General features: G+C 34.2%; 1 protein-coding gene and 1 long non-coding RNA gene across 2 annotated transcripts; both read left to right on the top strand.

Annotated features, from left to right (window-relative positions):
* The first annotated feature begins 7,373 nt into the window (after window positions 1-7,373).
* On the top strand, window positions 7,374-9,900 carry LOC149787097 (uncharacterized). The gene is made up of 3 exons (XR_016425257.1): window positions 7,374-7,506; window positions 8,671-8,740; window positions 9,781-9,900. It is a non-coding gene; the product is annotated as an uncharacterized LOC149787097 (long non-coding RNA).
* A 16,222-nt stretch (window positions 9,901-26,122) lies between these two features.
* On the top strand, window positions 26,123-71,311 carry LOC149787096 (uncharacterized). The gene is made up of 16 exons (XM_089976045.1): window positions 26,123-26,144; window positions 28,334-28,463; window positions 31,046-31,263; window positions 32,790-33,050; window positions 39,830-40,080; window positions 43,524-43,680; window positions 45,776-45,928; window positions 54,113-54,358; window positions 56,537-56,830; window positions 58,313-58,578; window positions 59,266-59,431; window positions 60,541-60,894; window positions 63,089-63,370; window positions 65,355-65,795; window positions 69,054-69,317; window positions 71,151-71,311. The coding sequence occupies exons 1-16, from the start codon at window positions 26,123-26,125 to the stop codon at window positions 71,309-71,311; spliced, it is 3,666 nt and encodes a 1,221-aa protein (XP_089832171.1).
* Window positions 71,312-72,089: the final 778 nt, after the last annotated feature.

Here is a 72,089-nt window from a genome sequence, read left to right as displayed (position 1 = left end):
GCACGTTTCTAAATTAAATTGTGAATCTCATATTACTTTGATATCCAGCGATTTTACATCAGGATTATCACACTAAAATGCTTCAGATTTCAAGATAAATTCATCGTCAAGGTTATATCGAAGATAGCAGTCTTTTCATCAGAGACATCTCTTTAAAATGTATCTTTCATCTAATTACTGTAATAAAAAGCCAGATGATATAAGACGCATCATCAAATCTAAAATCTGAAACAAGAACCTGCTGATAGACGCGGTCAGAGAATTCTTGAGCAACAAAATATAATGAAACAAAATATGTGAATTTTCTCCTTAAATATGAACCTCACTCAGGGTTTAGCGTGTTACTAATATATCATGAGGTAGAGGAACTTGAGAAATGTAAAATAATCTTTGTAAGATATGATAGAGACATTGTCATGATGTGGGCGCAATGTTGTTTGACGAGAGTATCTTAGAAACTTTCTAAATATATATCAATGATAATTTTGTGCTGATACTTGATATAATGGACTGATTGGTTACTCGAGGTAATGTGGTGAATCCGTATCAGCTGGAAGAGGCAATACGAAATATGTTTCGCTACGAGAAAAATATTGTAGTGCATTTTGAAGTACAACGAGAAAAAAATTGATCCTGCTCATCAATATTGAGGTCGGTGATATGCTAAAATACGGTATGATCTTGGTCAAGTACGACAAATAAACTTTAAACAAATATGTCAATTGTTACATAACAAACAACAAAATGGCTAATATCTTAAAATAGTGATTCTTATCGAAATATGATTATATCGCGACTTATTTTTGAAAAAGAGGATTTGTTAATAACATCTGTAACGCGTTTGATTGATGCTGAACAAATATTAAAATATTTTGTTTCTGATAAGACTGAAAAAATGTTTTTCTTCACCTGTGATAGAGTTGGTTGCTATAACATGTGTAGAAAGTTGTTTAAGATTAAACGTCCCTTTTCCACGCCTATTACCTTCTTTATAAGTAACTAGGTCAAGATGTTCAAGTCGATTGTCAGTTTGTTTGCTGTTAAGATGATCGATGACAAATCCACCTGGCATAAGTCCACCAAAAACCTCATATACAAATCGATGTGATCTGTAACAAACATAATTCGTATTAGTTCCTCGAATGACAACTTGTAAATATCCCGAGTTACCAACACAGCCAGTAATTTATTTCATTTTGACATGTCTGACAACACCTCGATTGTTAGCTTCGAAATTAACATGAACTGAATGTGGTTGAAACTCATCTTGCAGATTAGCAATGTTGTTATCGGTGACAGGACCATTCACTCGATACACTTGCATCCCTTCTGGAATATCATCGGTGAATAAAACCCAGATAAACTCATGCAAAAACATTTTAGTATGCTCATTGTCACTTTTTAATTTCACTCGAATTGTATAACCCGCCGATGTCAGCACACTGACTGAATACTTTGTTTATGTATTTATCACATCGCCAGGTTCATGGCCAGCAAAGGGGTTATAGTTGGAATAAGCCCAGAATATTTCCTGGTATCTCACAGGATCCCTCGAGATGAGTGGCATCTGGTATAAATTATGTGTCATTTTGCTATAATAATTTCTAATATTTAATTAACAATTGTCAAATCAAACTTAATTTGTGAAACGTAAAACAATAGTGATAAGACCATGTTAAGACTTGTCGATATAGTAAAGAGATGTTTGATGCGAATAGCAGCTATCAATATAATAAATATTACAATTGCATTCGCCGGGTTCTAACAATTGTTCCTGCAACAAACCTGTTCAATCTGCTACTGCCAACTGTAAAATCTAAGCTTGCTGTACATATGGGTTTAAAGATTATACTTCAGTTTCATGTTCGTTTTTCAAATTTGAGTATCTCTTCGGGATGCAAGAATCTCAGCAGCTTGATGAAGAACTTGGTGATCCTTATATCACATCTAGATTTCATCAAATTTTAATTGGAACAAATTAGATGTTGTTGTCATATTAAATATTTCAGGAAATATGGAAGAAAACGACGAGTACACTGCATCTGCATCTGGATGGAGATTTGATATAATAGCAGAAATGTTATTCTACACTATGAAAGATAGTCCATCGAGAGGTCGCCCACGCTGCCAACTAAAAGAAGAAAAACAAACAAACTCGAAATACAGTATGAATGTAAAGAATAGCGACAAGAAATGCTTTCAGTGGGCAGTATTATCAGCGCTTTTCCCTGTAAAAATAAAATGCTAATAGAGCATCAAATTATACTTGTCACGCTAACAACATAAACCTTAGCAAAATTGACTTTCCTGCTGCTGAGAATCAAATTCCAAAGTTTGAAAAACAAAACAAACTCTTGTTATCAGGAGGTATTAACGTGTTTGGTGTTGATGATGAATACGAAAGATATATCCAAGATATATCAGCGATCAATCATTACAAACAACATTAGATTTACTTTATTGCAAGAACCACTATGCGTGGATCAAGACCTTTAACGGGCTAGTCGGAGGTAAGTACAAAACAAGCACAAAGAAAGGAAGTATTTATGTGTCAGATGCTTGCACGGCTGCAAGTCTCATCACATATTAGATTGTCATCTCAAGTATTCCTCAGATGTGCAAAAGAAAATGCCAGACAAAGATGTAAAGATATATAATTCACAAACTACAGACACAAGATGAAAGTTCCTTTTATAATTTGTGCTGATTTCGAGTCTATGCTGCTTCCGGTGTTAGGAGCAGAAATAACCCTGATAAATCTTCGACAAGAAAAATACAGGAACATGTTCCTTGCGGAGTTGTCTATAAGGTTGACTGTGCTGTTGATAAAAGTTTATCAAAATAAAAAAATGTATCGTGAATCGGATACTGCTATTTGGCTTCTGAAATATTTTATTAACGAGGATGATGTCATCATGATGTTACACGACAAGACAACAACCATGAAACAGCTTACAATAAAACAAGAAAACAGCAGAAATATATGTTTGCAAAGGATGTCTTGGATATGACCGTTTGAAAGATCACTCTTATATTACTGGCAAGTATCGCGGTCAAACATGACAAATGTAATTTAAAATATACCGAACTAGATTTTGTTCCTGAAGTATTTCACAATTTTCGTGGTTATGATTTTCATATTATTGTTAAGGCGTTTGACAAAAAGGATATAAAAAAAAACAGTCTGAAAATTAACAACAACGTTAAAATAAAATGTATTCATAATAACAAGGACATGTACATATTAGTGACACTAGGCAAGTTAATATTTATTGATAGTTTGCAGTTTATGGCAGCATCGTTGTAAAATTCTGCGGTAAGTCTAATAATTTGACAGAGCTCTTTGGTGAGAAATCGAATTTGTTGACTAGAAAAGGTATCTTTCCCTAAGAATACCTTGATGATTGGAACAGATTTAAAGAAACAAGTTTACCTGGCAAAAAATCGTTTTACTCAAAGTTAAATCTTGAAAGTGTTAGTGATGATGATTATGATTATGCTAAATCGATTTGGGATTCAATCGACTGTAAAAGCTTCGGTGATTATCATGACATGTATCTGATAACCGATGTCTTATATTTGGCAGATATATTTGAAAATTTCAGAAATGTTATCGCTGATAACTACGAACTCGACCCAGCTTAGTGTTACTCAGCACCGAGACTAAGCTGAGATGCATTACTGAAACATAGCAAAATTAAATTGGGGTTAATAACAGACCCGTACATGTTCTGTTTCATAGAACGAGGAATCCTAAACGGAATAAGCGTCATAATAATTTAAAAAATGCTAAGAATAAGAGTAAATATTTGCCCGACCACGATAAGAATGATAAGACAGCGCCATCAAGTTTTATAACTTATCTTTGTGCAAAGCCGGTGGGATGCTCACATCCTGGTATTAGTTATTTTGTTGAAATTGATCTTGACTATCCTTTATTGGTTTCGCTATGACTTTGCTAAGGTTAATTGGCCTGATGCAGAGTTGTTATTTACTGACACTGACTCGCTAATGTATAAGATAGAATCAGATTCAATTTTCAAAGAATGTTTTGACAATCGATAATTATTTGATCTTCCAGATCATCCACAAAACAGCGAATTGCACTGTGACAATAACATAAACGAGTTATAGGAAAGTTTAAGGATGAAACAAACTTTGTTCCTATCGTCGAGTTTATCGGATTACGGAGTATAATGTACTGTTTAAAGCTGGCAGATAACAAAGTCAAATAACGAGCAAAATATATCAAAAGAAATGTGGTAGGTAAAATAATTGGATTTGATAATTATAAGGCGGCGTTAGATGGATTTAGTGGTTATGATGACAATAAAATAAAATCGTCATAACATTGAAACAGATGTTATTATTAAATTTGGATTGAGTAAGTTTGATGACTGTCGATAATGCTCTGATGGTATAAACACATTCACGTTAGGTTAATGAAAGACTGTCAACGCTGACTTGACCAAGGTGGACCTATTTGATTGGTGAATACAGTAAAATCTTGTGTGAATCTAAGGTATAGCAAAATTTTGTGTAAACAAATATATTAAACTTTACTCATATTAATCTGTGTAAAATTCGCAGTAGTGATCATAAAGTGGTGTTTCTAGATCAACTCTATTTTTGTTCGACGACGATGATTATTTTCCATGGTAGGTCCTCGAGTTGGGTATCGAATGATGAAATCGTTTTACAAAAGTCGTTTTCGAATACGTTTTGATAAACTGAGGGATGATTTTGGGTAAAAATCATACAGTCCTCAATGCAAAAAAATAGGGATTTTGTCCAGGAACCCCTTTATATATCCCTATCCACGTGGTCAGGTGCCTTCGGACTCGCTCCTCTGCGGAAACTATTGACCGCAAGGTTGACAGTGCTAGCAATGCCAGAGCAGGTACTGGTACCACCTTCAAGATTGCGCCCTTAACGGGCGATATAATGTCATCTTAACCTTAATTAAACTATATGATCCAGTACCGCACCGGTGGTCTAGTGGTTAGAGCGTTCGCCTCGGATGCGGGAGGTCGTGGGTTCGAAACCCGACCGAGTCATATCAAAGACATAAAAATGGTAATAACAGCTGCCTCGCTAGGCGTTCAGCATTAAGAGGTTAGTGTTAGGAGTGGTCGGCCTGGTGTCAGGATAATGTGTCTGGGTGGGACATCATGCTACATGTCCGCGCCATGATGCCCCAGTGCTAGACATCACTATAAACTGCCACACTTCAGACATCGTAGCGATATGACTGCACAATTGTTAAAGCTACGTTAAAAATCCAACACACACACACAATAGGATCCCCGTAATTTTTTCTCCACGAGTCATTGCACTCATTAGCCTGGATTCCATCTTCGTCTACTCCCTTCGACTTACTGCGTTATACGACAACTTATTTGGGAGACACACATGCACTATCTACCTGCGTCTGTTACTTGTATGCCAACTTTGACCGAGTAATGTGAATGCACAATCCTTATAGTGGGTTATCTTTCCAGTGAAAGATAGCACCACTGCCACAACAACGCTGTTAACATATGGTAGCATGTCACCTGGAGAAAATTGACAATTCTGTAACTCATTTACAATCATTGGAGATGTCATTTTCTCCACAATAGCTTAGTGCAGAATGTTGCCTCAGGTGTTTGTGACAAAGTAAGGAAGTCTAAAATGGAGCTTAAGGCTGACATCTTAACAAGGTAACATGTGACAAATATCACTGTTAGGGCATTATAAAGGCAGGCTATATGGATGACCGCCCGGGTCAGCAAGCCTCATGGGGAAGGCATATAAAAGAATGATCTTGGTTTTTTGCCCCGAGACTGCAGGGCGCTTAAGGTGACGCTTACTGGGAACCATTTCGTCCCGCGCAAACTTGCGACGACCCTGCTCATAATATACCGATAACGTCACACTGAAGTGATGCTGATACATAACCTTACATGATGCTTTATTCCTTTTTTATTATTGGATTTTAATATGTGATAAGACAATATAAGTAATATCCAATGTGCTCGTGCGTTAATTCGCAGAGACATGAACTATGTTTTCCATGACCCATGGGTCACATCGATACGACAGAGATAAGGTTCGTGCTGTTTTGGACTGAATTTCAACCTGTGATTTGAGAAAAGGTGGATATAATCAAGGCACATGTGTAGTAATAGTACGCGCAGACGATGGGGTGGGTTCAAGCAGTGATGTCATCTGCAAAAGTATGAGCTCAGAGGAACGTGGAAGCATAGGTTGGGTCGGCATGACGTCACAAGCTTAGCGACCTACTTTCCGCCATATTGCGGAGGTGAAAACAATTGCTTAGTAACAGTACAGTAGCGTTAGCTGTGTTCGATATGTAAACCATTTTAGTTTACCTGTATTTTGTTTATTATTTCTGTTTTCTGTTCAGAAGTGCTGCATAGTCTTCTGTAAAAGCAGGATATAAAACCACGAATGTGTCTGTTGAATATTATTATAGACGTAATATATTTTAGGTGGTAGTGGTGTGTACGTGCACAGGAGTCTGTCGTTTTATCAATAAAATACGGCTAAATCTCAGACAACATGAAATCACCTTATCGGTAATATAAATGAACACAAGTAATGAAGTAGTGCAAGCGTGACCACAACCCTCGCTCGATTCGACTTCTTTCACGCGTCTTTTATCGCTTCAGAATCGCAAGAAGACTGAAAAACTACACATATACATTCAAAAAACAGTGACGTACGCATAACTCTCGGACGATCATGTCATGAATCCAATCAACTGAATTAACCTTTATTTTGACCATTACGGTCACAAACCCTTTCTGTTAGAATCCACCAGACGGAAGTAGCCCATTCTACCAAGGTGTTTGATTGATTTTCCTGAGGTTGCCACCTGGTAAGATTATCTGTTGTTTCTACTGATATTTTTTTCATAACAGAAAATAATAGTGGAGAAGAAAATGTGATACTTATATGAGAGATGTACTATTTATTATGATGATGATGAAAATGATTGAAAGAAGAAGGGGGAAAAAAAGAAATAGGAAAGGAGAATATATTACCGATAAGGTAATTTCATATTGTCAGAGATTTACCGTACTGTATTGATAAAACCTCAGACTCCTGTGGTACATGTCACGTACATGTGTACACGACAAAATACGTCAATTAGTGTCAAAGCAGTTTGAAGGCTGTTTGTTATATAGTTTGTATATTGTACACTTTCATTTATAAAATTAATATAAATGCAAGGTTCATAAGATCAACTGGCCATTTTTGCAATGTCTTACGTTTACAAAGAGACGCTGGGTGCTAATGCACGATATTTACAGAAACTTTGAGGTTTGAGGTTAATGCAAAATTCAATACTTATTCGTTCCGGTTTTGACAAACGTTCTAACACTGTAGATCACCTCGAATGAAATAACTTCATAACAACAGAACACAACAATTTCGTGATGAAATCGAAAGTAGAGAAGGAAATATTTGCAAAGCCATTTCATATGAATTAGATGGCAGGTATAGTCGACATATTTTTAATTGCATGGTTTGACTTAGCGTCTTAGATCAGTGGCGGCACTAGGGGGTGGGCTGGGGTGGGGTGGGGTGCGGACCGCACCGGTGACACCATCAGAGGGGGTGACACCAAAATAATTGCCTATACAATTTTTGAATTTTTGTGCAGGAAGTAGGTCACTGGGGTGACACCACGAGCTATCGCACTTGCTTGTCTATAATTTTTTTGAATTTTTGTGCAGGAAAGTGGATAGTGGTGATGACACCATGTGTTACTTCACTGGTTGACACCAACCCTAGTGACGCCACTGTCTTAGATATACAATGCATCTTTAAAGCGAATGACAAAGTTATAATAAGTAAGATGAGAGATACCCATGTCTTTTAAATTAAGGCATTCTAGTAAGGTGGGTGATTAGAAAGGGTGGCTGTTATAAAGTTAGCATTTCAAATCCTACATGTGCATCTAATTTGTACCAATTGCCTCCTAGCATGACACTGGGTATCAAAGCCCAGGCAAGAAATTAAAATCGATTTAAAAAAAAAATGCATTTAAAAGTGGAACTATCAAACTGTTACCATTTTTAACTTCAAATTTGTGTGAGGAAAAGTTCTAGTTTTGTTTTTCTAAGTGTAGGGGGATATGAGTGACATTGGAAATGTTTTGTTTTTCTAAGTGTAGGGGGATATGAGTGACACTGGAAATGTTTTGTTTTTCTAAGTGTAGGGGATATGAGTGACATTGGAAATGTTTTGTTTTTCTAAGTGTAGGGGGATATGAGTGACATTGGAAATGTTTTGTTTTTCTAAGTGTAGGGGGATATGGGTGACGTTGGAAATGTTTAGTTTTTCTAAGTGTAGTGGGATATGAGTGACATTGGAAATGTTTTGTTTTTCTAAGTGTAGGGGGATATGAGTGACATTGGAAATGTTTTGTTTTTCTAAGTGTATGGGGATATGAGTGACATTGGAAATCAAAATAAAGAAATCATCATAATGTTTTAAATCTATCAGCATCAATAACATAAATTATACTGGTATTGAGATAATGATAGCATCTTAGTGACAGAGCTTCAAGACATGTCTTGAACAATTCTACTAGCTCTTTAGTCTTTCTCCTCTGGTGCAATTTTATGCCATAACTGTCCTTGCACTGTATACTTTCAGATTCAGAAAAGACTGGTAAAATCAGTTATGGTCACCCTGCACTCTTTGAAACGGACAAGTCCAACACTGGGTATGGATACCACATGATATGCAGTGTACAGATGAAATGACTTCCCCTTAGTCATTAATGGAATGACTTCCCTTTAATCATTAATGGACTGACTTCATCTTAATCATGAATGGAATGATATTCCTTTAGTCATTAAGGGAGTGACATTACCTTGGTCATTATTTTATTGGAATGATTTCATCCTAGTCATGAATGTAATGACTTTTGCTTAGTCATTAATAAAATTACTTCCCCTTAGTCATTAATGGAATGACTTTCCCTTTATCATTAATGGAATGACTTAATGACAATCCCTTAGACATTAATTGAATTACTTCTACTTAGTCATTGATGGAATCACTTTCCCTGAATTATTAATGGAATGGCTTGTACTTTGTCATTAATTAAATGACTTCCCACATGCAAAATTAGCAGAGACAGATGATCATTACAACCATCTTGAAAATCTTGTTATTTCGGCTCCTCATAAATGAAAAGTTGTATGGGGTGTTTTACAGAAGACCATGTATGATACCTGGTTGGTTCTGAATAAAAATGGCACTAATCTAACCTCTAATATGACTGGTACAATGATTGAATATATTGAAAATATTGCTACCAATTCTCCTGAAATAGATGGTCATATCAACACAAGATTTCTTAGTTTTTCTACTTTGGCCAAAATAAAAATGATACTTAAGTTTCCTTCAATATGGCTGCCACAGTAGCTAATTTGAAAAGTATAGTCATCAAGAATATCAGGGGTGGTTTTATTAGTCACTTGTTAAAAATATCTGAAATTTTTTAAAATTCTTTTCAGACAGCAGAGTATCGTTCCACTCAAGGTACTTTAAAAAAAAATTATAATCCCATATAGAAAATAATTAAACAAATATGAAAATTACTGATACTCAGAATAAAAGGGATATAGTAGACAGCTATCTTATTTTGCCCACAAGAAAAAAATTGTGAATATTCTGAGGCTTTGCTGGGCCTCTTGTAGAATTGTTGAAATTTGCTACATGTATTCTTCTTCTTTAATCATAGTTTTTCTTTAACAGGTTCATCAATTAGAAATGAACTAAATTCATCACAGCATTGGATGAATTAGATACATGATGGCCAATCCACCACCAGCATCCATCACACCTGGGATTCCTATGCGAGAATATCTTCTACAGTTGTACCCTAATTTAGATGATCGTAAGTACTAGAATTCAAATTCATTATTCAGGCAATTGTTTTCAATACACTGCTCAGACAATGGCTTATGATGAAAGGTATCTAAATCCACCACATGTATCTTTCTCTCCCTGTCTGTCTGTCTGTTTTTCTGTCTGTCTGTGACTCTCTGTCTCTATCTATCTAGCTATCTCTCTCTGTCTTTTTAGATAGATAGATAAGATAGATAGATATGCATCCCAACCCTGTCATAGCACAATGGTCAGGGTCAATTGATTACCACTGTGCTATGTAAGGCATTGTGCTGTAGAGCGACAAGTCAGTTGATATAAAATGAAGAAAGCACATTCGCAAGGTGCAGTACATGGAGGAGGTATACAGGCATAAGCAAAGATGCATCTTTCCTAGTTACCTTCTCAAAGCATATTAAATAAGAAGTTTTGAAAATTCACTGATAGCATATCATTCGTTTCAGTTTACATAATTTTCATACATTGCTGTATAACTGTATAGGACGAATACTGTGGTCAAGTTATGGATGCAAGCATTTCCTATCTGTTGTTGCTACATCCATAACAGTGAATCCATTATAATTTCATTGCATCCATAACAGTGAATGCAAAATAATTTCATTACATCCATAACAGTGAATCCATAATAATTTCATCACCTCCATAACAGTGAATCCATTATAATTTCATTGCATCCATAACAGTAAATACAAAATAATTTCATTACATCCATAACAGTGAATCCGTAATAATTTCATCACCTCCATAACAGTGAATCCATAATAATTCCATCACATCCATAACAGTGAATTCATAATAATTCCTTCACATCCATAACAGTGAAACCATAATAATTCCAGCACATCCATAACAGTGAATCTATAATAATTCCATCACATCCATAACAGTGAATCCATAATAATTCCATTACATCCATAACAGTGAATCCATAATAATTCCATCACATCCATAACAGTGAATCCATAATAATTCCATTACATCCATAACAGTGAATCCATAATAATTCCATTACATCCATAACAGTGAAACCATAATAATTCCAGCACATCCATAACAGTGAAACCATAATAATTCCATTACATCCATAACAGTGAATCTATAATAATTCCATCACATCCATAACAGTGAATCCATAATAATTCCATCACCTCCATAACAGTGAATCCATAATAATTCCATTACATCCATAACAGTGAATCCATAATAATTCCATCACCTCCATAACAGTGAAACCATAATAATTCCATTACATCCATAACAGTGAATACATAATAATTCCATCACATCCATAACAGTTAGTCTATAATTTTTTTGTAATTTCATAATAGATCATAACATTTTATGTCTAAATTTGATGCCAAAAATTAATTCAGAAATGGTGTAAGTTGAGATAAAGAACATTTACAGTTCAGTATATATGCATGTGAATGTTTCGAGGTCATTAAATGATGTATGCATATATTTCAAGCTGCTATAATTGTCTCTGCTAGATCCCATGCTAATTTGAACAAGGTAGGTAACTCTTTTAACTACAGCATGAATAATTGTAATGAACAACAAATGGAGTAATTTTTTACAGGAATTACTAGCATGATTCATTGGCTGATGAGTGCATGCTGATGTAATGATTGCATGGCTATGTGATGACAGTATGAGGACTGCATGATTATATGACTGATGACTGCATGATATGATGACTACATGATGATCTTATGACTTTATGGCTGTGATAACTGCATGGTGACATAATGACTGCATGATATAATGACTGCATGACAATGATTATGTAATGACATGACTGATGATTGCATAATATAATGACTGATGACCATATGACATGATAATGTAATGACTGATGTCTGCATGAAGATGTAATGATTACATTACTGATGACTGCATGAAGATGTAATGATTACATGACAGATGACTGTATGATGATGTAATGACTGCATGACTAAATACCATATCACATGATGACTGCATGATGATGTAACCACTTCATGACTGATGGATATGATGATGTAATGATGGCAGTACTGATGACTGCATGATGATGTAATGACTACATGACTGATGACTATATAATGATGTAATGACTGCATGACTGAATACCATATGACAAGATGACAGCATGATGATGTAATGACCTGATGACTGATGATATAATGACTGCATGACTGATGAATGCATGAAGATGTAATGGCTACATGACTGATGACTGCATGATGACACAATGACTGCATCACTGTGAGAACTGCATGATTATGTAATAACTGCATTACTGATGAATTTATGATGACAGAATGACTTCATGATGATGTAATGACTGCATGCCTGTGATGACTGCATGATGATACAGTGACTGCACGATTAAAGGATGACTGGATGATGATTTTCAGAAAATTGCCATGACTTATTTTTGTGAAGGCAGCTTTTTAAAACTGCCTTTATAATCAGATCCTGATAATCTTAAGACTACATATTCTATACTGACAATTAGCAATTACTTAATTAGGTATGTAAAGAATTTCATTAGGAGCTTCATGTTGAGAAACCTTTGTGACTATCACATTGTTTGGTGCTTTAGAATTAAAGGATAATACTATGTCAGTAACCTAATAACTTAAATAAAAACTATGTTATAAAATAGTACATGTGATATAGATATCCATAACAACACTAAAATACTATTTTATTTCTGAGACTAGTGTTTTCGTTGATTACAATCATATTCAGATTCCAGTTATTTGAACAATAAAATTAAAAAAGAAAAACCAAACAGTTTTCTTCTATCTTTAACAATTTACCCCCCCCCCTTTTCCCCGCTTGAAATCAATCTCAGGTCTTAATAGTCCAGGTGTCATTGTACAATAAACTGCATGCAACAGTATGGAAGTTGAATCAAGTTTATATTAATCATAAATTACCAAGCCACCCACACTAAAATAATTACTTGGTAATTTTTTTTTGTTTTAGATGTTCATTTAATGTTGTTGTTGTTGTTGTTGTTGTTGGGTTTAACGTCATTTTTCAGCACAAGATAGGCTATACATGGCAACCAGTATAATTGGTGGAGGAAGAACCCTGGAAAACCCCGGGAAGAACCACCGACCCACGAGAAGCTACTGGCAGGCTTTCTCACGTACCAACGTTAGCTGAGGCTGAGACTCGAACTCACGCAGACAGAGGTGAGATGGCAGTGATCTGTAACGGTGAGCGTTTCAGACCACTCAGCCACTCGGGGCCCCGTTCATTTAATGAAAAGTTGGACTACTTGATTACTAGATTTTACTTACTAACTACTGGCTTTATTTTGTATTACCTGCTTTAATAAATATTACTTAATTTTTTAATATAATCTACATAAACCTATTACTATGTAATGTAGCATGAAAATGTTAAATGTTTTACTTGAAAAAGATAATCTGTTTGAAGCATGAAAAAAAAACAATTGTCTATTTTTTAAAACTTATTTATAGTAAAAGCTTTGCAAAAAGTTTTCACCTAGTGGTTAGAGCATCTGCCTCGAATGCAGGAGGTTTTGAGTTCGATTCTGGGCTGAGTCATACCAAAGACTTACAAAAATGGTACTAACAGCTGCCTCGCTTGGCGCTCCGCATTAAGAGGTTAGTGTTAGGACTGGTTGGCCTGGTGTCAGGATAATGTGACTGGGTGGGATATCATGCTACATGTCTGTGGCATGATGCCCCAGTGCTAGCCATCACTATGAACTGCCACACTGCAGACATAGCGATATGACTGAAAAATTGAAAAAGCTATGTTAAAAATCCAAATCACACACACACACACACACACACACACACACACACACACACTACCAGTTTTCTAGTTTGATTTGCAAATTGATCATTTTTATATGGCATCTTAAAACAGATGTAATTTAATTATATAAAATGACTGACAGGAAGCTATTCATAAGTAATTAAATTTCTTTATTTTATGACACAAATAACATGACATACTTTAAAATGACAGATTATTTCAAGGAAAAAAAGAATTTGGTTTGACTACTGAGGAAATACTCAGTACTTAATATGCATGATACTGTCATGATAAACTGACTTGAAAATATTGCATTTCTGCTTTCCAGGATGAATTGCTGGCAATCTAACTTTGCAAGTAGTGGTCATTGTAAGTTTGCCAGCTGTAGCCATTGTAAATTTGCAGACTGTAGTCATTGTAAATTTGCAATCTGCAGTCATTCTAAATTTGCCAGCTGTAGGCAGATTCTAAATTTGCAAGTTGTATCCATTGTAAATTTGCATGCTGTATCCATTGTAAATTTGCAAGCTGTATCCATTGTAAATTTGCAAGCTGTAGCCATTATAAATTTGCAAGCTGTAGTCATTGTAAATTTGCCAGCTTCAGTTGTTCTAAATTTGCAAGCTGCATGTAGTCATTTTTAAAATTCCAAGCTGTAGTCATTTGCAAGCTGTAGTCATTGTAAATTTGCAAGCCGTAGTCATTGTAAATTTGCAGGCTGAAGTCATTGTAAATTTGCAAGCTGCATGTAGTCATTTTAAATTTGCAAGTTTTAGTCATTTGCAAGCTGCAGTCTTTCAGAATGTTCAAGCTGTAGTCATTCTAAATTTTAAAGCTGTAGTCATTATAAATTTGCAAGCTGCATGTAGTCATTTAAAATTTGCAAGCTGCATGTAGTCATTTTAAATTTGTAAGCTGTAGTCATTTGCAAGTTGATGTCATGCTGAGCTTACTTTTATAATTTCACAACCATTAAGTATCCCAGAGTGTAATGCTATAGTGCTAAAAGTGTGTGTTGCAATAAAGATAAATTTACTTAAGTATTAATAGCACATATAAAAGAAGCATTACTGCTGTTATTCTGGTGAAATAGTCTGCAGTTTTTTGTCTTTAAAAGTAATCCTGATAAATCCTGAACTTTGGATTTATATATTCCATCAGCAGGTAACAGTACATGAAAGTTCTCTTAGTTAGTTATGGTGGTATCTCATGAACCTGAGCACATAAGAAACTGAACTTTTGGTAATTATATACAGGTGAAATTGGGGTGTGGAGTTGGGGGTGAGGGTGACCAGGGTGGCCATAGGAACTGGGCCTCAGCCACTAGGGCCTCTGGTTTTTACCAGGTATTTTTAGATTTTTTAAATACTCTTATCATCTACCATAACATGCTTGGTGTGGACCAGACTTCTCTCAGCCTTTGAAGGGGCCTTATTATATATTACTGAATTTGTCTATAGTTTTCGTTTGTACTTATGTATTCAGAATACATGTAGATCATCTTTTAGTTTCCTATGATTTCAAGTTTGCTATACTTAATATTAGTACAAGACTTATGCTATATTTTTGCATGGGAAATATCAAAGCTTATTTTTATCATGCATATAAACACCCACATTTGTCTTTCTTTCTTTCCATCTTTTTGTGTCCTCCTTGCCAAATACGAGGTCACAGTTTCAAAACTCATGGTGGCATCCCAGATTTTTTGTGTTACTTATTTTGTATTTATAGGTTCAAACTTTCTTTTGAACTTGTTCATCCCAATTTTAAAAAAAAAAATTAAAATACTTTTTACAATTTTTATGTTGAAACTTTCATTTATCACTCCCATCCTAGGATGGGCAGTTATTTGTCTTTCTGTTTTTCCAGACTGCCAAAAGTTTGATTACCAGTGACCTTGTTTATCTTAGGTATTGTTAAAACAACTTTTCGTTCCCTTTACTTTGGTTTTTAATTGAAGGGTGTATTTTGGGTTATAGAGTATACAGTTTTATATTATTAATAATCTTATTATCTGCCGCCAGAAAACAAATCATTGGTAGTTCTTTTCATACTATATAAAAGCTTAAAATATATATAATTATTGTTTTCTGAGAGAGAGAGAGAGAGAGAGAGAGATGAGACCCATCCTATTTTTACCAATATTCTATAGAGAATTAAGGTTCATGAATTTTACTTTTTAAAAAAAGAAAAATCAAATAATAAAATCACACAAGATGATATGTGGTTTTCCATGATAGAGACCTAATTTGGCACCGAGACATATATGGTGGTTACTTCCCTTGTTTTCAGTCTTGAGACTTGTTTACAACACAGGTGACATATGACCCTCTCTATCATAATATATAGTATGATAGAGAGGGTCCTGTATCAGAATGTTTCATGGGGGTAATCTGAGGTATTTTTCACTCTGAATGATTTTTTTTCTTGAGATTGTTTTTTGTTCTTCCTCAACATCAAGCTCGAGTGGAGCTCCTGTGGTTTACAAATCGAAATCTGCATACATGTATAACATAACGGTCTCATGGAAACAAGAGGCAGCCTCAGTTTCAAAGGTAACTGGTCATTCCATACCTAAGTCGTTTTGTACCCAAATGAGTCATTTCGTACCGAATACAATGGTTTTCATATACATACATACATACATACATACATACATACATACATACATACATACAAAGGTAATTACACGAATGATCAATGCTAAAATGAATCTACATGTTAGTGAAGCAATGGCTATATATAAATGGATAATAATAATAATAATAATAATAATATGACTAATAATATGAACATAATTAAGGGATAATATTATATGAATACTACATGACCTTGTATACTTTAAAGGGAAGCATAATTTAAATGTTAAGTTATCAAATGTTAAAATCCATGGATATCTAGCAGGTTGAAACTTTCAAGCTTAATTCAATTTAACACGTATTTGATTATTTTTTTGTTGTTTGTTTTACTTTGGGATAAGGACATGATGTCTCCGTTTTTCACAGTCCTTGATTCAGAGAAATTCAGTGTCAATAATTTTTGACATTAATACTCTATTTACTTCACTTGTTTACTGGGTTTTACTTTATCTTCGGAAATTTAAATCTGTTTTACTCAGGCACTTATAATTTAGTATAATGATCAGAAGGCAAACTTGGAGTTATATAAAATGAATTAAAATTTATCATTAAGCCAATAAGAATCAGTTAGAAAATACATTCAGTAGTTCTCATGGACGCATACATTGTTACTAATTGTCCCTGCTCTTACTCTCCTTTGTCGGTTACAATTGACATATGTTCCATTCTTAAAAAATGTATGCCATATTACAAACGTGGCAGATTCAAAGCCTGCATACACATCTTCGATTATGTAAATAACTAAATCAGCTTTAAAACACAGAAGTAATTATTTGTAAAATGTTGTTGTTGTTGTTGTAGGGTTTAACGCCATTTTTCAGCACACAATTCCATACATGGTGGCAAGTATTAATGGTAAAGGAATAACCCAGGTAAACCCCGGAAAGAACCACCAACCCATGAGAAGCTACTGGCAAGCTTTCTCACATACCCACATATGCTGAATCCGAGACACAAATCCTCGCAGACAGAGGTGAAATGGCAGTGATCCATAACGGAGAGTGCTTTAGACCACTCTCCATTCGGGTCCCCATTTGTAAAATGCAGTGCCAGGTTTAATTATTCTCTCTCTCTCTCTCTCTGCGCAATTATTTATGTGAATTATATTTATAAGCATAACAAAATAAAACAAATTATGCCAAATAATGAAAACAAATTTTAACTTAGCAATGAAAAAATAATAATTTTTATATTTAGTTGAAAACAGAGAGAATTTCAATTATGCCACTAACTTGTTAGATTCTTGTGATCGGTGAAAGTGTCCAAAAGTTTGCAAATGTGGTTGGCAGTGTACCTAAAAATGGCTTGGCAGTCCGTATAGTATACCATGTTCAACACCTTTAAAATCACGTGATGAAAATTGAAACTAACAGCAGAATTCGTCCTTGGAGAAGAGAAACTTAATTAAGCAACACTGTTTTATCAGCATTCAGCCCTGTTTAAAAAGATAGCAGAATTTCTAGGTGCTTTGATAGGATAAACATTTGTACAGATGTGTGCAGCCAATAATTTCTGCAGATTTTTGCATGCTTTAAGAAAAAAGATTGGATTTATTACACAATACTGTATATTTGACCTTGCAAATTAATTGGTATGAAACAACCAGCACCTCAGGTATGAAATGACCAGCATCTCAGGTACAAAATGACCAGCACCTTTGGAACGAAATGACTAGCACCTTGGGTACAAAATGACTTGAATATGGAATGACCATGAGCCGGTTTCAAAGAGGCTCCATTTCCAAAATTGGACCATCACAATTTAGCTCATTAAGTCAGGAAATCTTATTGCAAGCAACACAAATACATGTGCAGCAACTGATCATGGAATCCCAGAGATAATTTAAAATCAATGAAGTTATCATGTTGGTGAGTAAAATCAAATGTTAGTTTGCATTTTGCCCATTACTGGACTGCAGTTTGGCAGCAGATTATACTGTATTACAGTATCATTGCTGTGCAGTGTTTGCTTACAATACATTAAATGTCAAAAGGTGACTTTGTACTCTTCCTCCACATAATCATTTTTTACTGATGAACTAGTCCTACAGTGTAAGACACATCACCCAATATTTTTGTTCTGGGGTGGGGGTGGGGTGATTAAACAAAAACAACATGTGCCATGTCTTACATTGTATGACAACTACTGCATCTGTCAAACTGCAGATTTTGATGCATTATTGTCAGTTATCGAAAATAGGTTGATGAATTATGAAATTACATGCAAGTATCTTAATCTCATTTCTGTTTTTTTAGGGACTGTTTTCTTCTCAGATATCAAATTCGGCAATTACCTGCTTGCAATTAACTTTAATTGAGACAAGTTCATAGGTCACTGCATTGATCAATTTGTATAAAAAAAATTAATTTTCAAAATATCAGCTGAATAATTTCATTCCTTTCTTCTGTTTAATGATGTAAAGTACAAGACATTTGGCATATGTCATACCCCTTTCAAAATGGATGGTATTTAGGATCTCTTTAAAGGAGGGCCAATTTGTGCAGAACACTTATACAGGTTACTAGAACTTGTGATATATTTCTCTAATCTTGAACTTAAGTTCTTTTGCCAAACAGGTAAATAGTCAAATTTTTTAACCAGGTTACAATATAGTACAAGTTGCTATAATGATAATAATAATAATAATAATAATTACCTTATTTAAAGAGGGTAACACAATTAGCTAAGAACTAATCTACCTTGAGGCCCTGATAATCTATTTCAGTGGATGGTAATGACTCTTCAAGAAGCAGAGGAGGATGAAGGATTTTATTCTGAGAGGATTTGTTTAGAAGTTGTTCAGTGTATTCAAATGGCTAACATTGTTGTTTTTCACTTAATAGCATACAGTTTTAATGGAAGGGAGGGGAATGTAACCACCTGACAGCATCCTTCCTCAACTGGATTTCTGTATGGACGTAAAGTAAAAAGTTTCTGAAGCTGTGCAGACAAAATTATGATTTTCCCACATATTCAAGAAAATGGCCGTGTGCGATCCCTCAGACTGTAGAGCTTGCCTTTCTGTGTAGCAATCATAATTTTTGGAATGTTCCCTTAATACATTGGATATGATACCACTTATGTGATTTTCAGATTTTGTTAGATTCTATTGCTCATGTGAGTTTTACCAAATTTGCAAGTTAAAATGCACACAAGATTGACATGAGTTAGATCTCATTTGAGAATCATGTGTGCAAAAAGGAAGCCAATTTTGGTGTAGTTGTAATTGTTCTTCAAGCAAAAGTACCCCAGATTAGTTTCTTGTTTAATATGATCTTTATAAACTGGTAATTTAAGCAAAGCTGATACCACATTTGCAATCTGCTCAGTAGGACTTTGCCTTCCATAAAGTGTTATAATTTTACCTATTTTGCATTCAAATACAAGACCTGAATACACCCATAATGGTCCAAATTGTTTTACAATGTCTGTTAAATGCAGCATCTGATGTAAATTTGCTGACACATATTTTTCACCATACAATACAAAGAATTAGCAAAATAATTTTATTAGAAGTTTATATTTTCTTAAGAAACATTTTAAGACTTACTACATGTACTTGACAGAAAGCTGTTTCAAAATGTGTATTTTGGTAAATAAATCTACTTCAGAAATAGTTTAAATTTATTCCATTTATTTCAGATTTATTTTATATGCAGGAGAGCTAATGTAGTATTGTTACTACATGAGTTGTAGTATTGTTACAATATTTGGTTTTGTAGATTACAGAATCAGTGCCTGGAGATAGGGTAATGTTACTACATGTTTGGGGGAATGCTATGTTGTTGTGGTTGTTGTTCTAGGGTTTAATGCCATTTTTCAGTACAAGATAGGCTATACATGGCGGCCAGTATAACTGGTGAAGGAAGAACCCTGGAAAACCCAGGGAAGAACCACCGACCCATGAAAAACTGGAATGCTGTATAGTATGTTTTGCAGATCAAAATAATTCTGTGCTTGGAGATAGAGTAATATTACTACATGGGTTTGGAATTAACCATGTAGTAATGTTACTAGTAAAATTCCTTTAGAAAGGAAAAGCAAGCGATTCCTTTTTTATTCTGAAATCCATTATTAACAAAATTTCTGAATCCAATTGTAAAGTTAAAAATGAATTAAAATAAAGTTAATTAAAGGCTGCTTGCATGATCGTGAATGAAATTTTAAAACAATTACTGTATTATACTTAAATTTAGTGCTTGTTTGTTTTACAGCACAAGAGCTGGCTCATTTCATAAGGTACCATCAAGGAATTGCTGACCATTATGTTGTTGAAGGAAAATACATTGAAGCTTTAAAGGAATACAGCTTGGTTCTCCATTGCTTGTCTCATTTTTGCCATCATCATGTTGAAGACATATGGAAAACACATTCCAATTGCTCCCTGTGTTTCTACAAGTTGGGACGATACCAGGAGGCCTTATGCAGTGCTGAAAGCTGCATTGCAATGGCTCCACAATGGCATAAGGTGAGTTTTGTATTCTCATCACTGGGAAATTTCTAGGATGTTTAAGGATTGGGCCCTAGGACTAGCATTTTGGGATTAAAGTTAGTGTTGTAGTTTGGGAACAGAGTTTTCAAGAGTAATTTGCTAAATTGGAAAATTTGCATGATTTTGATTGTTTTCTTTCATTTGAAAAGGGAGTAATTATTGTCCATGGGGACCTGTACAAACAGTGTATATGTGTCCCCTACCCCTAAACAATATGCTCTAAAATCTGGATAATACACTTATTTTGGTTAATTGCTGAAAATGGTGATGTTTATAATTTTTGTAAAAATTTAAGAACTTACAGAATTCCATCACTATAAGGGACTTTGTTACAAGGCTTTATAAGTCTGTTTATTAACAGTTCCTGTCATAGGTCCTTCATTATAATAAAGTTTCTGTTATTAGATCTTTCATTTTACGATTGACATGTTGTAATGCAGTTCATTAAAACACTTCCTGTTACAAGACCTTTCATTATTACAGAATTTGTTACAAGGCCTTTCATTATTACAGAATCTGTTACAAGGCCTTTCATTATTACAGAATCTGTTACAAGACTTTTCATTATTACAGAATCTGTTACAAGGCCTTTCATTATAACAGGTCCTGTTATATAAAACCTTTCACTTAACACAGGTCCTGTTACAAGGTCTTTCTGTATAACAGTACCTGTTACTACAGCTTTAGTTATAACATAGTTCCTGTTACAAGGGCTTTAATTATAAGTCCTTTTCATTATAACTCAGTTCATGTTACTAGGGCTTTAGTTATAACATAGGTCCTGTAACAAGGGCTTTCATTACAAGTCCTTTTCATTATTACAGAATCTGTTACAAGGCCTTTCATTATTACAGAATCACACCGCTCCAGTGGCCTAGTGGTTAGAGCATCCGCCTCGGATGCGGGAGGTCATGGGTTCGATCCCCGGCCGAGTCATACCAAAGACTTACAAAAACGGTACTAACAGCTGCCTCACTTGGCGCTCAGCATTAAGAGGTTAGTGTTAGGACTGGTCGGCCCAGTGCCAGGATAATGTGACTGGGTGGGACATCATGCTACATGTCTGCGGCATGATGCCCCAGTGCTAGACATCACTATAAACTGCCACATTGCAGACATCGTAGCGATATGACTGAAAAATTGTTAAAGCTATGTTAAAAATCCAAATCACATCACACACATTACAGAATCTGTTACAAGGCCTTTTTTATTACAGAATCTGTTACAAGGCCTTTCATTATTACTGAATCTGTAACAAGGCCTTTCATTATTACAGAATCTGTTACAAGACCTTTCATTATTACAGAATCTGTTACAAGACCTTTCATTATTACAGAATATGTTACAAGACCTTTCATTATTACAGAATCTGTTACAAGGCCTTTCATTATAACAGGTCATGTTACATAAAACCTTTCACTTAACACGGGTTCTGTTACAAGGTCTTTCTGTGTAACAATACCTATTACTACGGCTTTAGTTATAACATAGTTCCTGTTACAAGGGCTTTCATTATAAGTCCTTTTCATTATAACTCAGTTCATGTTACTAGGGCTTTAGTTATAACATAGGTCCTGTTACAAGAGCTTTCATTACAAGTCCTTTTCATTTTAACTAAGTTTCTGTTAAAATGCATTTCATTTTAACACGGTTCCTGTTATGAGGCTAGTATGGTCATGGATTCTGTTTCATTAACTGGTGGTAAAATTATATTATTATGTACTTCATCAAGGGGTGGTCTTGATATAAGCCACTATACTCTGTGGCTTCCATGGACAACGTTCTACTGCAATAAGGGCATACTGTATTGCATAAAGGTGGCTGACTTCAGAATGAAAACTTGTATGGAGGCAGAAAGGGAACAAAGTAAATAGTCCATTTTGTCACATTGATCTCTTAATGAGCATCAGAACAGTGGTCTAAGGGGTATTTTACTTACTGGGCGTTTGGTATCTTTGACACACATATAAGTACTTGTCTTTGTAACTTAAATGTTTCAGTGTCAGAGGATCAACTTCACTGTGCAGTGGTATGTTATGAAGTGATTACATTAATCAAGGACCATTTAAACAACAAAATATATTGTATGATCACTTCAGTAGAAGTAGTTGTCAGTTGAGGTGATCTTTTTTATTTTGAATAAAGTGTGTTTGCTCAATTATTTTTGGAAGGATGGTCATAAGGAAATGTTATATTTAGAAAATTTAGAGGGATAAAATATAAGGCTGTCACTTGATTTCTCCAAAAACACACATTAGTCATTCGCTCTGGTATAACAAGATCAAATATGACACACCAAAGAGACAAAGATTAACCATACACCACATTGGGTTGATAATTGTGCATAGCTTGAATTCATTTAAACTGAAGGAATGAAAGATGTTTAGCTACTGCAGACTGGCATGGGATGGATATTCAGCTGGAGTATTTGTCAGTGTAATGAACTGTGATTCAGGATTTAATCAATCACATCTCAGATTGGTTTTGGACTTATTAAAGCCTGTGCAGCATGGTATATACATGACACTAGCTGGATTATGCAGAACATCCATGAAGTTAGAGTCGCAAACACTCTACTAGGAAATGCCATTTTAAACGTAAATAATTAGATTTATTAAAATAAAACAAGATGAGAACACTCTTTAATTAAAAGTAGAGTATACCCATGGCTAATATGTAAAACTATTTTCTGATATGGAAATGCTGCATATTAAGTAGAAGAACAGTGGTAAACTTGGTGCTTGTAATAAGAACAGACACCAGGCATGTGATTATGCTATGTCACATGATCAATTCTTTGGAGAAAAAGTTTAGGAATGTCTGAATTCAATAAATTCATTTCTGTTCTTGCTGATGGAAGTACAGATGCTGCCGTAATTTATCAGAGCAAGAAATAGTGGATATAAGATACCCTGACATTACAAAGTTGAGCCCTTATGAACAAATAAATATGTTGTACATTATTTTTGTTTTTGCATTAGGCAATATATTACAATTTTGGAACAAGTCAAAATGTAGGTGGGACAGGTGTGCTTTTTCAAATCACTTGTCCTGAACAAGGGGGTGAAAATAAACTGATCAGCCCTGCAATGTCATATTATATTGAGAAACTTGGATATTTTAATATAGTGGCATTTTGTAATTAAAACTGTTACAAACATAGTTTCTATTTCATTTTATCCTTCTAGGGTTATTGGCGAGCAGGGATGGCCAGTAAAATTTGCAGAGGAGTGGAAGCTGCTCTTTCATATTTTGTCAATGGCCTTCAGATACTTCATAAACAAAATCCCAAAGGGAATAATGATACAGTGTTTTTTTTGACAGAGATTGTTACTCTTATTCCACAAGTGAAGGACACTGGTATGTTAAGAGATATATCTTGTTCATTACATAATTCACATATGCTGCTGTCTACTGCTATAATCTCACTATATCTTCAGTGGAATAGTTCACACAAAATATGGGCTGTATTTGTATATATTGAGTTTACAGGCTGAGAGGGCTCTGTCACATAATGTACAGCACTGAATTCAAGCATCTCTCTGACTATGAGTGTGGCCATTTCTTGTGAATGCCATGAGTTTGAAGTTGTGATGAACTGAGAGCTGTTCCATTTAAACATACATGGTACCTAGGGAAGGCAGGTTTTAAAAATATATGCCAGGGTACTTTGGTTTCACAGAGTTCATATTAAAATGATGAGAAAATTCTAAATTGCATCATTGGATGACTACCCCACATTAAAAGTGCCTTCTCTGGGACCAATCTGTGTTTTACTGGAACAGCTCTGATGATAAACAGTAAAGAAATGGGATTTATGCCACTCCAAATGAAAGGTGATATTGTTTTAATAGAGATGGTGTTCACCAGGAATTGTGGTACTATATCGGCCAGTTCATGTGAAGAGATTTTGGTGGTGGTGGTGATGGAAATAGTCAGCTAATTAGATTTGACAACACATGGCCAAAATTTCACAAACATAAATTCTTCTTAAAATAAAATAAACAAATTAAGTACAGGTTTATATACGCTTGAGACATGATGTGTGAAAGGAATGATTTACAATTTGATTGGACAAAACATTGTACTGTATGCAGTTTTAATTCCAAATCCTGTTGTTTTTTACCCATCATACCTCGCTCATGATTGTATTGAGATAGCTTTATACCAATACAAGATTGTCAAATAATATTTCCTGCCAAAACAATGAAAGGTTACATCCCCTATATTCAGGCAAGTTTGCCACTACTGATCAAATCGTTTATCATTATGTGAATGTAGGTGATTTAAAGCACAGAGTTGTGTGTGTTTCAGTCATATTCCCACAGCATGGTTATTTTGTATTGGCAATACACATTGAATTCATGCTTTTGTAACTGGTGCAGTTCTTTTCAAAACTTAATTAGGGCTTTATCCAGTTTTGACAGGATTGAATGGGGATGGATGGGTGCTGATGCACATCAGTAAAGTAAGCTTAAGTTGACTACTGGTGGATGAATGGATGGGTTCAAGCCTGCAGATAATCCTCATGTATTTCAGCTATTCTAACTCATTATATTAGAAAAGGTATTCAGGACCATCCATACCCAATGCCACACAAGTTTGATGTTTTTTCCCCAACCACTCTCCTTGTCACATTTCATTTACTTAAACTTAGACTCCCCATAATATAACAAAGCTTTGACCACACGTGAAAGAATAATTGTCAAAATTAAAATTGGTTTAAAATCACTTTGTATATAAAGATAGACATCAATACTAAAATGTGTTCTCAATTATTTAATAATTAATATTTAAAAATATGTCTTGATTAATCTGAAAACCTATACATAATAATTATGGAAAAGAAAAGACTTAAAATCTAAGGAATAAAGATGTAGACATCTCTTCTCATAATTTGTTTTTCAATATTCCTTTCCTCATCATAAACATAAGAGAATACACAGATTGGGACTATCAGGCCAAATTATATATTGACAATTGTACTCCAAATTTATATTTGCTTGCTACACCTATTTCAGCTTTACACATGAAGTCTTTTTAAATTTCATAGCAAACAAGGTGGGGGACAACTGTCAGTAAGTGTGTAGTGCTGGTGTTGCACAGGGTCCAAGTTTTGAAATTAAATTTGATATACATCCATTAATAGGAAGTTTTCAATGTGGTTAAAAATTAATTGCATTCAGGATAAGTTAAGTATGAAAATATAAGTAAACTGCAAATAAATTAATATTAAATTGTAATATAAATTTAAATAAATATTTGAATTTGCAATATGACTGTTCAGATGCATATAGGTATACAGATTATAGAAAGATCGAGAAGTGTCATGTTTGACATTTATTGTCTTGTATTCTGCCAGTTATTAATATAAATAATAGAACACTAAAATTTCTCATGTTGATGGAACTAGTACCATGTTTTAGAGTAAAACATTTCCTTTATTGTCAGTAACCACAAAAGGCAACAATATAATAGGAAACAACAGCTCCAGGGAGGATCTGCTTTACAGACAGTGGCCTTGATCTCTCTCATGAAGACCTAAACCATGTCTTTGAGGTGCTATATGTCAGCATGGTAATATGAACGAAGCCTGGTCACTTATGGCTTATACATTGGATATGTCATAATGAAACCTTGGTATCGTCACATGACAACTGAACTGCTTCCAAACTAATCCAACTCCTCCATCTTGTTCCATATACCAGGCTAGACCAGAGATGATATGACATGCTTCACTTAATCTTTTAGATCAGTATGATGTAGGTAAATGAAGTTATAAAATGTGCAAGATTTGGATATTTCACACTGACATTAAGGGTGCAAGTACAGGGAAAAACATTAAACTTGACTTAGTGACACTCAGAAATGTGAAGCAATAGGGAAGGAATTAAAGTCATGGTTCATCCCAAAAATGAGTTTTCTAGAAGTATGTTTATCAGATTATGTTCAGGTATTTACAGGCTAAATAATAATAAAGGTACATTATCTATTGTAAAGTTTAATGTAATATGATGCAGCAATTAGTACATACCAGTAGTTGCGTGACAATGTATTAAATTAAAAGATATTACCATAAGTAAGAGTATTCAAGATGGAAATAACAGTTTTAGATATTGCAAGTGAACACAGCCAAGTATGTGCCCCACAGATCAACCAACAGATCATATAACAAGGATGGACATTTCCATATTTTATACCATGTAGTTAATAAGAGCAACTGTGGAAACATAAATCAAATTATCTGTTTGAACATTTCTTGTTTATTTTAAGAATGTTTGTTAACATTGAATGGTTCATTGGAATGTGACATAATACCACCTAGTGTAAGCTATATGCTTTGTAGGTGTATCACACTAAATTTATCTAATTTTTTTATGTGATCTTGGTCTGCAGTGTGGAATGAAAAGAGTTTACAGAATAAATGGAAAAGTCAGGAATTGTTTACTTGCAGTAATGGAGAAATGTGTTGATCATGTTAGCAAGTATAATGCAACATATCTAATACTGATTACATGACAATTAAATTGAGCCATAATTATTTTGCCTTCGCTATTGATTCAGTTTGTTTCTTTGACTAGGGATGTAAGGGGGTTGATAATCAAGTTAACCTGATCATTAGACTGTCACATATGACATAGTTTTTAGATCTAAATTACTGAATATTAGTAGCAATTTTTTTCTTTCAATTAGACTGTAAATAGATAAAAGGTGATGGCAGAATAAAGCTTATGTCAAATTCAAAACCAAGGCAATTTGTATATTTGGGGTAGATCAATTTGTTTGCTGGATGGTAAGAAGAATGGTCATGTTATCATAGGAGAAATAAAATCACCTATTGTGACATATTTCTGTATCTATTTCCTTATGAATTAAATCTCTGAGTGAAATTCTTTTCTTGGCATTGAGATGAGGTATGAGCTACATCCATATTATTAATGCATGAACATGTGTTTCCAAGTGAAACTTATACGGCATGGTCAAATAATATAATATAACTCCTTTGTTTTATAGCAATATGCTAACTATAAATCAGTAGTGAAATTATTATTTTGTCATGGTACAAAGAACAAACTAAAGTTGGTGATTATTTTAAGTCTATGGTGATTTAATTTATAGAATTAGTTAAAGTGAGCAGAAAACAATAATTTTGTGTGGAACTAAAATTTGGGAGAGAACAAGATATGCATGTATTTTAATAATATCTGTGTACAGAACAGATAAAACCATCATTTTAAAGGTGAACCTGTGTACAGAGGTCACCTGAGTACAAAGTCCAGTTGAACCTTTTCCCATCATTTTCTGCTGTTGGTAGTTTGTATTTAGAAAAAAATAGATGTGCTTGGTGGCTGGAAGTATGTAGGTGATATATATCTGAGTCATCCTCTCTCAGTACAATTGTTGTAGTAGTAATAGTGGGAATCATATTGCAATGATCCATAAATAATTGATTTAGTGTTGAAATGAAATTTACTATGTCTTACAGCTACGGCAGAGACAAGATTAGCAGATGTTAAGTTGCCTGATGATCCAGAAGTATTATCCAGCATCGTCCAGATGCTAGCAAATGCAAACAACTGGGAAGGAGTGAATCTTTTAGTTTTAGGAATCCATGAGTAAGTCACATTGTTGGCACATTATTTGTAATGTGATATAATGATGCAGCCTATTGTACCCTGATATAATTTTAGTTAGAACTTCATCAAACAGGTGGAGTTATGTTGCAGGTATATTTTACATCAGTTCATATTTTTTCAGTAATTATGGACATGAAATGTATATCCTTCTTTCAAAGCTATTTGTTTATTAAACAACATTTATTTTCCTGCTTACATTGAAATATATTTTTCTGTTGAATTTAACTTCTGCCCCAACATTTTAGTTCTGTTCGAATTATGTCAGTGAAATAATTTTAAAGATATGCAGGATGGGTGTGCCACTTTAGAGATTACACAGATATTACACTTGTATTCTCTACTTTTGGAAAAATGTTATGATTAAGAAAATGTTCGTTTCTCATTAGAAAAAGCCTGGAAGATTTGCAGAACTTACCAGTGTTGAGGAGAAACTGGTAATACTCAGCATTTATTGTAGTGTAAAATCATGTTGAAAATAATTTTTAAAAAACTGATTTCAAGTTTAATTTCCTGAGTTGAAACTAAAGGAATTTTCAGCATTCATGAAATTCTAGTTGTTTTTAATATTAAGTTGTCAGATAAATCAACCCACTAAATCTGTGTTGATACTGATGATAATTTGTGGCCCCTGATGACACTTGTTTTTTTTTTTTAATGTGCAATTTTGTTGCATGCAAGTCTTTCCAGAACACATCTGCATATAGCACACTTGCTGATATTTGGTAATAGCCATATCTAGTGCAAAATTTCAAATGGCCACTGGACAGAGCATTGTGCTATTCGACATGGATTTACAGGTCAATCAAGCATAAGATTTGATCTTAAACTAGCATGTACATATCACCAAAATAATCATTACGCCAATGATAGCTCAGCTGCTGCAAAAAATACCAGTAAGTGTATAAAATGTACACCAGTGTGAGATGAAACTATCTGCAAATATTTTTGTAACGTTTTAATAACTAGGCATTATCAGTCCCAAAATATTCTGAAAATATCATTATAGTTGAGAGCTGATTGATTGGTCTGGATGTACACTTGAACAAATTGCCCTAATGTGTCCAATATATAATGCTCTTTTATGTTAGTTAACTAATATAATTTGATAGTCTTCATATACATTACAAGTTGAAATTCTGTATAAATACATTTTGTTACAAATAAAAAAATAAAATAAAATACATACACACATCTGCACAAAACTGTTGTCACTCTGAGAAATCCAGAGCAAATACTTGGGACAAATTCATGGCTTGCTGCTACCACCCAGCGAACAACTGTTTTTTTTTTATTTTTAAAAGAAATAAATAATGCATTACAAACAAAATATTCATAGATTCATGGTATCAAGTATTTCAGACTCGGAAAAATGAAAGAATCCCAGTTTGATACAGAAAATTGGTATAATATATCCTTTAGACCAACAAAAGTATGCATTCCAGCCATACCTAGTCCCCTGATTTTGTAATAAGAAATAATGAAGTTATATGTGCATTATATGCATTTACATATGTCAACTACATTATCTCTCATCTCTGTCCATGTGGATTCAAAAACCTAGGCTTGACCAAAATATATATGTGGGAAAGCTTGCCAGTAGTTTCCTGTGTGCTGGTCTCACCTCCCAGGCTGTTTCTCACCATTCATACTTGCTGCCATTTATAGCTGTATCATGTCCTGATAAATGACATTAAACCCAACAAAACCCCATATATATGTATTTTCTTCAGGTAAGGAATGAAGGTTAATGTTAATTATAGGTTAATGTTGTCATCAATCTTTGTTTTCAACCTACTGGAAGGTCTGGTATTTCAGAGAATCAATATGGGTAACTTAGGGTGATATCAGGGCAAGGCAATTTTAGACTCTCCTTGGTTAAAAGTCATTAAGATATATATATTCCCAAAATGGGGAACCATTGATGATATTTTTTAGTTGCCTATTTATTTAGTTTAATATTATTAACCCAGACACAGAATCACTGTAGCTCTGGGCTATGGGCACATGATTTGTTGGACCCACTGAATAACATAGCTGCAGCTGCGTGATGTGAAAATATGTGTCACATGTGTTAAGAAAGAAAAGTAGGTTTCAGATAATTTTCTCACTATGGTTTCAGTATTGTAATTGTAGCAATTGTAGCTTTGGATATATTTAAGTTGTATAAAATGTATACATATTTTCTTTTTAACATTGTGTTAAAGCCTGCATGATTCCATTGCACCTCATTTTGTACATTAGGCTGTCCATTTTCTTATAAAAATATATCGATCTATCTTTTACACTCCTCAATTACATTAACTTTTGTGATATTTTGCATGTACTGAGCTATACAGAGCACAACATTTTTAAGGTTTGAAGATGTTAAATCTTTCTGAACTTAATTAATTTTAACTGTGTAATAAATTTATGATAACAAAATCAGAATAATATTCAGAATGGGTTGGATCCTGATCTGACATAAATATTGTAGAGTTTAAGCATGTTGTAAATTGGTGGCAACTATGCAGATAAGAATGGAAAATGGTTAACACGTTTGGCTTTTACTGTATGCATTTCAGTGGACCATGCAGTGTATTAGATGGGGCTGCAGAGGGATGCACCTTTGAGTTCATCAGAGTGAGCAGCCTCCTCATAAATGTCATAAATTCTGGGATGAATGAAAGGAGAATCAAGCTTGCAGTCCATATGCTAAAGAATGGGGCTTCCACTGAAGAGATAGGAGTTGGACTAAAGAAGCCACCTGTTCATGTTGGGATTGATGTAGCACTTAAAACAGGTTTTACTGCTGTCTTTGCAATAATGAAACTTTTGTGATACATTCTTGTTCATTTTGATATATTTTCTGTCTCTTTTCTTTGAAAGAGATGATAAGGAATACATCACATTCAGTGGCATGTTTAAGACCTGAAGTAATTAAAAATCTGCTCATTTGAAAGAAGACTTGCCACAAAATTTAAAATTAGTAATCATAATGGAAGAAAACACTGTCATTCTGCTTGTAGCTACATTAAACAAAATCATATAATGCAACAGCACAACAGAGGCCACATATAATATAAAAAATGACCTTTCTTGAATATGGAATAGCAAAGTCCTAAAACACCTCATTAACACCTGTCAGCTTGCTTTAAATCATTTGAATTTTATAAATTGTAACATTTTAACTGTCAATATTTTAAACACTGCAGGATTCCAAACTCAAAAAATGTGTTTCAGGTCTGCCAACCATCCATTTCTCATTGCTGACCCCACCAAAAAATTAGAAAAAATATTCCCAGAATTCATTTGTGCATCAAATTGAGCCAGTTTTGCCCAGTACTTTGAAGTGTTTAATGCATTATATATACTAATCATTATAATAATATTTTTTTAAACAATAGAATACCTAGCTACTCTAATTATAAGGCCATTACAATAGGAAACATGTATAGGTTTTGTGGCCTAATGCACTTTTGAGTTTTGAGCTATCTACTTGAAAATGTGAAGGCTACTTAGACTCATATTTGCTGTTATGTGATACTAGTTATTTTGTATCCTTGACCTCAAGCCTAGAACATAGACTGCTGCTGCACCATATGGGTCTATATGTCTTATTGGTATGATTTTGGCAGTGACACAAAATTTGACTGAGACATAAGATTTAACACTGAATGCCTTGAATTCTCTTGATTCATGTGGTATACACACTTGTTGTTTCTACAGACCACTAATTAAAGATACATTGAACATGCATGACCAATTAAATAAAGACCCAATGAACATTTATCAGTCTGTGCAAAATTAGGATTCCTTCTCTGACCAGTTAATTAAAGACCCAATGAACATTTGTCAATCTGTACAAACTTAGGGTCCTTTCCCTGATGAATTAATTAAAGGCCCAATGAACATTTATCAATGTGTGGATAATATTGGATCTCTTCTCTGACCAACAAATTTAAAGCATAGACAAAACCATACAAATTTATACACTGAAATAAATGAACTCACACTTCTAAATTAAATCTCTAAGCAGGACACAGTGATATATCAGTTGAGAACATTGGACTCATAATCCAAGTGTTGTTGGTTTGATACCCACCCATAATAACATGGGTCTGCAGCCTCATTATGTTCTTTTGATCTACACTTAATTTAGCTACTATTTATTTAGCTTGATATAGCCAATGCGTTCAGAGTAATGTTAAACCAACAAACTAATCTACAACAAGTTGTCTTAAATCTAAGAATTATAGCTCAGTGACAACTACACCAGCATGAGTGGAAAATGGCTAATACATAATAGGCATACTGTATATTCAAAAGGTTCTGTACTGCTGCTGAAATACCTACTGGAGAAGTACATGGCACTCCCACAGCAAAGAGATGCTATTGATTCCTATGGCAATGGACCATACCATGTGGTGATTCGATCTGGAAAAGTCCACTCCACAATTGGAGAGACTGTGGTGCATCTTCTTTTGAATAGTGGATGTCGACTGGATATACCTGATGCACTTGGAAAGCTTCCCATCCAGTGTCTCAAACCAACTGATACGATTTATCAAATTATGAAGAAGGTTGAAAGTAAGTGTTGTAAACTGAGACTTTTATAGTGTAATGTATTTTAAGATTCAACTGATAGTTCCATAAGCAAGAAGAAGCATTATGGTAATGCGTTGTTCTTGCAAAAGTATCAGAAACTAACTCATGTCTTCCAATATTCTTGTAGATGTAAAAACTTTGGTTATATGTGACTTTTTTATATTCTTGTAACAATTATCCAATTTTAGCCTGCATGTGTCTTGTTCTTGTAACAATATCAGAAATGAGCTTAATTAGGTCTTCCCATGTGTTTGTAGCAATGTCAGAAATTATCTGACATGGGTCTTTCCATATTCTTTTAGCATTGTTAGAAAGTAGCCCACATGTGTCTTCCCATGTAACAATGCCATAAACTTGTATTCCCATGTTCATGTAAATATCTCAGAAAATAGATTACATGTGTCCTCCCATGTTCTTGTGACAGTGTCAGGAATTATCTTACATAGGTCTTGTTCTTCTAACAATGATCAAAATTAGTTTGAATGGGTCTTCATATGTTTCTTGTAACAGTGTTAGAAATTTAGTTTTGTCTTCCTGTGTTGTTGTAATGATGTCAAACATTTTTGTACTTGGGTTTTCCCATGTTCTTGTAATAGTGTCAGGAATTAGCTTACATGGGATTTACTGTGTTTTTTGCAACAGTGCCATAATTAATGAGCTTTTATGGGTTTTCTCATACTTTTAACACATTAATCCCTGGAGTTTTTTACCGCTCCAGTGGCCTAGTGGTTAGAGCATCCACCTTGGATGTGGGAGGTCGTGTGTTTGATCCCCAGCTGAGTCATACCAAAGACTTACAATGGTGGTACTAACAGCTGCCACACTTGGCACTCAGCTTTAAGAGGTTAGTGTTAGGACTGCTGTCATGATAATGTGACTGGGTGGGACATCATGCTACATGTCTGCGGCATGATGCCCCAGTGCTAGACATTACTATAAACTGACCCATTGCAGACATCGTAGCGATATGACTGAAAAGTGGTTAAAGTTACGTTAAAAATCCAAAATCACATTACATCACACCCTGAAATGTTTTGTCGTTTTTGCCTAAAATTTGAGTAGGAATCACACTTTGAAAGATATTTTTGAACACATCCAAAAACACCAACTTCCAGGTGATCATCCAATAACATACTGCCTAGTTGTGTTAGAAACATTAAAAGCTGTGAAATTTGCATGTTTCTAGTTTTTACACTATTTTTTGCTCTCTATTACACTACAGCTGTATTGCGTCATTATGATTGCCCAATGTTTGATGACTTGTATGTTCCCACTGATGAGGTGGCACCTTGGTTTGTCAATTTCTGTCTGCCACTCCAACGTTTCCTGGAAATATGATAATAGGATTGCAGAAAATAACTCCATCTTGATAGATGCCATTTTATAAATCTGTGGATTAGATTTCAAGCCATTAATTTTGATTATTATGAATAAAGCTGTCAACAGGTACTTGGGCACAAATTTCCAATTTCAGATCACATCCATCAGGCAACATCAGGAGCGAGTGATACACAGAAATAACAATTACAGTTTGAGGCTTATGTCATGTGACTATTGGCTGCTGTATATTTATCAATCATTAGATCTCTGTCTAATTTCTTTTTTTTTGATTCTATTTATATTAGCTGTATATGAAACAGCTCCAAGAAAACAAATGTGTATCTTGAATGTACAACCATTTGTCACATATTAATTATATTTTACAGAGCAGATCAGTCCGATTTGAAAAAAAGGGCTCCATAAATCAATTGTAATGGACTTAATCAATGTGACTCATAGATGTCAGAAAGTCAAAGGTCAGGGTCATTGTCAATCAATGAAAAACTGGATTTTGCAGTGTAAATTCAGCTTTATTGTAGGGAAAGTTACTTATTCATTGTATGTTTTGAATAATAAAGAAATATTTTGGGGTCTACAGATAGTTGGCATTGTCATGGGAAATTTAATGTAAAAAATAATATATTATACACAATAAGTTAAGTTCAAGGCTGCATATCTTGAACAAGCCCAGAAACTCATGAGTCAATAATCTCGAGAGTCAGTGATCTACTAGTGTCATCAAGGGTCTCAAACACACTGCCCGTGGGATTTATGTAGTCTGTAGTATTATATACTCACTCCACAGTGGCCAGCAATGATACCTGGAATTTGTAAAATAATAATGCAGGTTTTTTCTTCACAACTAGCCAGTTTTGATAAAAGTTTCATTGTTGCATTGTTTATTTCTTGTTAACAACCTTTCAGCTGACTACCTTTTATATAAGCCTTTTTTTTTTGCTGTATGAAAAGGTTTCACTGATGTGGCCCTCAGGAAGCTGTACTAGTTCTCATTTGGTCCTCATGGTGAATTGAGTTTGAGACCCTTGGTCTGTATGGAGGACCATTCAAACTGGAGTGGGTGGATAATGTGCCATTCACAGCATCACTTTATTTTAATGTTAGTTATTTAACGAAAAATTATATTTTCATCTTTGATTGGTGCAATACCATAGTTGAGCATAATTGTTTTGAGAAACAATGTTGAGAAAAATATATAAATTAATTTATCCAAATTTTTTTCTCATTCAGTCAAGTGAAGATGTGCATTATTTAGCCATTTGAATGATTTTACAGATCAACTTTTTTTTTTACTTTTGACTTTGACTTTAACTCCCTAACTTGAAATAATTATATGTTAGCAGTATATTATTGCTAGAATAAATTTACATAGATTTATTAGATGTTATGTGGTGCATGTTTCAGTGAAGCCAGTGTTAGATACAGATAATATATAAGGCTTTGCATGCCCCATGCAATCTTTTAATTTTTAATTTCATTACATGTCAAAGTAATGTAGTTTTATTTACTAGTAATTTGATATATTCCAGAAATTAGTTTGACCTGACTGTTCAGTTGAAAACACCTCAAAATAGAACTTTGTATCGTTTTGCTGACCTAGTTCCTGGCCTTCATTGAGAATCAAGTAAACTACAGCTTTATTTTGTAATTCATTCTTAGTGTGTGAATGACAGTAGTGATATCAAGGCTGTACTGGAATATTTGAACTTAGACATGTAGATAGCTTCTAAATTATTCTGGAATGTGATCACATGACCCTCACATGGGTATCTATTTTGCACATTATTTGACTGCATAACCTTTGTTTATAGAGAAATTAGTTTGGGCTTCTTCCTTGGACACTGAAAACTGTTTTGTTGTGACCAGTTTGGAGTTACATTTTAATTTTTATTCAGATTGATGTACCTGAAGTCTTGAATGTGCTAATGTACCAATGGCTTGAAGTGTGTTGATGTGTCAATAATCTTTTCATGAATCACAATAATATAATTCAATATATTTTTGTCTGAATTCACTATAATTACAAATTAATGATTCTGTCCAACAATATTATGGAGCACTTTGTAATTCTAGAGAATAATGTTTTGAATAAATAGTTCCACCCAATGCAAAAACTGAACACAACAATACAAATGATTTCGGCTTCAGAAGTTATTGCAGAAATGAGTTTTTTCTAATGAAAACAAGATTATATACTCCTCTGCTTGATCTAGGTAACAAATACCATTTTCTGAAAATACTCAGGCAAATTTATGGAAATTTCCATTCAGAGTTATCAAAAAGTCATGGTCTGTTGCTATGTGATAAAGATTATATAAAACATGTCCATCTATGTGGGAATACAATTGTCTTTGACTCAGATAAAAATAACGATCAGATATTTAACCTACACTCATAGAAAAATATAAGCTTGGTTGTTTACACAATGTCACTGGTCAGGTGCAAAATGAACTTGATTTTGGATAAGGTCATTTACAAAATACAATCAAATATAACATATAATTATTTTAACAAAAATCCAACAAACAATAAAATTTAAATATACATATTATTATTATTGTTATTACTATTATAAATATTATTATTATAATTGTTGTTATTATTATTATTATTACACTGCTGTCACTGTAGATATGATCCTGTGACTGTCCAAATCATTGAGGAATCTATATGTGAAAGGGTGTGTGTGTTTGAGGGATTAGAGTGAATTTTGAGAACAGGTGATTGCTAAAGGTGACCAATCATTATGACGTATATATATATATATATATATATATATATATATGTTGTTGTTGTGTTTAATGCCATTTTTCAGCACACAATAGGCTATAAATGGCGACCAGTAGTAATGGTGGAGGAAGAACCCGGGAAAACCCCGGAAAGAACCATGAACCACCAACCCACAAGAAGCTACTGGCAAGCTTTCTCACGTACCCACATTGGCTGAATCTGAGACTCAAACCTGCGCAAACAGAGGTGAGATGGCAGTGATCTGTAACGGAGAGCATTTTAAACTACTCGGGGCCCATATATATATATATATATATATATGATTGTATCTGACTTAAGACACTCCAGCCTTATTATCTGACTTACATGCAAAGCACTTTTTAGCAAACTTTATTTATGAAAGCAATTAATATCTCAGATCTTCTGCTTTTGATTCACGTTTCCATTGGTTTAGGAAACAAAATTTCCAAGAGGCTTGAAAAACAAGTGAATACGGATAGCTATATCGGTTGATTGATGTGTGTATGAAAATTACTTTAAAAAAGTGTTTATTTCCAACAACAGATAGCAGCTATGGACAGGTATGATTTTGCAGCTTTTGAATATGTGACCTTTTTCATTGATGTCAGCAAAAATATTCTTAAATGGACAATATTTTTGTACATTTAGCAGTAGTATTTGTAGTGTTTTTAAAGGTTTTCAGTAATAGAATGCTCTTTGAGTCTCAATGATTTTAACATAAATTACAATCAGACTGTACTAATTGCATGTACAGTAGTCCCCCTCTTGAACGGCCCCCCTGAACAGCGGCCACCCGCTCCTTACGGCCAGGATCCGTTGGCACCGACGAGTTTGTGTTCAAAAGTACCCCTCGCGAAAGGCCACCCGGCTAACGCGACCAGCGGCCAGCATATTAGTGCAAAATTATAAAATTTACCCCTCATAAGCGGCCGCATTTTATATGAATGTATCCAGAACCAGTATTTTATTCATAACGTGTGTTAAGTAATCCAATTTCTGTTTCCCGATGTCATGTTTTCGTTACTGAAAGAAGTGTTGAGTAAAGTACATTTACCACTAAGGTTAATATTATATCATTTACGCCTCACGAGAAGCCATTTATTCCATAAAAACCGAGAAAGACTCAAATTTTAATCCATACAAAAGGGTAAGTACATGTAATCCAATTAGCCTTAATGCTGTGTTATCATAAGATGTCAGGTTTAGTCACTCTGATAATTGTTAAGATTACAATTATCGAACAGTAGTAACAACTGAGAAGTGGCAGTATCGATGTACAATACCCAAGTCAGCAGGAAAATGGTTTAATAGCCTTTATGGCTTCCCTTAGTAAGATGTTGGGCTTGTTCAGTTTGGTAATCAGTGGATATTACTACTGACAATAATTGTAAAAATTACGAATCTAGCGGCCGCGAGGTCAAATCTGCATGATGTTAATGGTACATATCGAACCCGATTTGGCTTCTCTCACTTAGTTTCAAAAAATGTATAAAAACAATAGGGTACCAGACTGCGACTAACGAATCACGTGACAAGATCACTTCCTTTGAAAACACACGGCAATTTGTTCAGATGCATACAAAATTGTTTTATCAGTATTGTAGTTAGCAACATGAATAACTTACTGCAAAAGGATCAACATGTCATCGAGGAAAATAAAAATTCTCAGTTTAGAGGAGAACGTGAAAGTAATTCAACTGACGGGGGGGGGTGACGGGGGGGTGTCGTTGAGGATCCTTGCAGAAAACTAACATCGGGAAGACTCGGATAAACAATATCGTGAAAGATAATGAAACAATTCTGCAGAAGTGGAAAGGTGAAATGGACAGAGAAAGGAAGATTGTTTGAGCCAGGAGACGTTTGTATCCTGATTTGAAAGACAAGAAAAAGCAAAAAGTTTGTCAGTTGAATTGGGATATGGTGACTTTACCACAAGTAACGGATGGTTGCACAGATTTCAAGTGCGACACAATATCAAGTGTTCTGTCATTAGCGGCGAATCAGCTGATGTTAATAATGAAGTTGTCGAAGGTTGGAACAAAAGACTAAACAATATATGCAGAGGATATGACAGCAAGGATATTTTTAATGTGACAAGACTGGTTTTTTTTTTTTAGACTGTTACCAACAAAGTGACAGATGATGTGAACTGTAACATTTACATTTATTTCACATCATGCATATGATTTTTTAATTAAAATATTAAATATTTAAAATTAAATGTACTTGTGACTTTTTACATATGTATTTACTATTTGCATTTGTCATCCCCCTCTAGAAAGGCCACCCACATTATAAGGCCACTTCCCTGCTGCATTAGGGGTGGCCTTATAAGAGGGGGACTACTGTACTTTAACAGGTAGATACAACTGCTTAATGTGTATGTTTCTTACGTAGTAGGTTTTACGACAGTGGTGTGAGAAGGAAAGGTTGGCTGCTGCCATTGTGTAGATGAATTGGGGTTATGGAAACAAAGCCACCTTATGTTTTGGAATTATTGGTTTTACTTCTCATTGTGATGTCAAATGATATGTTCAGGTTATTTGGTTGTGGCATCAATAAGGTCTGTTTATATTACTGTAATTTTATTATCTTGAGCAATATTGATACTGTTTCATTTTTTGAAAGCACTTAACATGCTTTATGTAAAATTCTTATATACTTTTTTGCAGTTGCAGTAGTAAAACAACAAGTTGAAACCCTAAAAGCAAGTGGAAACAGTGCATGGAAAGTTGGAAACCACAAAACAGCAATAGAAATGTACACACAGGCTATAGCTCATATAGGAACTAGTGAAGAATTTCTCCACGAGGCTGCCATTTTGTACAGTAACCGCTCAGCCGTTTATAGTGTATTATATAAATATGCAGAGGCCCAGCAAGATGCTCTAGCCTCACTGAATTGTGATCCAAAATGGTACAAGGTAAGATCTGGCAAACTTTGACAATATGTATTAATGGGATTCTGACCTCAAGTACATGATTAATTTGGCTAACAAATAAAAGAATATCTTAACTGCTTTTATAAAATGGGAATAAATAGCTTGTTTATCATGTATACATTGACCAATTTTGCATTAATATGTCAACAAAATCACCAATGGAGATAGAATTCCGTTGGTGGCAACTATTTTATTTAAAAAAAAACTTAGAGCCATTTGGTGACTGTCAAATCTTCAATCACTTTTGTGATGTTTTGTCCTTGAGGTGTTTAAAAGATAGTGTCAGCACGTGTCTGTTTATAAATATATTCTCTTCCAGAGAATGACTCCCAAATTATTAAAGATATTTCAAACCAACTTTGCACATGAATAACTGTTAACTTTTCAAATGCCAATTAGGAAAATTGTGTCAAAACATAGGGAGATTGGGACTGAAAATGGGGAGGTTATTCACAGCATTTATAAGCCTCACATTCACTATATATTGACCAGTATTCCGGGTCCAATACACATGAAATTCTCAATGGATTGCTGCTTCTCCCTATTACATACCTTATTTTCCCTCATTATGTGTAGTTGTTTCATATTCTGATCATCTGTGACCAAACTACACAGTAGTTAAAGGTTAGTCTTATTAAGTAGACAAGCGAGAAAGCTAGTGTGACTAATTAACACTTAATCCTTATCATTGCAATTATCTTGTAAAAAGGGCTGGCTCTCCAACATAATTTACAGAAACTAGTATTTATTATGTAAGCATCAGCAATTTATTGGCAAATAAATTATGCTTTATTTTGTTGTAACTAGCAGTGTATAAACATACAGTTTCAAGTACATGTGGCAACTATTTTTCCCACATTTTATATCCTACCGTATTTCCTTATTCTCAACTCAAAGGGCATTTAACATTGTTTACTAAATAGCATATTTATGCTGAATTGTTTGATGACACGTACTATGCTTTGTATGTTTTTCATTTGTTCTTAATTTAACTGGTAATTAATGTTTGTATACACAATACAGTAATGCCAGGTGTTTACTCATATAAATTTCTTTGGTGGAACTGAAGATGCTACAGCATTCACAGTGAATATTGTTGAGATTGAAAGTAATTGTTGAAAATGTTTAAACTTGACATTCTGTTTACTCAAGAACAAAACCCTTTGTAGAGTGATAATTATTTTATCAAAACAGTATTCAGAGGTGATTAAATAGAACATAGCATCTGTAGACTCCATAAGATATATCTATTGATGATTATTTTTTAGGAGAAATGAAAATATAATGTAATAATTCACATTATGATGGAAATCTTTTGGATATTGTACCTTAGGATATTTTGCGAGGATTTATAAAAAATTAGGAGGGACTGAGGGGATATGTTTATCTCTATGTGTCTTTAAAAAAAATTGTCATGTATTTTAATCAGAGAATATAAATCCAATCTACCGTATTTATACAGTAAGACAGGGTGTTGAAAGGATGGTAATTGATGCATTGTACATAAGTAGTAGTGATGTATGATATATATAAGGATATGTGTCAAATTTCAAAGTTTGAATGACACACTAAAATCAGTAGAAATATTTGTGCAGTAGTTTTTATGAACATACTGTGAAGCATGCACCAGAATAGCACAACTATATTAGGGATCAAGAATTTAATTTTTTTTTTGGTAGGGGCCTGGGATCTTTTTTTTAAATTAAAAATTACGTCTCTCACATATGTGAAAATAATATAATATCTTGCTCTAATTTATCACACAGTAGCACTATTTTATCAATTACATTATTTGAAGAAAAGTAAAAATTCATATAAAAGAAAGTAAAATATCTGCACTGGAAAGAAAATAACATCCCCTAAATTGAATGTTCAGTACCTCATAGTGCATGAATTTCACATTTGTATGTTAATTGTGGTATAAATTGGCTTCTAAAAACTGTAACTAAAGTGGGATGATTATGTTTACACAATATATGCTACCTTGTACAACATTGGAGGGCTTGTTGATAAATGTTTGACGGCCAGGAACACTGATTCAAGCAAATGAGAAAATATTTAGTAGACTAGAGAACTTAAGTAAAAGTAAAAATAAACAACTGCTGTCTTGGAGATATTACAATGATTATTGGTCTTACAAAGTAATATGTGTGCTTAGCACATTAACATGACAAATAACTTAAACAAATTACACTTTTTTCTCCATTATCTGCAATATTTCCTAAATTTGGATGTGGTTTCCAATATTGCATATGTGACTTGTGTCATTTGTGGGATTAAAGATAATTTCATAACTCTAAGTATTTTCTACAGTTGATATTAATTTAGGACAAATACAATTACTTTTTACAAACATTAATAACTTTTGGAATTATTTTTCCATGAGAGATGAAAAGATACTTAATTTATAACAAGCTTTCTTGGGAATTTTGGTTTTTTATGCATTGCTGTGAAACTTGGTACATAACATTATCATCAGGTAGATACACATTTAATGAAAGGTTTTAGAAGCATTGTAATTATTTATCATATCCAATGATCTTCAAAATACTGAATTGCATACTTTCAGATATATTAAAAAGACCCAACAGCATCAGCATGGCATGATAAGTAGGTCACTGTAGCTTCATTTTGCATCTGTTGAGCACCGACAGTAATGAATACAGATATCAAGTTTCTTGACTATGTGCAACAGTGTCACAGGAGCTTAATTAGAGAAATACAAAGAGTGAACATTGGCTTCAATACAAACGACAACTATCCCATTCAGAAAGTGATACATATACCTGTCTAAAGCCTGTAGACAAGACAAAGCATAAAATGGGAGGAAGGTACATCCAAGTTTGGTTTTGTTCCCTCAGATGCTATAAACATTTATTGGAATTGTCTCTGTCCTTGCTTGTGATCAGTGTTTCACCTTCATCGTCATGGTGGTCAAGTAGTCTAAAGTGCTCACCTTTATTGATCACAGCCATCTCACCTGTCATGGCGAGTTAAAGTCTTGACCAGTGTGGGTATGTGAGAAAGCATTTAAGACGTTTCATGTGGGTTGATGTTTCTTACCATGGTATTTCCAGGTTCTTACCATGGTATTCCCAGGTTCTTCTTCTGCCAGTTATACCTGCTTCCATGTATAGCCTACATTGTGCTGAAAAATGGTGTTACACACAAAGCAACATGGGTATCAACTTTTGATTTTAGCTTTTATGATTTCGTCATTTAGAGTTAGCATTAAAGTTTTTAATTAAAGTCAGATGCAGTGGGAATATTTTAAAACTTGGTTCACTAAGGGTTGACATATTTCATGGCCAAATACCCTTTTCCAATGTTAGTTGTAAATTTGGTGCTTAATGAAAAGTTGTTAGATTCTTGTTATGAATTTGATGCCTAATGAAAACTTGTAAGATTCTTGATGTCTTTTCCAGGGTTATTGGAGAATGGCTACAGTTCTGAAATGCCTGAATCAGCTGGCAGATGCCTACAAGTCCTTTATGGATGGTTTCTTCAAAAGTGAGGACACGCCAGAGGATATGATGCAGAACTTCCTGTTTGAGGCTGTCTGCCTCCTGCATAAAATCAGTGGTGGGTGATAAAAACCTTCATTTGATTCATTATCAGTTTTTTCTTCTCTTTTTTTTGACATGAATCAGAAATAGGAACAATGTTGGCATTTGAAGATCTTTTGGGAAGTTTGAGAGTCAGGATTTTACATCCCATGACAACTATTAAGAGTTTATTTGGTGTTACCTTTGTCTATTTTTGATTAAATTCAGTATTTAGGTCATGATAGGGCATTTGTGTTCCATGAACACATTCTGCTTGGGTTTTAATTCTTTTATTGATAGTTGGACATTAAATGTCATGGAAATTATGTTCCCAACTACAACAAGGGAATCCATCTCAGATGAAATAACAATTTTAACTCTGTTACTAATTTGTGGAGAGATTAAATATATAAATCACACATTATATATATATATATATATATATATATATATATATATATATATATATATATATATATATATATATATATATTCATGTTTAAGTGGAAATGCGAATAAGTGCACTTGAAGAAATTCAAGTGCAGTTAAAGAAATTAAATATATTAAACCCAAAATAAAAGAAAATCAATAAAATCTGGCCTTGGGGAAAATAATGTGGCAGCATGTGAATGTACTTGTGAGCAACCAGATACATTATGCAGACATGCCAACTCTTACAATTTTGCCATAAGAGACACAATTATGTTTGCTGGATATCACATGTAAATTTGAGTATGTCTTGTGGCGGGAGATGTGATTGCCATCATCATGTGAAATGGAAAAGAATTTCCAAGAATTATGTCAAGTTGAGAAATAGCAACAAGCCATTGAGCTGGATAGATTTGGAACTAGAGTTTGTGCAACTGTACTAGTGGTAAATAAAGTCTTCACATACTTTACAAACTTTTCACTTGAACATAATCTTTAAAGTCGATGTGTCAATATTTTAATTATGTTTTCCAGCTTTACAATAGCAGTTATTGATATTTTGTTACACTGTCTTACTGAGACTGACCTGTCAGGGTTGGCAGGTCTGCATTATGGATTGCATAAACTGAATTAGCACAAGAAACTATGTCAACGAAGAAATGAGAATTGGGATAACATAAAGAACAACTAAAATGATTATTTGAATTTTTACAAATTTAATAAATGATTGCACATAAAACACCAAGGCATATGAGGGAATAAATAAAATAAAGAGAACTTTGCAAGCATATAGGATTTGAATGAAATAACTTTTATTTTAAAAATGTAGGAGAATTATGTTTGTTTACAAGAGATAAAAAAATGTTTGCCATGACTTGGCTAGCCTGTACATATCCTATGGGTAACAGATTAAATAGAATAATAGTGTCATTGTTGTTGTTATTTTGTGTTTAATTCCATTTCTTAGGCCATATATGGTGGCCAGCATAACTTAAATGCGCAGCAAGCAAAGTTACTGTATGAATGTTGTTAACCTCATTTTGAATACAAAAGAAAAGGATTTTGGATGTTACATGCCACAAGGTATTTATAAAACTCCTGCTTAGTATATCTTTATTGACGGAAGATAACCCATATTAAAATTAGACAAATACTAAATACAGAAATAGTTACTTTTACTTTGCATGTCAAAATTCCTTGTTGTTCTTCTAAGAATTAGTACCAGATGTATAACTTAAAAAGTGTCTGTGAACTATTTGTCCAAAATTTTCTTTAAAAGTTGCTTTTGATGGATGGATGCATTATATGGATTCAAAATTCTTGGCATATATGTCACCTAATTGCTTACAGGCATTATTCATTTTTGAAAAGAAATGTTATTTGCAAATTGTTGTAAATTTTCAAGTACAAAAGTAGATTACTCTGAACATTGCTGTTTATTAATGAAAACTGTGTGTGTTCTTCAGTGTTTGAACTGTGGTTTGTATACAGCTAAGTGCCAAAACCTGCAAGTTGTATTTTTGTGCACATTTTTTCCCCGCATTTCTAATAATTCAGATATTATTACTACTTCATGATGGTAATAATAAAGAATAACAGTATTATCAGCAACAATAGCAATATTTATAGTCATCATGAGATTATACATTAGAACAAGTATTACAAAAAAATTAATTTTTATTCTCATCTCATTCAAATCACAGAGCAGGAGATAGGAAAATGCTATGACATATTGAAGCCAGTAAGTAGGAAATGGTGGGAACCCCTACTCATCAGACTGGGCAAGGCTGCAGAATGGTGGGCCATTGGGTATCTGATGATTGGACCTGACCTCAAGAACTTAAGGGATACTAGTTGTAAGTTTAGTGAATTATGAAGTTTATTCATTGAACACAATTTTTATAATAGGTTTTATTGACTTTTTAATATGTAGTCTTGTAATAGGGAAGGAAGAAAGATAGCTGCTTTAAGGTTTAAATTCAGGTCTTCTTTACATGATTGTGGTGTAGAGAATCTAAGTTTGAATTTTAAATGCAGCCATTTCAGTGGAAAAAGTCTAAAAGTATAAAATGCTTTTCTAGAATTTGAAAATATCTGGAAAAATTAAAAATTATAATAAAGTTTTGAAAAGTATTAAATTTTTGTATTTATTATGGAAATTGGTAGCATGACTGCTCTGTTGCATTTGAGAGAAGTTTTATTATACAGATTCGGATCTCTTTAGGAGTTAATCTAGAATGTAACTGTGTGAAGTCCTCGCCATGATTTGGACTGGTCTTTGTGCCAACATGTTGAGAATTGATCTGCATTTTCGATTTCATGGATGATTTCATTATGATTTTTGTTGTCCTAGTGAGCATATTTATTTCAGTGTCATTGGATTTGTCATTTATTAGGTCTGGAAGTTTTTAATTTTTGGTATGGTACAGGTCTGGAATCTTTTCAAATTGGCAGCAGTAACATTGACGTACGTATATATTTGGTCACTTCCTAAGTAATCTGGTGTGTTGGAATCTTAGTCAATGGTTTGCTATGCCTGACTTAGAAGCTGAATTTGGTTACACTGTAGAAAATGCAGATAATGAGATGGTTGTAATGGAAAGAAAGATGCTCATATTTTGTTCTTCATTAAATGAAATCATTATTATGAAAACCATTGTAAAGGAATACAGCACTGATGATGATTTTTAGTTTCTAAAATCAACTGAAACCTTTAATAATTATTTGCCATTGAATAAAACTCAGTTCAAGTCCCGAACAGATCCAAAATTGAAGGCAATGACATGTCTGTTATATCCTGGCACATTTTTATGTGTCAGCGGTTACTTGTTGAATCACAGAAATATTATTGCAGGTTTGAATTCAGCATTAATTCCAATAAATGTCTTTATCCAAGAATTTCGTGAAAGCACTTTTGTATTTCCAGAGAAAATAATCATTTAAATTCAATAATTTGAAGAAAATAAAGTTCAGCCCAAACTGGTCACAACATAATACAACTTAAAGTGCTATATATTAAAATCCTCACGTCACAAGAAAATATAGTTCTCTGCTTGACTTCAGTTCATGTTAGCATTTTCTAAAAACCATTACCTAATGGAAAATAACCTTCTATAATGTTTAAATGATCCTTGTTTATTTACAACACAATAACTTACAAAATTCACTTGGGAATCTCCAAAACCCTAACACTGATCAACATATTTACCACTTCTTGTTTACCTAAATAATAATTAGGTTAATAAGCTAATACACACAGAAAATAATGAAGCTATTATTAGTTGTTTACATAAACGTAAAAAAAATAAAACAATAAAAGTCAATCAGGTTAAGCAGAAATGAACTCAGTTTTGGACAAGGTCAAGTCCAGCAAACAATGCTACATTACAATAACATGTAATGAAATATACAAGAAAAACAATAAAACAAACAGGCAAACAATTCAATATACATGACACTTTGTCTTGATATTTGTATCTATGCTGTCATTTCTGAGGTTCAGATATGACACACACCCCAGTTGAATTCAGGGTCAAAGTTAGTTTCAGGGGGTTGTGTAGAATTGTTTGCTTATAAGACTTAAGATTGCTTATAAGACTTAAGAAGTGATATTATTTAATTTTTTTATGTATGTATGTACGTATATATGTTTGCATGTATGTATATGTATGTATGTATGTATGCATGTATGTATGTATGGTTGAGAGAGTAAATGTTTGATACCTGCATACATGTGTTTCACTTAATCAATGTGAATAGTTAGATAATGACTTAAAATACTTTAAAGGTTTTATACTTGTACTGGTTTTCCTTTGACTAATAGCTACATCAGGCTCAAAGAGGACTGCATTGTTTTGGTTCTGATGTTGTTAATTATGGCAAAATTGTTTGAGCAAGTTAAAAAAATTAGGGTTTATCCAAGGAGCTAATGTTCCAGTTCCATCATTTTGTTAATTTATGATATTGTTGTCACAGAAAATGTGGTGACTAATATTGGTCATATTAATGGTTACATCTTTGCACCAAAAGATAATTACCACAGTGGATTTTGCATGCTTTGTACATTTTAAAAAGGCCCATAATTACTGGCTATATATTTCAAAACTGGAAATGTACTGGTCCTGAAAGAAGTGTGATGTTGTCAAGATGGCATTGTCCAGAATTCCTTCAAATAATTTATAACAGTTCCAAAATAATATTATAGTCCAAATAAGTAGTATTTTCTGTTTCCACTGAACAGTCCAAACAAATGTTTTCCTCTCTAATAATATCTTAGGGCTATTCCATTTAAACATGCCCCTGGGGGGGGGAAGGCACATTAAAAAATGGGTGACCACCTATAGAAGTGATTTTTTCCTACCACCACCAGTCACAGAAGTGAATTTTGGACACCCATGCCCATGCATAGAAGCAAATTTTGGAAATTCATTACCGTGAATACAAATTACTTTAATAGAAGTGAATTATATGTAGATTAATTTTTATTATTTGTATCTTGAATAGAAGTATTAAACTTAATAGTCAGAAATAAAATATAATGGATCTAATTAATATTGTAAGTTTTAAAAATTATTTTAAAGTTAGACAAGGTGTTATATATTTTATGTGAAGGGATTAAAGAATTATTAAAACCACAAGATGCCTGAATTATTTTATTTTCTGTAAACATGGAAAATGTTCCCCAACATATTGGGAACATGCAGCTTTAGTTGTCTTATATAAAGATGACACATATCTCATATCACACCTTTTACACACAGTATCATTGGATAGTCAGCCAACCCATTTGAAGTTTTTACCTGTTTATATGTTCAAACAAACATTACAAAACAAAAACATTACCATATTATATATATATGTTTTTCCCAGGCGTTATTGTTGTATCTTGTCTTAATTAGTCAAATATTACACCTGTAAAATTTCTGCAATTTTCAACCACACAAAACTCATTGGATGAGCAGATGCATGTAGTTCAGAAACCAAAAACAATTCCACAAAACAATTTTCCCATGACAAAGAGTAATATTTTGAAATATGGTAGTTTATCACAAGGTCAACATATTTGTAGAACCATAAAAACCATTATTTTCACAGTGATTTGTGAATAATTTGTCCAATTTTAAATAATTTATCATTTCATATCTAAACTTTGCTGTCTTCAAATCAGTGAGAATCGAGAGATATAATTGTTTTAGAGGAAATATTTCAAAACTCTGTGACTTTTCTATGAATGTTTACATTAACTGGCTGGAATTGGTCTTTTGTCTTACAACTCACAGCAGATTTAAGTAACAGTGCATTATTTATGGAAAGTACCAAACTGTATTTGGCCAGCCAATGGCAAACCCACAGTGAGTAATAAGATAAGAACAACATGCTGGGAACCAGTCCATTTCTGGCTTACATAGAAAAGTGTGAGCTTTTCAAATAAATTCACAGGAAGCTTTCAAACACATGTACCGTCCACCATTTTTAATATTGCTCTTTGGTCACTTTTTGAAAATTCTTGACCTCATGTTATTTCATGCTGAAAGTTGCATATTTTTTACATATGGTTATATATAAATGTGTCGTGAACATTCAGCTTCAAGAATAAATTCACTTTTTCTATGTTCCAGATACTTCTGAAGACTTTCTGTGCCTTTTTATCACATGCCCCCTAACATTTTTGCATGAAATAGCATAATCATGAGTCATACCAAGTTGAAATTGTATGTTACACTTAAAACCAATAGTGCATATTCATTATAGTGTTCTTGGATGGTGCAACATTAAATTTTGGATGTCCTAAATTTGCATATTTTCATAATAATTCTGACCCTTGTTTTGAACAATATTACATAATTCATGAAGTAAAGGCAACTGTGGTGTCAGAGATAGAGAAGAAACTGGCACTAAGTTGGTTCTCAAGAAACATTTATGATTATGTATTTGTTTAAATGGAGAAATACTACAGATTGATTCTCTATTCCTTGGCTTATGATGACAATATTCATATTGATATTCACAAAATAATGGCATGAAAATTTAAATGAATTTATTTTCATTCTTCAAAATTCTGAAAAATATTTGAACTTGTACCTCTTTTCCGTCCTTACTAAACATGAACATTTTAATTTTAACTCCAGTGTTTCTAGATAAAAATCCTACCTAGAACAGATGACCTGACATTGATAATATCTCAATTATCACAATCACATGCATATTATCAATACGTCTAGTATCACTGAGTCAGTGAGTGATACTCCCATTGAGTCTCTAACCTCGAAAATATATTACACAACAAAAGTTGTACGAATATTTTGTAATAAGTTTGGTATAATGAATGACAGTACGTCTGTATAATCCGATTCCTTGGTATAAACATCTGCCTTTTCATACAATCGTTTTCGTGTGTTTTTGAACCCAGATTATGTATTATTGTTGTCATTGTTTACATTTCGTACCATGTGCCGGGAAGAGTTACCGTTCTTGCTGGCATGGGTGACCTTTGAAAAAGACGTAATTCGTGGGTTTTCCGCAAATATTCGCACACATTTTACCATTATTCTCGTAAAAAGAACTACAAAGTATTTAAAAAGTAGGCGTAGGTGAGCGTATATGGTCGTTTAATTAATTTTCCAGTGTTTTGAAAAATTCGTTTTTTGTTATTTCCCCTGCTGAATATGTTGTAAAAATGGCTCAATGTCATATACGCTAAATATAGACATTTGACCTTTCAACCATGAATACATTTGACTTTTTGTAATAATGTCGGCTTTTTACATATTAAAGAGGAGAAAGTACTGGGTGTAATGAGGTTGACATTTTGAGAAAATGTTAATCTTGATGGCCTTTGCCCTCTAGCGGTGTCCCCTGTTGCTACTAACTATTGAAGAATCAACGCTGATATTTTAAGCTAAACTGCGTATAGCGTAATCAATTTGGTAGCAATGTTTCGCTCGGGCATTCGACTTCATACTCCTACTAAAACTTTTACGTAGTATTTATAAATTTACGGAATGCCAGACCATTTTCCCACGCTATCGCTCGACATGACCATGATCGCGCCTATTTAATATGCTAGTGCAATGCAAAAAATGGAATACTGTCCCCGTTATAGTCAACTGAAAATCAGTTTATACCAAGGTTCAGTACCTCATTTTCAGTCAACCAATGAGAAGACAGCATTCCATTCTGTGCGGTGCACTTGCATATTAAGTAGGTGCGATCATGGCCATGTCGAGCTATAGCATGGGGAAAATGGCCTGGCTTCCATAAATGTATAACAGTACGTCAAAGTTTTAGTATACATACAAAGTCGAATGCCTGTCAGAGCAAAACATAGGTACCAAAATTATTATGTTACGTGCAGTTTAGCTTAAAAGGTCATGTGAAGTCGCGTGAGAAAGTGCGCAATTCGGTTTATTTCAATGTCGTGTTTTTTTCGGAAGCATGTACTTGTCATACAAATAGTTCTAACCAATCAAATGGAAGCTAAGAGAAGGGGACTTTTTCCAAGTTTGCGGAGTTTCAAATGTACGATTTTCAAACTTAATTCTGAGGCTGAAGAATGTCTCAACTTTGTGTCTGTCTATGGTCAAGTTCTCACCTCTAAAAGTAGCCATATCCCCACATTTTTGACGGACCACATGTTGCATTGTATTTCTGTCACCATTTTATGTCATGCTCTAAATATTCAGCTGCAGCATCCTTACCATATATGACTACATCCGAAGACTTCCGGATATCCACGTTCCCATTGTTTCCGTATTTCCATTACAAATTCATCGGGAAATTGACGATTTAGTTTTTATTTTCCCCGGAATCCCTCGAATTACGATGAGTAATCTGCAATGACGTTATTTTTGTTAAGGGGGGGGGAGAAGAGAAAACAAACACAGCGGTGACATTATAGAAACATATTATTAAAATAAAATAGGCACCACCGATAGAAGCATTTTTTCTTTTGATATGACAAGGCACAGAAGTGATTATTGTTTATTGATGACCATGCATGGAAGTTTTTTATTTTGCCGTCCGTGGCGTAGTGGTATGTTTGAATGGAATAGCCCTTAGTACAATATATAACATGTCTGCAGAATTACAACAGGAACACAAAAAATCAGAAGGACTCCCAAAATTGGATTGAAACTGCTAGTTCTCCTGTCAAACACACCAACAACTGAGACTGTATCTAGCAAGAGACCTTATGTGACAGAACTTACTACTTATTTTGTGCTGAACAGGCCTATTCATGTGACCTAGCCCAACCGATGGGAAGTTACTGAATATTTCAATAAATGTCAAAATCTCATCAGCCAACAAGAAATTAAGCCATAGGTATTGTAAGGTCTTATTATTAAAATTAGTATTAATAACTGTCAACACAGACATATTAAACAGCTATTTATAGATCCTATGTAATACTACACTCTTAACAGACACAGACAAAATATAACTAAGATATTCTGTATAATTAAAAGGAGTCACAAAAATATAGATATACATAACAACACTGTAATAGCTACTGTCAACAGGCTGTGTATTTTACATGTGAATGAGTAAGTATTACAAGGGTGAACTGCATGCAGTTTATGTGATACCTCATCTGTAGTGGCTAACAAGGATAATTACTGATGCATCAACTATGATTGTAATAGTGACTGACTTTCAGACCAAGATTATTTGTTCTATGACTTTCGTTTTTACATGTGGACATTAATACTTTCTTTTGAATCATGCTAAGAGCAATGATGCAAAGAGAAAAAGAAGAAGGAAAAACCCCACTCTTTTAGCAATTCATTAAATTACCAGTACTTTGATGACTTAAACATTGTTTCTTAGATTTGTACGTATTTAATGTCATGTGTCACAGGACCCTACATTTTTTAGGTTTAGACTGCAAACAGTTTTGTACATGACAATCAGTGCTTTAGGAAATTCTTAAAAAGTTGCAGAGGTAAGCAGTGTAATCATTGGTATCATTCTCTGGGCTCAGCAAAACCACTGGTCCTCTCATCCTGACCAGGTACATTTTTTGGGATAAGTAAAACTTGAGTACATTCTCATAGCTAAAAGTAGATCTGAATTCATTGTCTACTTTTATTGATTTATAAAGTGCATAATGTCAAAACAGCAGCAGATTTGTTGAAACATTATTGCTTTAATTACCTAGTGTAACTCAAACTCTTTTGACCAATGAGCAATATTCCCTTATATGATACTGTGGAGTAAGTATCCAGAATAGAAATTTCACTATAAAAGACCATTTGATACAAAAGTTTGACAATTGAGTCAGATGGAATTCTTCTTTGACATTGGCTTTGTGAAAGTAATTGCATACTTGTATAAATATCTGCTGGAATCTTTTCTTAGGTTTGCGTTGAAATTGCCATTGATCTGGGGCAAGTGTAACAGTGTCTGATGACACAAATTGATAACAATTGGACATTCTCAGTTTCTTAACTTTTCCCTCATATATCTTGTAAAAATGTGTGATAGTTCACTAGAAGGAAAATTTCTTGGCATTAAAATGATACGGTATTGAATGGTGTCACCATCGACTGAAAACCTTTATAAGATAGCAAGGGTTATATGTGCAGCAGCAATGGCTCAAGTTATAATTCTGCTCACTTAGGATATATGTATTTAAGGGGACGTGTTACAGCAGACTTTGTTCATAGGTTGGATCCATTTTAGCATCAATCTTGCACCTAGTGGGTACATGTGGTTCTTTAGTAATTGTATAAGTACTGAAATGGGGAAATCTACTATGCTAAGTATAATGAGGACAGAAATGAGTAGCTTAATTGACTTTTGGATCCTTGCTTGCATAAGACATTCTGAGTGCTGCATTCAGGTTTAAAGGAATGCATATAACATCCCAGGTAGAAATTGCTGTAAATGTGGTAGTAATCAAATATGCAAAATTAATTATTCTTGATTTTGTTTATTTATGATATATGTGCCATACAAGCCAACAGAGAAAGTTTAATGAAGTTTTTATGCCATTTTTGAAATTTTTCACTTTATCCCAGAACACTATTTTTTCCTTACAGATGATACAAATGAAATCAAAAGACTTGTCAAAGGAGTTTCAGCAGGTGTGAGTACAGAATGTGTACCTCTGAAGACCCTCTTTCAGTTCCTCAAGGAGGGGAACCCCAAAACAGTGGTTAAATGGCTTGATCCCCTCACCATAATGATGCTTATGCATTCACCAAATTATTCCTCTTTCCACAGCTTGTGTGAAGCTGAAAATGACACAACCTTACATGCAGCTGTCAGGTTTTCTCTTCTTATAGGTAATATTTCCAATTTATCAGATATTTGGGCTTTCAGTCTACTATAATAAACTGTGATTCCCCTCTTTTCAGCCACTTGGTGTGAATTAAAAATACTTTTTTCCTTCTTGCAAATTCATTATTATGAGCAAGGGAAAATGTAGTGTATTGCCAGTAAATAGCTTATAAATGGTTTGGAAACAATCTTGGAAATAATAAGTCAGAGCTTTTCCATTTAAACATACATTGTACATGTACCTAAGGAACATGAAGACAGTCTTCTTTAGATACATATAAAAACTTGTTACTCGAGCAGTTCTTATCAAAATAAAGAATTATGAATTGTTTCAGTAGAACAGCAGTTTGAAAACACCTTGCCTGGCAGTTTGATATATCTGCCCCAAACCTTTACTAATTGATGATTTTTGGACTGATGACACCTATTCTTTGAAGTGTGAAATTTCATGCAGACCATGCAGAGTGATACAGATATTGGATCCACTTTGTACAGCATCCATAACCTTACACATCATATTTGATTCACCCTCAGTTATATGATGAAAATGATATATGTGATCATTCAATGTTCAACTCAGAAGTTAGCTGCGACGTCAATCCTATGCACAAAAACAACCTGCTACTCAGTTTCAGAGCCATTCATATCAAGAGGATAGGAAACAAAGTATCTGTACCCCTATGCCTCTGCTCTCTTTCCTTTGACTCATGTTCCCATCCAATCACAAACTATTTGGTAGGTACCCAACTCAGTTTTGTTTTTTAAACAGTGTTGGATTGATCTATTTCTGCCATATGATTGGGCAATCCTGGTACCATTAGATTTGGTAAATAACACTTTTTTTCTTGTAGGAGATCCGAACTCATGTTGAGAAGTGGGTTGTTTAGATTGTTTGGAACCCACAATCTCTCCAGACTTCTTGTTAGAATGGCCATTCCTAACCAGAAAAGGCTTGCCGGGAGAATGTCAATCGTATTAAAGTGAACTCATCTTGCCTTCTCCATCAGTCTGAATGAATTTGCCACCCATCCTGATCTGAAATGCATAATTTCATGCTCCCCTCCATTCTTCTTTTTGAAATACCTGCATTTTGTATACAGAGAAAATTATCAGTTATGTGCTCTCTTCAGGCTTGAGAATAATTCCATATAAGCAGGTGTGAGTACAGAATGTGTACCTCTGAAGACCCTCTTTCAGTTCCTCAAGGAGGTTAACCCCAAAAATTCCTTTATAAGGCTACATCCAGTCCTATTTACCACTTTGCATTATTCATATTTTGTCGATATAAAGCCCTAAAAGGATGCACTATAGATCATTTAGGTAAGACTATGGAAGATGGCTGACATGGCAAATAATTACATGTCCATACCGCTCGATTACAGGATCAGCACTACAAGTGACATATTATCATTCCTGGACCAGTGGCACAACCAAGGTTGGCTCATTACAGGAATGCCTCTAAAACAGCTGCAGCTGAATGTGATCATGTGCACAGATGCTAGATCCTGTTGAGAAACATATCTTTTACCATACTTCAGCAATGTCATCTGCTTATTCCCAGTCCCTTTGAAATGTTTCATGTCCTTTAATATGTGAAATTCTTTACCAATTTTGGGGGATATAGATAAATAATTGTAAAATGAATGTCATCTTAGGATCATTTTTGTTGTGGGAAAAGACCTAGATGAGTTAAACAACTTGTTTCCAACTGTAAAGTTTCCTTGCTTGTGCTGGATAATTCATAATCGTTAGCAATTTCCCATACTCAGAGGATAAATATCTTCAGAGCTTGAACTTTTTTGGCAGTATCACACTGCCTTCATCAGTGATTAAAATTGATCACATGACCTTAATGCAAGCAATTTAAATGTCATAATCTGTGCTTTCTGAAAACCATGATGAGAAATGTTTGCTAATCAGAGCTGATAGGATGGCAGTGTGCATGATATTGCAAAACTCAATTGAAAGTTTCAAATTTGTAATGAGTTGTAATGAGTAACAGTGCTTTTGATAAAGGCAATGTATGTCAGAAAAATATGAAGATATGGATCTCAGTAATTTTTCCATGCACACAGGATTAATCATGTCTCTTTGAATTTGGTTGTGTGATGATTTTTGGCAGAATTAGAGTCTTTAGAAGATGAACTTTGTGTAAAGGTATATCTTTTTGTGCATGCTTCCAGGCAGGACAACTCTACTGAATAACTTTCAGACCTTTATGAATCAAGTTTACTTGGGAATCCATCCCAGACCTGGTTTTGAATTTGCATTGGATGGAAATGGTGACACAGTTTTCCACACCATGGCCAAGTTTAGACCCTTACCAGAGCCGAGGATCCTGAAAAAAGTAGCAAAAGTAATGCTGAGTGCAGGACTGGATGCAGCAGTGAAAAATAGAGATGGAAAACTCCCTGTTGACTATCTAGACAAGAGTTATGCTGGAAAGATATTTAACCTCTTCATGAATGCATGCCACAGTGAGTTTTTAGCTTTAAATAATGTACTTTTCTTAACTAGCAAAAGTTATGTGCACATAACTCATGTTCCAGTTTGATACTGTTAGTGTTCCTTCTGGTAGTAATTAATATTTTGTCTCATGTCAGACCTGGAAAGTCATATAAACCTACATGTATGCATGTACACTAAAGACCTGGGTTAAATTATTTAATGGTAGTTTTGACAGCTAACCTATGGATGTTCATATGATTGTGTGAAACTCACAACACATCCTGAAATCTCACAGGACTAGTAAGATGAAAATGTTACTGGTCCTATCCTTAACTGCACTATTTCTATAATGCAACGAAAGAAAATTATTCAATGGTAAATACAGGTAGACATAAACATCAATGATTAGTAAGGTTATCTGTATATTGCAACATAGAAAATAAAGAAAACACAATAGAATATATTTATGTCATTGTGACAAATTGATTACATGGTAAGGTAGCAACATATAAGCAAGCAAAATCACACAGATTACTAAACTGATCAATAGTAGCTTACTTGATCTTGTGTTATATAATGCCATTAGGCTTATATGCATAAACACACCAAATGGAACAATACAGTTTGATTGAAGTTTGGTGAACCAAAAAGAGGCATAATAAAGTAACTCAGCATTGTCTTGAATGAGTAGTTTAAGCCATTGTGATTTAAGATTATTGGCTAGTTTATGGTCAGTGGCAATATTCTTTGTAGTTGGATGTTACTTCATATATAAGACGCAAAGTATTTCAGTAGTTGGAATAGTGTGGAAGTGAGACTCATATTTTAAGTAAATGTTGTGGCTGAGGGAAGGATGAACCATTGGCTAGATTCGACAGTGTTTGACTTAGCAAATCCCATTCTTAGCATATGCCAAAACGCCTGATGAACAGTTAGTTATTCTGGAGTGTACAACATCTGTTGACATAATAGAGCCACCAGCATCAATACAATGCATGAGTGCAGAGCTCAAGACAAAAGGTTGTTAACACGTTTAAACAGTATAATTGTTATGGCTACTGCACATTTGACACTCACTCCGATCAGTGTGGATTTAAAAATAATTTTGTGTACACTAGACAAATTTTCAGCAAGATCTTTTTGATGTTTGAACAACAGTACTATCCTTTCTTTGATGAGTTTAGATATGAACTCTAATCCAGATGGTTGACTTACTATGCTCAGATGAGTTTTCCAGAGGCATGACCCTTTTTAGTAATTTAAAAGTAGTTTAAGCTTATTTGTCTCGCTAATATGTTTTTTTCAGCATTGTCATTTACGATGTTGTTTTTGAGAATACAGTTGTGCACATGTACCTGTTGAGGTTACTAAACTGTATCATGCAAAGGCAAGAAGCACTCTCTTCCAGAATATACTGTGATATATTTCTGGTTTACTAAGTGATTTTAATAGACTTATGATGAGAATATTTAAAGCATGCACATGATACAAAATTGCATTTATAATTATAGAGTTTACTACTGCTGATATACCAAAGCTGAAAGAAGAGGGAAATGCCAAATTCAAAAGAGGGGACCACCAGGGTGCACTAGAAGCTTACAACAGAGGCATTTGGGTCTTTAAAAGGCATGGAAGTCAAGTACCAGCAGGAATGACAAAGAGAGATATTGCTGCTTTATATGGGAATCGAGCAGCAGTTTTTCTCAGCCAGCACAAATGTCAGGAAGCTCTTGACGATGCTATGATGAGTGTGGTGTATGACGAACATTGGTATAAGGTAAAGGCTAAGACAGTTAGAATTATTCCAGTTTTGGTGGTGGAACTGTCAGTAATGTTAAGATTCTTTGCAATAGTTAATGCCATTTATTATCTTTTACATCAGCTGAGATTCCATGTTTAGAAAGGCACTTTCATTGTGAGTAAAGGTAGGAAAAAAGGTACTACAGTGCTTTTAAGCATGATATATTGGTACATGGATGTTTTTTTTCTTCTTCAAATGTCAAGGAAATTAGAAACCAGCCGATTGTGTGATTGATAGGTGAAAATGGTTGCAGAGATGAAGAGAATGTATGACGAAAGAAATTCCAGAGAAAAACTAATGGTTATAGCTGTTGTTGTGGGTCAAAGGTTAGAAGGAATTCAGGGTTCAGGAATGGTTGGATACCTCGTTTATTCTCATTAGACCATGTATATTTGCTATGTATATTTTTGTATAGGCTGACAGGAAGATACATTATGGTATATACAATTTTTAAAAATTCATTCCTGAAAAATATATACTCAGATACATTATATTGCCTGTATCCAACACTGAAAACATTAAATACATGTGAATATTGGATACACAGATACAATTATGAATAATGTTTGCTTATAAATTGTTCTCATTTCTGGAAGCATATGCAAGTAAATAATTAAAAAATATATGCCCAGTAAAAATGATGAGTGTTCTTTTTTTCTGTAGAGCCATATGCGTGTGGGACATGCACAAAGAAAACTTGGTAATTTGGAGATCTCCTTAAGTGCCCTAGTGGATGCTTTAAAGTGTGCAGTGAATCAGAGTGACAACATAAAGGTGGAAATCATAATGGATTTGACGCAGACATATAGGATGTTATCCAGAGACAAGTGTAAACCATTTACCTATTTCACCTTTCTACACCTATCAATCCTCACATACTTGCACTATCAATATATCTAATTGCAATACATCTCAAACATTGCCATTTCATTTTCACTCAGAAAAAATGATTTATTTGTATCCCCCTAAGTCAGCATCTTGAAATGGGTGAGTCAAATGTCTAGTGTTTTGTTGTGGATGTATCTATATCTGGTTAAAGATGTTTCCAGTACTTGTGGCTCATTAACTTCTCACCCACTGCGTTTGTAATATAATATCAGATACTCTTCCTTCTCATATTATCACTCCTGCCCCAGAATGGATGAATAGGGTAAAAACACATATTGGAGATATAACTAATTTATTTTTTTGTTTTAATTCGTTCTATCATTATTGATGTCTTGCTGGGTTTTGACAACAGTTTAAAAAATACATAAATACTTGAAATGTGTATGTCCATGACAGTTATATTTTCTAAAAAAGAATAGTTAATCATAATTGATCTGCAAATTTATCTGTTTGTAGCATTCAACACTGCATGTAGATTTAAGAAGAGCAGTGTCCTGACTTAACATTTTAGTATCATCAGAGACTTTTCTGAGACATTGTGGTCACCATGAATTTAATTGTAGTGTAGCTGTCAGGTTTGTGATCTTCAGCATTATAGTACATATCTTGCCTCAAAAATCTTCTGCGCTGGTTGCACCAGGACCAAGATTTTGAATGCGTTAAGTTTTGCTCTACGCTTGTACTCCTGACCCTTATTTCTGATCTTAGGTATAGTATGTAAGTAGCACCTAGACAGATGACTATTAAACATATGATAGGTGTATTAGGTGAAGTGCATGGTATTCTAAAATGTTTTGAACTTAGTTGTTGTGCTTTTGTCCTTTGAACATTCATTACAAGAGAAAATTGTCTAGTTTCATCTTTGTCATTCATAAACATGCATTTATTCTTGCTACAGACATGCAGAAAATGTTGCATGTGCTTTATTCTCATGTAATCCATTTACCCATATATGCAGGTTTTTGCAGTCACAGTGCTAGTTCTTGTTATGTATCAGATACAGTGAATTATTTATGAATTTTATTTATGGATGTATTGCATGTAATATAGACAGTTCCCTAAGTCCTGTTTCATTAAAAACTTTAGTTCCATTGGATGCCAGAATCCCTGAGACTCCCATCACATATGAGCTCCTTTGGTACCGAGCAGCCTACAGCTTCATCAAGAAAGACTGTTGGGATGAGGCATACATTGCATATATGCAGGCATGTACAAACAGACCAGAAGAGGCCCACTTTCCAGTCAGCTTGAAGCCACTATGCAACATTCACAAAGCAAAGATGTACCCCTGGGTGATGCAGATAATCCACTACTTCATTTTCTGTCACAGTGATCATCAAGAGATCTCTTGTTACCCTGGTGACACGTATTTCCATGCAGTTTCATATATGACATTAAAAGCAGGTTTGTTATGATAATATTATTTACATGTTTTGACACAACTGCCATGGAAATATCATACCCTGGGGGTAATATTTCCATGCAGTTGCCTATATGACCATTAAAACAGGTAAACTGAGACCATATTACATTTTTTGTCACATTTATCAAAGAGATATTATGTTATCCTCAGGACACATTTTCCATCAAGTTACCTACTTCATCATTTAATGCACATGTGTAGAGATTATATTTGTTGAGATCAAATTATTTAATTTTTCTGTTTGAGCTATCACAGGGATTTTTTATTGATGATACATATTTTCATTCTTCCTCAGGTGACTATTAAAGCAGGTTTGTTGAAATGATGTTACAGTTCTTCTTCATTATAATATCTCCATGTAGTGTACTTTACTAAATTATGATGAAGTTTATGATTCATATAAGTTTACTATTACATAACGAAATGTGATCCGTGACCACACTTGCATTATAACAACGGGTTTTATGATGAAGGGCTTTTAGTTGAGGAAGTGGTGTATTTACAAAATAAATTGTTTTTGAAGTGTTTAAATCAGTCATGATGCATGTTTGAAAATTGAATGAATAAATCAATAAATCAATAAAATAATCGGTTCAGTACACTTCCTCTGCAATCGTTATATTTACTGATGTAGCTCAGCATCACATCAGCATTTGAATGACTAATTAGTACTGAGCCAATGGGAGTGAATTACTTTGGCAACCATCCTGTAGGGGTAGGATTCAAACCATCAACCCACTGATTATGAGACTGGCACACTAACCACTGTGGCTCTTACAATAATGTACAACAATTTTATATATGTACAGCTGTCTCATGATAATAAACGTCTATAGAGATGATAATTGTGACCATTTAAATTTGCAAAATAGTGTTTATTTCATATTCGGAGTGTGACCGCTCCGTTTGTCTAGTGATTAGAGCATCTGCCTTGGATGCGGGAGGTTGTGGGTTTGATCCCCGGCCAAGTCATACCAAAGACTTGTAAAAATGGTACTAACATCTGCCTTGCTTGGCGCTCAGCATTAAAGTTTAGAGTTAGGACTGGTTGGCCTGGTGTCAGGATAATGTGACTTATTGGGACATCATGCTACATGTCTGTGGCATGATGCCTCAGTGCTAGACATCGCTATAAACTTTCACACTGCAGACATTGTAGTGATATGACTGAACAATTGTTAAAGCTATGTTAAAAGTCCAAATCACACACACACACATTCAGAGTGTTTTAAAGAAAGAAGATACAATATCTACATTTCTACAAGAAATGAATTTACCACTTTGCAGTGTACCTTGTAAGATGTAAAGTACCATAGTAAAGTTATCGTCAGTGACATATGAGAGCAAATTTCAAATATAGAAATAAATATTCTGGAGAATAGTATGATAATGGCCTATAATTATAACATGATTTAAATTATAACATCAGGAGTTTATTCATTATGTTGTAGTAAGGCAGTTGAAGTACTATGCTCTATGACTCCCATGGACAGCATTATAACAAGGTAATACATGTACTCCTTACTCTTGCATCTTGAAGTGGAGTCAAAGGTTTCATTCAGTTTTTATTCCTATATTCCACAAATTTTGACCACTGGATGTGCTTTTCATCATCATGTAGGTTTATATACTATTTCACTTTTCAAATATTCTTGGTCTGTTTAGTTAAGAAAACAAGATAAAGAATGCAAACTTCTATAGGGCAACACTTTCCAAGTAAGATGTGTAAATATACATGGCAGTTTGTAAATGATACATGATTGCTCAAAACATGTATATGAAAATGATACAAAATTCTAAATTTCATCTATGGGTTGACAACTCTACATTGAAAGTGCCTTTCCTGCATCCTTAGATTGATTTTACTGGTGGGGTCCTAAATTAAATATTGAACGCGTTAGTGTCAGTATATTTTTTATGTGTCGTCCTTGGTTTAACTTAGTTGTTCACTTCATAAAACCTGTAATTAAAGTATTGTAGGTAACCAGAAAAGATGAGCATGCAATACAACAAAAAGGTAAACATAGCAAAACCACCAAAGCAGAGTATAAATAAAGTCATTATTGTTAGTATGCATGCATGCACACGCACACATCCATCCATCCATGTATCCACACATCCATCCATTCTATGAAAGAGTTGAAAATTGTATCTAAAATTTGCTGTTTTTTACAGGAAGCTTCATGAACAAGAGGAGCCTTTGTCTGTTGCAGTACATCCTGGATACTTTTGTCCTCGAAAACAATGAGCAGGACCTTCTAGACAAGGATGGAAACACAGCACTTCATGTCATTGTGCGTGAACCTTGTCAGGATGAAAGACACCAACACCAAATCATAACACTCTTGGCAGAAGCTCGGGTCAACCCTCATATAAAGAATCATGAGGGGAAAACTGTACGAGATGTGACTTACAGTATTCACACCCTGAATAAAAATATTATCTCAACTATTGAAGGTAATGATCATGGCAAAGTAAGCAAAATTACTTGTAATGCTGACTTGTAGGTTGTAAAACCATTTCCTTAGGGACATATATTGTTACCTTTATCCATTCATTTATCCATTCATCCATCTCTCTGGTTGGATCAGTTTTTAGGTGCTGTGGTGTGATTCCCTGCGCATAGTTCACATTTTTGGTTTTAAAGATATGCTGGTGTAACAGTATAATTGCTACTATCATATTGAATCTTAAAATAATTATCTTTAACAAAAAGATGTATCTCTGAGTGTGTGTATGGGAAACCTACATGGCTGGCACATATAATGCTTATTTGAAACAGCACATAAAGTAATATTCCATTTTCAGACCAAGAGCCAAAACATGGTTTCCAAAATTAGGACTAAAGCTTTAAACAAAGAGCTGCTGACCATTATATTTGTTTCAAGCTTTTTATTTTGTTATTTTCAAGCTTTTCAATCCAAAAGTCAATATAATGCTTTACAGGGAGTCCAGACAAGTCTTTCATCCAAATGAAAGTTTTCAACTGTTTAATGTTTGAGTTAACAGGAGTAAATATAAGTATAGTTTGTAATGTACATTGACCATAAAGGTTATTGCAATTTGTTTTTGTTGTTCATTTGGGTGTAAAAGCCATGTTCAGTGCAAGATAGACTTTACATGGTAGCCAGTATAATTGGTGGAGGAAGAACCCATGAAAATTCCAGTAAGAACCACCCAACCAAGGGAAGCTTTCTTGCATACACTTGTTGGCCGAACCAGGACTTGAACTGATGTGAACATAGGTGAGATGGCAGTGATCAGCAGAGGTGAGCGCTTTAGACCACTTGGCCACCTGGGCCCCCATTGCAAATATTATATGGCTAATTATTTAAATTGATATTTGCCAGTTATGTTTAGAATGCATACATTTTGGAATGTATAAAATATGACTGTTTTAAGCAAATATTATTGAAGGAGTTGTAATGAATATCGTGTTTCATTTGTATCCATGACTGTAGAGTGTGATGATCATTTATAAACAAGATGCAGGCCCCATGAAGTTATTTCTTGCATTCTGCAACAAATCTTGAAATTTGTGAAATAATTAATAATGCAACAGTTTTCTTCAAAGCCAGCATGTTTAGATAAAAATTTGTTACTTCATTCTCTTCTTGTTTCCAACTGGCTACCTATTATATGAGCCGCCTTAACTGTATGTAAAGGTTTCAGTGATACAGCCCTTGTACTAAACCTCATGTGGCTCTGGTGGTGAATTGGGTTGGAGACCCCTGTTATATAGCAAATTGGGTACATGAGTGTAGATTCTCTTTTAAGATAATAAGCTGTAAATAGGCTGTTTACTGAATATGACTTGGAAATTATTTTGAAAATGAACCTGTTTACAGTTTGAAAATTGTATGGTTGAAATATTGCAACACATGTTGGGTGGGAATGAGTTATGACATAAATCAAATGACAAGGTATTGCAAAATAGATGATATTGATCAGGTAATGATCTATTGCAGTATAGTCAAGAAGATGCCTATAAAGAAAGAAGTAACCAATTAATTAAACTGTTATTTTATTTCAGTGTTTTCTGTTTAGATTTAATTTGAGAAGAATCATTTCTTTTAATCAATTATTGGAATTGCAAAGTGCTCATACTACTATTTGGACTAAATATTATGGGTTAGTGAATTCACTAAATGAGAATTTGGACAGTACATGAAGACATCAGTTCATTCAAAACCATTGGTTTATTAGCACATTCAGGACAAATTAATTTGGAAGTCTTTATTCTTTAGGAACTGTGATTGAATGTTGAGGACTATTTATTTAATTCACAATATTTTTCAGTTCCTTGTACTTTTTCATTTTATAACAGTGAGAATTAAACTATTTGTCAATTTTACAAAACACATTGGTTTAGCTTCTTTCTGTTACTTTGTTTAAGACCATAGAACCATAACAGAAAAAGTACTTTTATATCGTTTTACAGAGAATTATTACATGCTGAGAAAATGGCATGATGAAGACCCTGAATTGTGTAAGGCCAGACAGATAAAGATCAGAGAAATGGTTCAGAAGAGGTTTGCAAAAGCTAAACCAAAAAATATGAGCAAGATGGAGGCCCAGGCACTGGAACTGAAGAAAAGCAAGAGAGGGAAAATTCAAGGTCAAGATAAGTTACCTGAAGATGGAAATCATGTTCAAGGTCAGAGTAATAGTCTAGCAGCTGATCACTTTCCTATAAGTTGTAATGGCTGTGACCAACTGATCAAAGACAGTGAACTAGACTTCAGCAAGGGAAACATGGATGATGGGTACCAGAAGCTGGTCAGGGTACTGGAGTTCAGACATGAATCCAGTCAGCATGAGATAATCATTAATAAAGTGATTAGTATCATCATTCAAAAATTAGGAAAAAGTCCCACTCCTGGTAAGGTTACATTTTGACTATTCAAATCTGTATGACAGTTTTCTTTGCTCTTTTGTATCATTACATTATGCAAGAGGTTTCTAATTGCAATTCTAAATTCCCATGCCTCATTGATTTTAGGATTATAAATTACTGTTTCTACTAATTGAAATGGGGTAGGCATATAATTATTTACCATAGTCTTATTCCAAGGTGTATGGGATATAAGATCATTGAAATCTTGTAAATATTTTGGAAGTGCTTCATCTATATATTAGGCCCATTGACTGATCAGTTCTGTAGAATTTTTTCCCATAACTACAGTGTCATGTGTCACAAACTATAAATCAGTAAATGTGTCTGAACACACAAATTCCAAACCACTTTGTTATACCTTTCACATGGCAGAGCTTGTTGTGTTCAGCTTGTGATATTATCTAGTCATCTGTCTGTTATTCCACACGATTTAACTTGTATGTAAGTTGTACTGTGACTGAAGTAAGAAATTATTTCAGTAAACTAATCTCAATACAGATGCCATATTTTGTGGATGGCTTGTGCTTGTAAGAAATAATCCTTTTGATTGGTCAGGGATGCTCTTCCTGATTCAAGCTGAAATTTTCTACAAGTTCTTCATGTGCATTTATCATATTTTGTGGATGGCTTATCCTTGGGGTAGGCAAAATTTATATGGATTTTGGAAATCAAAGATTCAAAGGTGAGGATCACTGACTGAGTTAAGAAAGATGGCTTCCTACACGTATTATTTCTGCATCAAAGTCCTTAACGTTGTGGATGACTTGCAGGTAGGGTATGAAAGAAGTCCATTAATAGGAGGATCAGAATATAAATGGTCAAGGTCACTCTGAAGAAAATTGTGGTTGTTTACAAAGAAGACTTAAATGAAAATGACCTTATATTGTGCTGTTCATATTATGCTGGTCCACTCAATACACACAGATAATTGTGTCCTTCTCAAAGTTATCAGTATTTGCAGTATTGCGTCTTGGCCGTTTGTTTTAGTAGTGAGTCATGGCTTGTTGATGTACACTATATTGAGCTATTTGGTTCTCTTGGGTAGATTTTCAGTTATACTTAACTGGCTTTTCTAGGGTAAGTGTGGCATTGACATTATATATGCTAATTACCTTGACAATTGGAAGATTGATCTGGGAGGTTTAAATGTTAGAAGAATTATATCATTTTGAACGATCATATATGTGTAAGGGAAACACAGAGTTACCCATGTCTGTCCATCAGTCAATTCAGCCATTTAAGTTTTGGATTTAGGTCACTTTTAGAGTCAAGTGTCAGGAAAATCATGTGGGAACTGTATGTGTGGATAGTCAGAGTAAATAAGTTAATTAAAAAATTTCATGTACTCTTAGGAAAAAGCCCTAATCTTGTATTTCTATCCATCCGTATGCTTCATTCAGTTTGGTAAAGTTTTGTATTTCAGCCTCACTAGATGGATATTTGTGTAAAAAAATAAACATTTCTCCTTTGAATACACTCACTGATCACATTACCATTTGGAATATAAGCTAATTGCCTAAATACAGCCCTACTATATCATATAGACAATGAGCAGGGTAACTCTTGACCTTTTCCTTCTGTTGCCAGTTTTTAAGCTTCACTTACATACACAACACTGTAAGCCACCTGTTAATAACAGTCTTATCTGTGTGAAATTCAAGCCATCCACTAAACAGCCTTGATGCATGTTGACTTTCAAGTGTTTGATCATACTGTCTTCACCTCATGCACTCTGTTGATAACAGGTGTTATTTAGGAAATTATGAACACATTAACAGGTTAATTTAACTATTGCTTCCATTTCCTTTCCTGTTTTAGGAAAATGTCTTCTATATGCAGTAAATGCAAGCAGTAAGCAAAAAAAGACAAGGATGAATTCTTCCTGTTGTTAACAAAAAAGTACCTCTTCTTCCCCATGCTGTTTGTGCAGCTTGTGGTCTAATGACATCTGGAAAGTTGGTTTGCAAACTATTAGCAAAAGTCAAAGAAAAGAGATGAAAAGCATGCAAGACCAGTACTGATGTACTAAACATATATCTGAATACAAAATAAATTTTGAACTTGGTGGTAAATGCTACTGATCCCCCTCCCCCAAGACAGATGATACATTCAGCTGTGACAGCAGCACATTTGTGACAGATCAATACAGATATGATTTGATTGCAGTTGGATATGCGAGCCTTTCAGCACCAGATGTGTCAGTTGACAGCAGTTCAGGTTAAATTTAACCACTCTTTCCATTTGTCACAAATAATTTGGATACAGTGGCAAAGATTGGGCTTATGTCCTCATGCAAGTCAAAACTTAGCCTTCAGGTCTGTAAGACTGGGTACATGAGGCGTTTTTTGGATCAAGTCAGCCAGTCAGCCCAGCAGTCACAACCTGTATTCTATTACGGATCTTAACGACAGATCCGACTGTTTATTCAAACATATGGCTTCATATATGTATAACGCCAGAATCTTAGTGAATAGTTACACAAGCAGATTGGCATGGGTATGGTAGTGTAAAATCAGTCCATTCAGCATGCATGATCTATTAGGGTCTGTTTATCATACAGATGTTTCACTTTGTAGCACACAGAGATGGAGGTTGGGTGGGATGCCAAATGATGCAGAGGTGATCTAAAGCAAATTCTTGAGGAACCAGTGAAGACTGAAGAATATCATCAGGTCTGTGAAGAAGTCAGTCTAAAATGTGACCATGTTTATTGACTGGTTCCCTAGAAGTATACACAAGGTATAAGTGGAATGTTCAGAATTCTCTCCACTTATTACCTATCCTCCTAATGTGTTTGGAAAATGTATTCAAAGGAGGAAGCACATTTTGTTGTAAATTATGTTTCTCCAAGAATACTTGCTCAAACACATTACATGAAAACCTGCCTAACCAAACCACTATGTGAGTATCTTTGTTGGTAGTACTCAGATTAAACCTGGTGATACCTTGAGTTGGCAAGAGGAGGTAATGAACAAGAGTTACTGCCCTTTGTTTATATGTTGTGGACAGAAGAGATGGATATTTGTCTTTTAGTAGTGATGATTTGGGAGAAAGCAGGCATATATTCTGAATGTTAATGTGATCATGTAAGTATTCTTGGCAAAACATAATATACAACAAAAGTTTCTTTTTACTGAATATATATATATATACTAAGTTTATAACAGACTATTATAGATATTGTAGCAATTGATTATTCACTAAAAACATATGAACATCTAGTTACCTCTTTCTGTTATGCAGAAATAAATGATAGCTTGACTACTATGTCAGAGAACATGTACCAGCATATAATGGAAGGACTAATAAAGGAGAAAAAATGGAGACAAGTGGATGCTGCTGCCGAAAAATACCGTACCAAAAATGGTTCAGACAAGATGAAGAATTTCGCAACTTGTATTGACCTTGTTGAGGTGGTGAAGGACACATCTTGTATTACAGCAGAGAATGTACAGCTTCAGATAATGAATACACTTTTGGACAGTGGTGCTTCTCTTGGCAAAGATGGTGAGTTTGGTTTATTTTAAACATTCACATCTGCAAACAGGGAGAATGTGCTGGCAGATTAAAATATATGCATTTTCTTTGTACCCATAGTTTATTGCACATAATGTAGACCCAGATATACCATCACATACATTGCAGTCTGACCACAATCTGTCGAGTCATACCTTTAGTTCTTTTGCTCTCACTACTGACCTAGAGCTATCTTAACATAATATGCAATTCTACCAGTAGTTTCTAGAACACAGTGTAGAAGCAGATCTACCTTTACATAATGTGCTGCCACATCAGGATCTATGTTGTTGTACCAAAGTGTACAGGATAAATGGAGATATACTTTTAACATGCTGTTGCTGGTCATGATTTGTAATCCTACATGTAGTTTCCATTGCACAGTATAAATTCAGATCTATTTCATCAAAATGTTTATTAATCGTGATATGAAATCTAGGTTTTTGTAACTCTGTACCAATCTACTTGCATATAATGCACTGACAGATCAAGGTCTTGTATGTTTGTTGTACACATAACTTCTTGTACATAGTTTTTTGCTTACCTAGGTTTGTGTTTTAAAATGCAGGACCGCTTGAACAGTATGGGGAATACCATCAGCAAAGCAACCAGCTAACTTGTTCCAATTTTATTATTGCTATAGAGTGATTTTGATAATTGCCACCTTAGAAGAACTACCATTTAAATCAGTACTCAAACTTGATAATTTTGTTCATGCAAGCCACCAGAGTGAGGTCACCCATACTGTGGTATGTTCTGAAGTGCATATTTTGTTTATTATATATGGTTAGACATTTAAAAAAAAGTTGAAATTAGTTTTATAAAATAGCTTTTAAATGCATTGTTAACTTTGGGACATTTCATGATTAATATCTTTCAGGAAATATTATGTTAGCATTTTCCATTGGATTGTTTTGTTAGTTCACCCAGTATGGCTAGTTTATTATCCCTAGTATGTCTCCTAATCATCAATTAGGTTGATAGAACAGTGCAAAAAAATTACAGAAAACAATCTTGTTAGTTTCCCATTCAGCAAAAACTGACAGTTGATGCATTATCACCTCTTGCAATTATATCCATTTTGCTAGAAATATTGCCAAGCTAATTTTGGTGACACATGAGTGTATTTCATTATTTTTAACGAGAACATACAAGAGCAAACTTAGCAATAAAAGCTATTTTATATTAATAAAAATGTAATTTACAAACTGCATAGACATCTTGAATTTTGTGACCATTATAGTAGTTGTACTAATAAATATGACAATCAAACACTTATTTGCCATTTTATCTTCCACAAACGAGATGAAATTCAATAATTACAAAAGCATTGACTTCTGCGACAGAAAATAGCAGCTTTTATAAAGTTCTAAACATTTTTAGCCCAAAAAGTTATCTTTATCTGGAAATAGTATCATAGAAAACAATTTTGATATTCAGGTTTTATAATAACGAAATAAATAATTATTTTCTCCTGTCACAAGACACAGGGATAGAGACACAAACACTCATGTATTGAAATGATTAGAAATAATGTTTCTCTCTTGGTTTTCAAGAAATAAACATTTATGTAACAAATTGCACAGCATAAAGCAACATAAACCAGTTTAGTTAGATACACACATATTTGTAGTAGTGGCAGATATTTCATGATGATATATTAGAACAATTCTGTATTTTGAATATAGAGCTGCATTATTGTTGCTTGTACTTCCCTCCTGTAATGAGCATGACCATGTGTTAATATATTAAGTTGTTTATTTACATTCATTGTATTATATTTCCGATCAAGATAAGTTATGTCCAGTATAATATCTAACACAGATGGAGGAGCAGCTGTTCAAGCAGCCATAAGTGAAGGTCATTTCAAGGTTGTTGCCGAGTTGTTGAAGAGAGGTGCTAGTCCATCTGCTCTCTCCTTAGCTGCAGGGGATACACCATTACATGCTGCTGTTATGATCGCACTTGAGAAAGACGAAGGTTAATACATTTTTTCTTTCTCTCATAGCTTTCTTTCCTCACATTTGATGCAGCATATAGTCAGTATCTTCCTTTGTTCATTGTTCATAGGTCATCCTTGAACCTCTCACATATAGTATGGTGAATTATTTTGGTTTTTACCTGGATGCTTTATAGCTCTATTAAATTTGCCTGCTATTTTCCAAGTAACACCATAAAGCAGAGATCTGTACTGACATTCAGTAATAGGACTCGGGTGCAGAGCTACAACAGGTTTACATGTACTGCTTTATTTGTCTTACGGGTTGAACAATGGGCGGAGCACAGAAACGCACAACTAAGGATGAAGACATAAGCCTGCATGCTGACATGTCCACAGTGTGGGAAGTTTTGGGAGATAAGGGAGATAAATCAATAAAGAACTCTTCATATGCAAAATGCCAGAAATCTACACAATCAGAGCAGCCCGACACCTGTGTTACTACCAAAGGACTCCTCATTGCTGGTGATACTTTTAGGCTTTGCCTCCTCGGGTTACACTTCACAGCTATCGAGGAAAAGCAGGGAGGGAACAAGCACAACAAAGTGTCCTCACGCTCCACCTATGCACAAATTGGATCCGTGATTCTATAACTCATCATAATATTATAACTTGGACAACATCCTTCTATAGACATGGTCTATTTTCATTTTGACTGGCCTAGGTATACTACAAAGTATCTTCAGGGACAAAGACCTCAACATAATAAATTCCTGGAAATGGATCTGTCATCCTGTCCATCAAACCTTGTATATGGAGACCAG

Source organism: Sinohyriopsis cumingii, chromosome 12, assembly GCF_028554795.1.
Source record: "Sinohyriopsis cumingii isolate HCF-2022 chromosome 12, ASM2855479v2, whole genome shotgun sequence".
Lineage (NCBI taxonomy): Eukaryota > Metazoa > Mollusca > Bivalvia > Unionida > Unionidae > Sinohyriopsis > Sinohyriopsis cumingii.
The sequence above is the reverse complement of the archived record's forward strand: the minus strand, read 5'-3'. Positions and strand labels throughout refer to the sequence as shown.

Bases quoted from the DNA above. Each gene is read 5' to 3' on its own strand.
- LOC149787096 (XM_089976045.1), top strand. From the start codon at position 26,123: ATGACTGTTCAGATGCATATAG. The intron at 33,051-39,829 runs GTAAGTGTTGTA...ACTTTTTTGCAG, and splicing joins AATTATGAAGAAGGTTGAAA to TTGCAGTAGTAAAACAACAA. The intron at 45,929-54,112 runs GTAAGTTTAGTG...TTTTCCTTACAG, and splicing joins GAACTTAAGGGATACTAGTT to ATGATACAAATGAAATCAAA.